Below are 72,089 nucleotides of genomic sequence, written 5' to 3' on the forward strand. Positions count from 1 at the left end.
CTCCTCCGGATCCGGTATCGGGGGTAGTGTCCATCGCCGGCAACTCCTCTTCGGCCACGCTCCAGTCCATGGACTGTGCGGGGGTTTTGCATCGGGAGTGGTTCATGGGCTCCTCCCCACTCACCGACGCGGGCAGACTGTCCGGTCCGCTCCTATCCCCTTTATAAATGGTCAGGAGCGAACTCGCTGACCGGAGACTTTCCCCCTCACTCTCCTCGCCCTGCTCTTCCTCTCCTGACGGGGCTGAGTACCACGACGGAGGGGGACTGGTGACCTCCTTCTCCTCGTCATCGGAGTGCTCAGTGTACTCTGACCACTCCGACGGCGGAGGGCTGGTGTCTTCCTTCTCCTCGCCGTAGTACACGGTCGGCGCGGAGTAGACTGATGGCGTGGGGCTGGTCTCCCTCTCCTCGTCTGACATCGGGGAAGCCTCTGACGTGGGGGAAGGGCAGCTGGTCTCACCGTCACTCTCCTCCTCTCCGGAGTCCTCACTCCCGAACTCATCTTCGGGGGGAGTGAGGGCAAAGGCGCCTACCCCCACCATAAACGGTTCAGTCTCCTCCAGGTCCGCCGGGGGGAAGGTCCCTTCTGCAGGGTATGCCAGGGGCGGAGCTCCGTGCCTCTCGCTCCATACCCTGCTCGCGGCCAGTCGGAAGTACTCCGCCTCGTCCTCGGCCGCCTGAACTTGGCGCAATAGGCACACGCAGACGGGGTCCTTCTGCATCTCCTCCTCCGGGTCTGGTACCTCGTGGCGACGCGCAGGGGAAGAGACGTGACGTCGTTTAGCCTTCTTCTTGCCATTTTAATATAGAATACGTTGATTCAACGTTGATTTGCTATCTGGGAAATTACCGCTACGCTACCAAATGATAGTTATATGAATCACCGCATTAAGACTTCAATAGTAACGTTAACTGATGTTGAAGGTCTCAGCCACAGATAACAACAGCCGACGATAGCGTTCGCTATAAGTAGCTAGCTACATTAGCAAGTTAATGCCAACTATAGCTACCTAGCTAGGTTAGCATTTGTTAGACTTGAGTAGCTGATGTTCTTCAGGCAAAACATTCAAATTACTTCATTTATCAAATGCTTTATTATAACCAGAGGTCACAAAATTAAATGTTAACAAACGTGTATCTTTGTCTATTTTAGGCTTCACCCCAAAAAACGCGTGAAAAGGAGGCTTGAAACGGCGTTCAAAATGTGCACATCAGACACTTTTTTTCGCATTTCAAATTAAAAATAATAACTTGTTTACAGCCTATCACTACTTGTGTGTTCATTTTTATTCCATATACAATACCTCGATTTACTAAATCAATAAAATCAAAGTTGTTTTAGAAGTAACATAAGAAGTAGACCTAAGCAAATTAACACGTAAGAGACGTTTAAAGGACGTTCCTTAAACGTCCGCTCATTGTCCTCTGGATGTTTCCAGGTGGTCCTACAAACGTCTCCTGAACGTCCCCTGTAACATTTTGGCGACCCTACAAAAAAACTTCTAGAGGACGTTCGCTGTGTTGGTTCGCGGGACGTCCTCGGGACGTTTTTTTGTTAGCTGGGTGAGCCTGTGTCTCCCCCTATCAGCACGGTGATGCCTCCCCAAAATGTTGGTGATTGGTGGGCCCGCTGTTCATTTACAGAGGGCCTGGCAGTTACCAATCATATCTTCCCTCTTAAGCCTGCTTTATACCTCCGGACACGGACGAATTTCGTCCGTCCGTACCAAACGTAGCCTCCGTAGGGGGCCACTATACCTCTTTCCGGGTTCCAACGTTGTTATGATTTTTTAAAATACATCCTCTAGAGGGCAGTATAGTCAAATTTCCGGCACCGACGCACCAGCAATCTCCTCCCAGCTGTTTTTGCATCGCTGTTTATCGCGATGACCTGGCACCGTAGCAGAATGTAGCCTCTAACCAACTTGCAAAGTTTCTCTTCTAACTCGAGCGTCATTTTTTAAAGTCCAGTACTCTTCTTCATTGATTTTCCCGAATTGGTGTACGTCCGATGCTTCTGACTCTCTACTGCCCCCTGATTTCCGGTTTATATTGCTCCGTTGCTACGGATTCGTAAGCGCTCTGGCAACGGACCCACTGACGGATGAAACGACCTCCGGAACCGGACGAAAGGGTCCATATCCGTAATTATCGTAGGGTGTGAATGGGCCTTTAGTGGGCGGGCTTAACTGTATGATAATTTCTGCCTGCTGTGGCGACGCTAGCTGTCATTAGCGTACCACCGCTAGCTAGTTTCGACTCAGTCCTTTGATGCCCTCGTGCGCGTTGTTTACATATTCCGAGGAACACAGAGCTGTGAACCTTATTTTGTTGGAAGCTTTACTGTCACTGTACAGCCCTGGACACACTCCTTTCATGTGTTTACATGTAGTTTGTGTCTATGTAGGCCTACTTCCTGTCGGTGTGTGTCACGTCTGGCTCCACTCAATGATCTCCGTCATCCAGTTCCTCATGGCACAATGTGCCATACCGAGTAAATGAACAGGGTAACCTTTTGTGCACTTTTCCATCACTCTCATTCTCTTTGGTAGACACAGTTTGTGCCAAATTATTCCACCCCTAAATTTGTTTTCTTTTTTGCATATGACACTTTTTCCTGGAAGGTTTTCCTGGAGAGGCAGGGAAATATTACTGTTTACAGTGACATTTCAGCAGGTAAATAATAAAAAATTTAAGTGTCCAAGCCTTTTTTTCCAGTTCACATTTGAAAGAAACATATTAATTCACTCCTGAACTGATGTTAGCTTGGAAAAGCAGATCTCTCTCAACCTTTCAACACTGGAGTGTATATAAAACTCTCAACAGCACAATAGTGATTACCATGCTGCTCCAACTCAGTGTTGTTGCTGTGGTGTGAATAACATCAAGAAGATAAGGAAAAGAATAAGGAAAATCTATGCAAATGACTTCCAGTATTAATTTTATACCATTAAAATATACTTTAAAAACCAGTGTAACCTCTAACAATGTTGCTAGTCTGTGTTTACCATGTGCCAAACTTTAAATGATATTTCAGAATATTAAGAGTATATTTCCTCAACAATAAAAACCACATACACACACACACACACACGCACACAGTGTCTCACCATTCCTTTTTTACCTTACATTCAGGCCTTCAAGCATAATTGTACTCTACTGGACTGATTTTGTCATTCCTTGAATCTGCTGGAGTCACACCCCAAGTGCACACCAGGACAACTTTGGTCTTAACCTTTAACTTTCGCTCTATTTCTTTTTTTAGGTCCTGTTTTTTTCCATCTTCATATCAAATTCTTGCCTTTAGCGGATTTACATTACTTGAGACTGCCACACCTATTACCAATGCTGTTTTCTGTATCTTGTCCACTATCAAAATGTTTGGTTGGGTCTGCACTAATTGTTAATTTAGATATGGGTCTGGAGGCATGACAGAATGTTATCTTTGTTGTTCTCTTCCACTATCTGTGGCTCCTCCCATTTGAACTCGAGTGTCCAGCTCACATGCCTTGCATATGTTCCTGTATGTGATTCATGCCACATGGTCATATATTTCAGTATGTTTTTCCCTGCCAGCATCTTGCATTCAGCTACTATGTGCTGGATTGTCTCAGAGGCTTCTTGGCACAGTCAACATGTTCTTTCCTTGGTGGAACGGTCTTATCTTAGCATCCTCTGCTGTCTTTCATGTCCCCCAGATGACTGTTCAAATTATCCTTTGGGAAGCAGCATTCATGTTTCACTCTGCACAGTGGATCTGCGGATGGTGGAGCTTGTGTGCAGTGCACCATGCATTGTGAGGAGTTTCTGGATGTAGCTTGATCAATTGATTAACCACCAATCTAGAAATGAGTCATCTTACTATGAATATGTTAATAAAAATGCTCTTGGGACATTCTAGTGCTCTATGGTATCCTTCGACACATGCTTAAATGTACTGGCCTAATATCAGTTCCATGGAGACTAGAAATTACTTGAGTATGTCACTCTGGACATGATTGTCTGCTGAATGTTCCAATTTTATTTTTATTAAAGTGGCCTAAATCACACCTTTGTTCAAAATCAGATGATATATGTTAGATACCATGACACAACAAGCACAATGTATAAGGGTCAGGCGTAATCTGGAGTTAACAGATTTCTAAAGACAATACTGGTGACTGGAAAATTTAGGTTCCAGTGGGCTATAAGACATCACAGCTGATTAAATGGCGCTCCGAATGTTTGAGCTAAGGTGCCAATAAATTAAAGTTTAAATAGTTTCCTACAGGATTGTATCTGGTCTGGAGGAAGACAGTGGTGGTATTTTATAGCTGCTCTCAGCGTTCACCTAAGGTGAAAGGTTATGTAAAAGGAAGTGGACCGATGCTTCCTGACTCTGGACGTTGTTGTTGTCTTCTATGGTTGTACACATGAAGTCAAAAGGAAATGGACAAATGATGACAGTTATAGGGAAAGTCCCACATTTGGGACAGTAAAATGCAAATTATTGTGTAAAATGCATTGCATTTAAAATCCAAAAGCATCACTTACATGCTGAATCTTGGAAACAATATCTTACTATCTTTCTATTGTTCCACAAAAATGAAGAGAAATATATTACACCTTTTGACATGTGAGTATTTGTTTCATTTGTGATCATAGTGGATCATGGTACATTAGAGTCTGTAAGAATCTGCTTCTGTAAATCGGAATTGTAACAGTTCTTCTTGCTTTAGAAATTAATATTTTATTGTTGTTAGAATTTGAAGTTCTCCAGTAATAAGAGTTAATCTGCACATGCCTTATTCTTAATTCTTCTTGCTGGAATTGGTTTGTTTTAACATTATGTAGTAAAGAGGGTTCATTCTAATGCCTTGTTATTGTCATTACTAATGACCATAAAAGCAACTAACCTGCAGTAGTGCACAAATGACTTTTGGTTGTACTGCTACTTGCTAATTAAAAGTGTGCAATTTCCTTTGGGATCTATATAGTGTTGTCTTATTGGAGAAAGGCAGGTGCTTAATGAGCTTACAGGATGTTTTGATGATGGTTAAGTCACATAACTCACTGTAAATCTGTGAAGGTATAATTTTCAGTACATCAAAACCTACTGATTTTGAATACATCAAAAACTACCTTTTGTTATGTAAATGTTGATTTTGCCATGTATATGAGATGTGAACATTTAACATATATACAAATGCTGTTAGAACATCAGAAATATCAGTCAATCAAGCAGTCAAAATATATTTATATAGCATTTTTTACAACAGTTGTCACAAAGCATCTTTGCAAGTGTGCGAGTCCAAACCCCTTGTGAGCAAGCAAAGGGTGACAGTGGCAAGACAAAACACCCTAAGAGGATGAGGAATAAACCTTGAAAGGAACCAAGACACTTGGGGTGCATCCTCCTCTGGCTGGCACCGATCACCATGACATTAATAATTAGACATATACATAAACGAAGAATTGATGGGAATGATAAGTAATTCTCATCGTTGTATCTGTGTGTGTTTGTGCAGGGCCGGTCCTTCCATTAGGCAATATAGGCAAATGCTAGGGGCGCCATCTGTCCAGGGGGGCGCTCGCATGCATGCATATATATTTTTTTGTTTTGTTTTTTAAAAACAAATTAATAAATGTGAAAATAAGCAAAGTCCAGATAATCATTATTTAATTGTTTAATAATATTAGTCACATTAATGAATATTATAACAACACACGATACCTATCACAATAAACCCCCCTGCCCGTGCACTCAGTGTTGCCAACTTAGCGACTTTGTCGCTATATTTAGCGACTTTTTGTAATATAAAGCAACTAGCGACAAATCTAGCGACATTTTGTGTTGTTATTGGAGACTTTTGGAGACTCTGAACACACACACTCTTCAGTTGCTGTCCTCTGGGGCAGGTGCTCCCGTGCCCCACAACACTCAGTGCAGTCTCACACTCAGAGCAGACCCTCACCAATCCACGTCCACACTGCAAATGAACTGCACATGCCCAAAGCTGCCGCTGACTGACTCTGCCCCGTCTTTACAACTGGATGTAAATATAAATGCGTCTTCATTGTGACATGATAAATCACTGCATTTAACTTACAGTCTGTCACTCACCTCATTCACCACGTAGCCTGTCACTCACCTGGTCCACGGTGTGCGCCTCTTTGTGAAAAGCTAAACATCAAGCCTGGATAAAGGAGTAGGGTTGAACGTAGAATAGCAGTTCCTGCTGCTACTCTTATGCTAACATTTAACAACACAGCAACAAATTGATTTATGTAATTAATTTACGTAAAAATTATTTATATAAAGCATAAAAGTCATGAAGTTATTTTGAGAAGTGACTGCGTATTTCAAAGAGTTCATTTGTAGTTCTAACATATTTATGGTGTTTTTTACTTTTCTCTCCCACGTTATTCTTTCAAAAAACTGTATTATGCAAATTAGGCGATGCTGTAATTTTGCGACGTTTAGGACAGCCAATAGCTACTTTTCTTACTGAGGAGTTGGCAACACTGCGTGCGCTGTGAGCACTTTGTTACTGTTTCTCTGTGGGGAAAAATGACAGTGTCATAGAGTGAGTGAAATCTCCCTGTAAAGATGTTAAAAAAGGCAGAAATCCTCTGGTGCCCAGGGCAGAAAAAGGAGAAAAGAGGAGGAAGAAAGGCGGAAAAAACCAGAAGTAATATATATTATTATATGGTCAATTAACACTATACTGTATGTTGTACAGTAAAAGTCCTCTTCAGAAAGGTAGTTAGTGTAATCGCCTTCTATCGTCTTTTTTGTATTTTTGGTATTTGGCAAAAGCTCCAATTAAAGTGGCAACCGAGTAGGGACTTTTCTAGCTCCTGCTGAATTGTAATTGAAGGGTGCTTCGTTTTAATACGAGAATCCATGTTTGATGTGTTTCCATCTTTGGCTGAGAATTTTTGTAAGCAGATCTTGTACACTGACTTGTATAGGTTTGCAGGCTCTCCTTTTTATTTGAAACAAATCCAAAATGCTGCCAATCTGTAGCAGTGGTGTTTTCTTTGAAACCAGTTCGCTTGACTCACAACTAACACTCATCGCCATTGTGGCTTTCCCCCCCCTCTATATTAGTGAACACCGCCACTCCATAGCCAATCAGTGACCTCCAACTGCATACCCCTTACACAGATATTTTAAATGAATGTGCAAAATGTCTTAAATGCCCCATTTTTCAAAGTGCAGATTTGGCACGTTGCGTAACGTCATGTGGTTAATATACTGCCACAATTTTACAGTAGTCATCATACTGCCCAATCCTAATAGGTGCTATTATTAGCTTAGCTCAATAAGTATATATTAAAACTAGAGATGCATGAGTACCGATACTGGTATCGGGTATTTGCCCGATACCATGTTCATTTACCCGTACTCGTACTCGCAAACGAGGCTCCGATACCAACATCCGATACCTTTTTTCTAGTGGACGTAAACCACGTTATGCTAATGAGCAGACAATTCAACATGTCGGCGATCTGGAAGTACTTCACAATTAGTGATGACAACCCAAGCAAAGCAGACTGCAAACTGTGTTCTATTAAAATATCAAGAGGAGGTACTTCTGCGTCTTCCTACAACACGAGTAACCTGATAAAACATCTTAAAATGAAACACAAAACTCAGCACGACGAGTTCACTGCTATCAAACCACTGCATCAACCAACACTGCAGCAAACGCTAAGTAGACGAGAGAAAATGTCTACACACCACCCTAGATCTGTGAAGATAACAGAAGCTCTTAGCCAGTTTATTGTTCTTGATGATCAACCATTTTCGGTCATTGAGAATCAGGGATTTCGGCACCTTCTTGATGTGTTAGAGCCCAAGTATGAAATTCCCAGCCGTTACCATATAACGGAGACCATTTTACCGAAGATGCACAAAAAGGTGCAAACACATATCAAGAGCTTGTTGCATGATATTACAGCCTTCAGCTTTACTACGGACATTTGGAGCAGCAGCATCTGTCCAATGTCTCTCATTAGCTTAACTGCACAGTGGATAGACGATAGTTTCATTCTTCAGAGAGTTGTACTGCACGCAAAGCAATTCCGTGGGTCACATACGGGCCAGGCAATAGCAAGCACATTTGAGGAAATGCTCAAGACTTGGGCCATTCCTAAAAGTTCTGTCCATGTCGTGGTGCGTGACAATGCCAAAAACATGATAAAGGCAATGGATGATGCTGGACTGCCTAGCCTTTCGTGCATTGCACACACACTCCAGCTGGCGGTAAACGAGGGTCTGCTTGCACAGCGCAGTGTCGCTGATGCGGTGGCAGTCGGGCGCAGAGTTGTTGGGCATTTCAAGCATTCGACTTTGGCGTATTCCCGCTTAGAAGACATTCAGTTGCAGCTCAACCAGCCAATGAAACGTCTCCAACAAGATGTAAAAACACGGTGGAACAGCACATTCTATATGCTACAGTCCCTCATTGAGCAGAAACGGGCTCTCGGAATATTTGCGTCAGAACATGAGCTCCCCGACAGCCTCAGCCTTAATCAGTGGAACCTACTAGAGAAAGCAGTGACAATTTTGGAGCCATTCGAAGAGTTGACTCGACAAGTGAGCTCCTCTGAAGCATTAGCCTCGGACGTGATTCCCGCGATCACCGTACTACAGAGACTGTTGTCCAAAGAGATCGATGAGGAGCAGGGGATCAAAACAATGAAACGCACTTTGCTCACAGCTGTACAGAAGCGATTTGCTGACGTGGAGCAAATCCAACTCTTCTCCACCGCAACACTTCTTGATCCAAGGTAATGTGCGTGCATTTCATGTTGCTAATGTACTGAGGGTGTAATGTGGGGAAAATGCTCAAATAAAAGATGGACACTTCCAGAGATAAATAATAAGATTTTCTATTCTATTCTAAAATGTCAAACAAAATGATTAATTTATACTCTTTTATTGTAGACAATGTTAGTCTATAATTAATTTCCATTTTATTTTCTGGACTACACTTCTTCTACTTCTACCACTACTACTCCTTCTAAGGCAGGGATGCCAAACTTTTCTGGGCCATTTTCAGTGTTTGTGGCGTGGGCCAATGAGTGGTGCCACGCTGCCTTCTCTGCATTGGCCTGCGAGCCTGAGTTCGGGCATCCCTGTTCTAAGGTCTGTGTGCCCATGTCGTTGCTAAACCATTAAACAAACTCTCATAAATACTTCTTTTCAAGTAGTCATCAGAAGCTGACATTTTATTATTCGTTAGATTATTATTTTTAAAATATTTACATTACTGAGATTTTTCACCTTGGTTATCTAGGCTTTATTTTATTTTAGATTTAAAATAAATGCACATGCAATCTAAAAAAAGTTATATAAAATCATACCTCTTGTTATAAATCAAAGATAAAATATCTCTATATGGTTTTTTCTCAAGCTCCAGCACTGCTGAGAATTCCAAGGAGAAAGTGATGCAGGAGCTGCAGAAAATATCTGGAAGAGACATCAGCCAACAGAGGAATGAGGAACCATCTGCCAAAAGACCAAAGAATGACCAGTGCAGCAGTCTGGACAGTGTGTTTGATGAAATTGCTGATGAGCATGCTTCTGTATCCTTGAGCAGTGTCCCACGGGCTGCTGCCATACAGTTGGAGACATACCTTGGAGAGAAGACGATTTCTCGTTCAGAGAAACCGCTCCAGTACTGGACAGTTAACAAAGAGCGATTCCCAATTTTGTCCCAAATGTCGAGAAGATACTTGTCAGCGCCATGCAGTAGTGTGGAAAGTGAGCGATTATTTAGCTCCGTGGCACACATTGTCACTGAAAGCAGAAACAGGCTCACAGCTAAACATGCAGAGATGCTTCTTTTCCTGAAGAAGAACCTGCCACTTACAGTTGTAAAAAAAGATTAGCTTTTAGTAAAATACTGTAAGTAAAAATACTGAAAATGTTGTTTTTTGTTGACATGGTGTTTGTGTAGGTAAAAAATGTTCAAATAAATTATAGGTCATGCACTGTTTTATGTTGGTTTTGTATTGATTTCATTGCACTATTTTACATTAATAACTATTACATAATGCTCCTGACTGCTTAATTCTATGTAAGTATCGGTATCGGCAAGTACAAAAATACACGTACTCGTACTCGTACTCGGTTGGAAAAAAATGGTATTTATGCATCCCTAATTAAAACACATTGTAACGTTTGGGAATAGGAGGCTGGATGCAGATGCGGACTCTGGAAGTCTTTTTATTAAAACAGCAAACACTACTGAATAGGTATTAAGGTAGACCAAACAATACTCAACTAAACAAACAAAAGGCAGATATAAAACAGACTGAACAGAGAACATCAAAGTATCTTACACAAGAAACAAGGAAACATGGGAACATACAATGGAGTTACTAGGATCACACATAAAGAACAACCAACAAGGGAACAGGGCAAACATGTGGCTTTTAAACACTGACTACAGGGGAACCAAACAAGACAAGGCTGGGAACGAATAACGAGAGGGGCGTGACGGAACAACAGAAGACACGGAAAGGACTGACCGAGAAGCGGATCCAGACCAGGGTAAAAAAAAATGGACAGGACTACCACTAGGAATGGATCAATACATTACATTACTCCCCTTCAAAGCGTGCCACACTGGGGCACGCACGGATAACTACAAGGGGGGCAGACCAGGGGCAGACACGGAAGTGGAGCCAGGGGTCGGAGCCGCCAAGGCGACATCCTCGGGTGGCGGAGCCGCCAAGCCGAAGTCCTCGGGAGGAGGAGGGAGGTGTGCTCAGGCCAGGTACTTACCTCATGAAACGCTGTGGCGGTGGGGATCTGCTTCGGGGGTGTGGTCTTTCTTCTTCCCTGTTCTGGTCTGCGCCTGGAAGAACATACAGACACAACCGCTTCTCTGTGGCTTTCATGTGACTCATTTCACTGTGACTTGTCGGAGGCATCGGGAGTTCACAATGGCTTTTGAAAGCCAACTGAGAGCCAAGCCAACACTCGTCTGCATATTCATTCCACCTGCCCGAATCTTGCACTACAGGTCGCTCTTCCCTGTAGTGTTTATCAAGTCGGGCAGACACATCAGGGAGCTCGTCGCTAAAGCTAGAAACCGAAAGTAACTGCGTGTCGGGGCTGGCTCGGATGCCACACCTTCTACCTCCACAAGGGGCACCCGAGTCAGCCCTAGACTGAATCGATGCAATCAGCAATGATCCGTTTTACCTGTTGCCGTGGTTTCTCGCCACCTTCCTCTCTCTCTTGATTCTCTTGATAATCCTGTCACTTATTCGAGTTACTATCTCCTGCGCCGCTACCTGGCCTATCTCAAGTTTTCCTTCTGTTTCTCTTCCTATCTGTTATTCATTTATTTTGGGAAGGTTTTGTTTTGTTGTGGCATTTTTGCCTGTAGCCAGATTCTTCCCCTGGTGTTCTTGCTTTCGTTTTTACTAGGGCTGGGTATTGATTCAAATTCCAAGAATCATTCCGATTCTGAAGATTAAGAATCGATTTATTTCGATTTAATCGATTCGATCCGATTCGATCCAATTCAGGGTTTAGTGTTATTAAAAATGTATTTGAGCTGTTTCCTGACTGTGTACAGAAGCAACATGTTAAAACTAGAATTATATTGATATTAATCAGCAAATAGTTAGTGGTAGTTGGTAGTTACTGATGGCTGGAAGACTGGTGAAAAGGGTAATCATAAATCTACCTTCAAGAAAGGTAATCCAGGACAATAAACAGAGGACATCTTTGAGGTGTCTATATCTGCAACAGTGGACTCCTACTGGGACACTAACCAGTGCATTATTATTATGATTGAAATAATTAAGAATTCACCTAAAAGCTGTAGCTACGAAATACATTTTTATTTAAAAAGTGCTCACACTTAATAAACTGAAAGTATAAAATGTAAACGTGTATTTTTCTTTAAAGTGCGAATATAAGAACAGAACTGTCACGTTATGGTCCCCGACTCCTTCCTTTTGGGTGTGTATTTACGTCGTCTGCGTCTACTTGTCTGTGTATCTCCGTGGGTGCAGGTGCATCTTGTGATAATTCGTCTCACCTGTGGCTCGTCTCGTCATCACTTGAGGTTTATGTGGTTTGTCTACTTAATGTGCGTTTGCGCAGTGTCCTGTGCTCGTCTTGTTTGAGTCCTACATGTTCTATGTAAACGTGTTTTATGTGTGCTGTCTGTGCTTCGGTAAATGTAATAAACATAATGATTTGGAAAGTGCAAAGGATTCTGTCTCATCCGTCGCCTTGCGCCCAACGTTACAAGAACATTTTAAACTTTTTTAAACTGTAAAAACACTGGGTAAACTGTCAGTGACATGGACTAACTGTAAACAGTCACTGACACTGGATAAACTGTCCTTCTGTTTTTAGATTTCCGATTTGACTATCGTCGTTACCGGCACTGTCCGACGCCATGTTGTTTTACAGTTAGTTAGACCAAGCACGCCTGCGTGAATTCAGTGACGAGGCGGGGGTAAAAGTTCACTGGGGGAAATGTAAAAAATTATTTTAATTTTAAAAAATCGATCTTTGGATGTACGAATCGATTATCAGATCGAATCGATTCTGAATCGGAAAATCGATTTTTTCAACACAGGCCTAGTTTTTACGCAACGAGTTTTTTCCGCGTCTTTTAAGTTGCCTTTGTTATTTTTTTCTACCCTCTCGCTACGGGTGAGTTTTGCTTTTCATGCGTTGAGTTTTTTGCATCGGTTTTGTTTTTATTTTCTACCGAGTGTTCACGGTTAGTTTCATTTTGCGCGTTGAGTTTTTCCGTGTCATTTTGTGTTGGTGCATGTGTGTGCTTTACCGTCGCACTAACTACTTATATCACAGCTTATTGTGCCAGACCGAACACCTGTTGTTCCGTGAAATGCATCCCCTTCTCGTGAACGCGCACAGTACGGTCTGCTTTCGAAAACGGATACAATCCGCTTCGATATCGCTAAAAATAGCGAGAGAAAAATATCTTACTTTTCAGTTAACGTTGATGGAAATCGCTGATTTACAGAAAAGAGCTCAATGTCGTTTTATACTATGATTACACGAGAAAATGTTGTTTGTGCATAATGTACAAAATATGTAAAAAACGGTGGTTTCAGCGATGTGATTACCAAAAGGTAGTGACTTGAATGATTTTACAAAATGTTGGCATATTATAGAGTTTACCAAGTAATGTTTTGATTGATTGATAGCATCAACAACATCTGCAATCAGGACATAACTATCCATGCCTTGTGTTCGACAGATACTGTGGTGTATGTGAGTGCTGTGCTTGTTTCAGTCTGTTAGAAAAACCATGTAGGCCTACTGACGAGGCTTGACAGCAGTGCATCCTGTTATATTTAATACTGATATATAATTATAAAATTATTATTCTGTATTTTCTAGCTGACATGCATATACATTTTATATTAAATTTATGGTGTTGCATCTGTAAAGCTGGTTGGTTGTGTCTATATGGCTACAATGATTTTGAGCTAGAATCAACAACATTCAAACAAAAATTGAGAGCTATAAGGGGGTGCTTTTTACGGCAGGCCACCTGCCGAGAAATGCCCCCCCTAAATTTGGCTACACTGGTGTTACACCTGTGATAAAAGGGGGGAAACTGATTAATTCAGTTAACTAATAAATAATGATATATTCACAAAAAACTGCTTTAGATTCACGTTTTGGAGTCAATTCCATCCATTACTATATTTCTTTTGAAATAACAGTTTTTTGTTTTAGTTCCTGGTTTTCTATTCTTTTAACAAAAAACAAAAATAATTGGTAATATTTTTTATTTTACAGTTAAATAAATAACAGCAGAACCTAAGGCAAGAAGTTTGCAAAAGAAAAAAAAAACAGCAACAGTGCAAGGTTAGGCCAAGTATTTACAACAATAATAACAACAGTAATTAAAAAAGCAATCATTTAAAATCACAAACAATAAACATCAGCAATAATAATACATAATAATAACCAGCCACTAATGTATTCTATTTACAAGCTGGACACGTATAATCTTTATCAACTGGAGGCTTCTGGATGCAGTCATAGTGGTAACATCTCTCACAGTTGTCACAGTATATCTGGAACAAAAGAAAAGAAGGTCTAACTGAAAGGTGCCCATCTAGAATGTAGAAATTACTATCATGCTTTACATTTTAGTTCAAAGATTTGATGCAGTGCTCTACTGATAAGTGGAGCTTTTCTAAAGTGCAAAGATGTTACAAAATAAATGATTGAGAATGACATGCAAATGAGTGCAGTAAAGATAGGGTGACCATATTTTTGTTTGGGAAAACCAGGACGGGGGGGGGTGGCGGCGAACGTAAGTTGTTGGTTCTCCGCCAGTTGAGTATGATGAGCCTCAACTGATGAGGCTCAGGGATTCCGTGTCATACAGCGCCGTGCTCAGGGTCCTAGTGCCTGTAGAATTAATGGCCCGATTAACGTAATTTAAAAACCAGGACATTTCCACAGTTTTAAAAAATATCCCGGGACGCCCGGGACAGGATGTGAAATACGGACATGTCCCGGGAAATACGGACGTTTGGTCACCCTAGTAAAGAGTTAAACCTTCCTTACTTGAACAAGAAGCCAGCATGGTGTTTTCAACAAGAATCAGATGTTGACAAACAATATGAGCTGCAGTATTTTGAATGCTTTCTAGAAGCCAGCAAAATGTGAGTTACAGTAGTCAAGTCTGAAGATGACTAGAGCTTACTGATGTTGCTCGTATTGATTTGGCAATTCAAGAGAAAAGATCAAACTCATGAACTCATGCAATGACACTTGAAGGTGAGGTTGTGTGAGGTTGTGGGTGAGCCATTCCAGGCTACATGAGCAGATAAACCCTGAAGGTAGGATGAGAACCAAGCATCACAAGAAAGTGATGAAATTCACATGTAGTAGTTTACAATATCAAAAACAGTAGATCAATCTAGAAGGATGAGAACAGAAGACAACCTCTTCCTGGCTTTGTGGGGAGGTTTTGTTATTGACAAGACAGCAATATCTAGTGAATACCCTGGTCTGTACAACAGGTGATTGACTTAAAGAAATTTGATCATCTCAAGATACAAATAAAACTGAGAAAAGACAGCCTGTTTCAAGGTCTCTGACAGAAATTCGAGCAAATGGGTCTAATTCACAGTATAACTGAGTATAATTATAAATGAGTATAATTTGCAGTTTGTAGGATTTAAAGGATCCCTCAGAAAATGCTATATTATGACATTATGTACGCTTCTTCTTCTTCTTCTTCTTTCGGCATTTCCCGTTTAGGGGTTCAAACTCCTCCATCTGGCCCTGTCCTGAGTGTCCTCCTCTGACACACCAGCCACTCTCATATCCTCTACCACTGCATCCATAAACCTCCTCTTAGATCTACCTCTCCTCCTCTTGCCTGGAAGTTCCATCCTCAAGACCCTCCTACCAATATACCTCTCCTCCCTCCTCTGTACATGTCCAAACCAACTCAGTCTTGCTTCTCTAACTTTTGCCGCATTTCCACACGGGCCTGCTTGGCGCGTACGGTTCGATTCGCGACGGTTTGTGAGTGTTTCCATTAGTACCAGGTACAAGTTTGCCGATACCTTCAGGTACTTTTTTCGTACCTACTCGCTCGAGGTTCTAACCGTTCCAAAGCGGAAAACTTCTGTGACGTGGAAGAACAGCATGACACTGATTGGCCAGGGAGTGTCGTCACAGGTTGCGTCACAGGAGAGCGACTCCTCCGCTATCGCCATCTCGTCCATTATTGTATGGTGTTGTGGTCGCATACAAATGATGTCACGACACTACAACCCGCGCGCCAACAGCGACTCCACCCACATTGTGGTGGTCCACCATTGTAATGGAAACACAACGCGACCGTACCACTCTGTTGCGAATCGATCCGTATCAAACCGTACCGCACCAAGCAGGCCCGTGTGGAAATGCGCCATTTATCTCCAAAACATGCTACATGTGCTGATCCTCTAATAAACTAATTTCTGATCCTATCCTTCCTCGTCACTCCAAATGAGAATCTCAACGTCTTCATCTCAGACACCTCCATCTCCCTCACCTGTCTCTTTGTCAGTCAAATCAAATCAAATCAAAGTTTATTTGTATAGCGCTTTTCACAACACATGTTGTCACAAAGCGCTTTACAGGATTTAAAAGGTTAACAATACTATGGGTCCAGAACCCTAATGAGCAAGCCAAAGGCGACAGTGGCGAGGAAAAACTCCCTATGATGGTGGGGATTAGGAAGAAACCTCAGGAGAACCAAGACTTTGTCAGTGCCACTGTCTCCAGTCCATACAACATAGCAGGTCTCACCACCAGGTCTCACCAGGTCTCTTACCTGGCAGGGGTGAGACCATGATCAGGAAGGTGGTTCGCCCAAGGTGAGGCTCAGCCATTGCACTCAGGCTGTGCTGACCCTTGCGAATTCCCCAAATGCGGGAATCTCGACTGCATAATTTCTGGTAGTGGGGGACTGCGTTCGCGCTCTCCCCTGATTTTGGGCAGTCATGGCCTGGCGGTTAGGGAACTGGACTTGTGACCGGAGGGTCGTGGGTTCGATTCCCAGACAGGCCATGACTGAGGTGCCCTTGAGCAAGGCACCTAACCCCAACTGCTCCCCGGGCGCCGGGCTAGGGCTGCCCACCGCTCTGGGCACGTGTGATCCACAGCCCCTAGTAATCACTAGTGTGTGTGTGTGTGTGTTCTGACTGCACAGATGGGTTAAATGCGGAGGACAAATTTCGATTGCGGTGTAAAAATCACAATTGACAAAATATGGCACATTTCATTTCATTTCACATTTCACATTCATTTCATTTCATTTCATTTCACTGTCCTATAGATCTTTCCTTTCATTCTAGCCGACACCCTTCAATCACAGATCACCCCAGACACTTTATGCCATCCACACCACCCTGCCTGCACTCTCTTCTTTACCTCTTTCACTTCCTCCATTACTCTGTACCCTTGACCCTAAGTAGGTAAACTCGTCAACCTTCACCAAATCAACTCCTTGTAACTGGACCTGTCTACCGTCTGCCCTCTCATTCACACACATGTACTCTGTTTTACTCCTGCTGACTTTCATTCCCCTGCTCTCCAAAGCATATCTCCATCTTTCCAAGCTCACCTCCACCTGCTCCCTACTCTCACTACAGATCACAATGTCATCAGCAAACATCATAGTACAATGGGTCTCCTGCCTAACCTCGTCCGTCAGTCTGTCCATGACAATTGCAAACAGGAAGGGACTCTGGGCTGATCCTTGATGTAGACCTACCCCCCACATTAAACCTGTCTGTCATTCCTACCGCACATCTCACTGCTGTCACACTGTTCACATACATATCCTGCACTACCATCACATACTTTTCTGCTACTCCTGACTTCCTCATACAATACCACAACTCCTGTCTCTGTACTCTGTCATAAGCTTTCTCTAAGTCAACAAACACACAATGTAACTCCTTCTGTCCTTCCCTATACTTCTCAATTAACACTCTCAAAGCAAACATAGCATCTGTGGTGCACTTAGCTGGCATGAAACCATACAGCTGCTCATAGATCTCTACCTCTCCTCTAAGCCTAGCTTCCACTACTCTTTCCCAGATTTTCAGGCTGTCTACTTTATTCCCCTGTAATGATTACAGCCCTTATTCTTGAAATTCGGCACCATTATGCTTCATCTCCACTTTCTTCCGTATCTTCTGACCTTCCAAGATTCTGTTAAATACCCAGTCATGAACTCCACTGCTGTCTCTCCCAAACATTTCCATGCCTCCACTGAAATATCATCCGGTCCAACTGCCTTACCACAATTCATTCTCCGAATTGCAGCCCTTACTTCCTCCTTGCCCACCTGAGGAACTTCCTGATTCACCACCTCTACCTCTTCTAACCTTCTTTCCCTTTCATTCTCTTGATTCAACAGTACCTCAAAATACTCCTTCCACCTTCCCAAGACACTCATCACCAGACAACACATTTCCACCTTTATCCTTTATCATCCTAACCTGCTGCACATCCTGCCCATCACGGTTTCTCTGCCTGACCAATCTGTACAGATCCTTTTCCCCTTCCTTAGTGTCCAACTTCTCATACAGCTTGCTATATGCCTTCTCTTCAGCTTCTGCCACTGTTCTCTCTGCCTTACGACACATCTCCTTGTACTTCTGTCTACTTTCTTCATCTCGCTGAAAATCCCAATTCTTTTTAGCCAAACACTTTCCTCTCAAACTTTCCTGAACTTCCTCATTCCACCACCACAACTCCTTGTCTATCTTCCTCTGTCCTGAGGTCACACCAAGTACCTTCCTAGCCACATCCCTTACTGCATTTGAAGTCTCATCCCAGGTATCCAGAACACAACCACCATTACCCAGTACCTGCCTCACCTCATCCCTGAATTTTACACCACAGTCCTCATCCTTTAACTTCCACCACCTGATCTTAGGTTCCGCTTTCAGAATGATTATAATATTAATATTATTATATTATATTATGATATAAGGTGAATGATTGCTGCTGCCAAATCTTTTTCCTTTTAATTTGACTTGCAGAACATAACTATTATCAGCTTAACTGAAAAGACTTGAGCACTTACATTTGAGTTTAAAATATGGTAACTCTTACCGTCAGCATCCAGTGCTGGTGCTCATTGACAACACCCACAATAATTTTGTAGTCCTTGGGGTCTATCTGTAAATGTGACCAAAGGTAGTGAATGCTGTATTTGGATATAAGAGATACATTACATTTGTTTACCAATGCAGTACACACCTTAATTCTGGAAAATGTCCTCATCCAGACTGCAGTCACTGCATACGTGTCGATCATTGCTGCACGAGTGGTATTGTTGCTGTTATAATTCTTCACAAGCACCGTAAAAAGCACCCCCTTGTAACTCAGTCTGTGTTGATGGTAGGTCAAATTGGGGCTTTTCTCGGCAGGTGGCCTGCCGTAAAAAGCACCCCCTTATAGCTCTCACTTTTTGTTTGAATGTTGTTGATTCTAGCTCAAAATCATTGTAGCCATATAGACACAACCAACCAGCTTTACAGATGCAACACCATAAATTTAATATAAAATGTATATGCATGTCAGTTAGAAAATAATTTTATAATTATATATCAGTATTAAATATAACAGGATGCACTGCTGTCAAGCCTCGTCAGTAGGCCTACATGGTTTTTCTAACAGACTAAAACAAGCACAGCACTCACATACAACACAGTATCTGTCGAACACAGGACATAACTATCCATGCCTTGATTGCAGCTGTTGTTAATGCTATCAATCAATCAAAACATTACTTGGTAAACTCTATAATATGCCAACGTTTTGTAAAATAATTTTAAAGTCACTACCTTTTGGTAATCACATCGCTGAAACCATCGTTTTTGTACATATTTTGTACATGCACAAACTACATATTCTCGTGTAATCATAGTATAAAACTACATTGAGCTCTTTTCTGTAAATCAGCGATTTCCATCAATGTTAACTGAAAAATAAGATATTTTTTTCTCTCTATTTTTAGCAATATCCGGTATCCGTTTTCGAAAGCAGACTGTACTGTGCGCGTTCACGAGAAGGGGATGCATTTCACAGCGGGGGTGCTGAATTCGGCACAACACCTGTTCTTGGGTCCGCCTCTCAGTTTATTCATGCGGTGGTTACGTCATCATACCCACTGCGCTTTGTTTTTACAGTGATGAGACTCCCTTGTACCCACAGCGCAAGGGGAATTCCTGTCTCTGGTTCGTTCGCACTGTAATATCGGAGAGTTAAACTGAATTGAACCAGCCAACAACTCATTACAGCGATTAAACTTACCAGAGTCTCGCTCCCTCACTGTGTCCTTGTATGGTCGGTGATTTTGTAACGCAGCGTGCGCTGTGGAGCGAGGAGGCGGACACAAACGCTGAGAGGAGCAAGATTTAATAAGGGGAATTCCATAATCGAAGTCAACAGGGCAGGCAGGAGTCGTAACCGGAGAGCCATTCAGACATGACAAATACAGGGGCATGATAACACAAAATAAAACGAACAAGACAGGGAAACAAGAACTGAGGGAAAACGGAGACGGGAAATACGAGAACAGCAATAACATAGAATAATCACAATGCCAAACAAACCGAATAGAACACCAAACTACAATCACCGACCACGGGCTAGGGAAACACAGGGATATAAGTACACAGGACTAAACTAGACACAGCTGAACACAATGTTGACCTGGGCGTGGCAGACAGAGGAAACCATAGAAACAGACAAGCAAGGTGGGATAAATGGGCAAGGTAACACAGACACGAGGAAAAGGGCAAATGGAGTGACAGCTAAGAGAGAGGGGCATAGCTCTACATGACACACATGCTCCTCTGTTCATTTCAGATGCACTTTTGAAATAATAATAATGTTGCAGTAGGCAAATTGCCCTGATTTGCACTGGTGGTAGTTGTTGTTCTTTATTTTTTTATTTATTATTTAAAATATTTAAAAGTTGTTCTCTGCACTTTATGTAAAATACTTAAAAAAAATGTTGTGCAACACCTTTATATTTATTTTTTGTTATATGGTAATATTTATAATTCATTTGCTTTTTATTTATTTCTTTAATACTGATACAATCAACCCGATGATTGATTATGCAGGGGGCACCAACCAAAATCTTGCCTAGGGCACCACATTGGTCAGGGCCGGCTCTGTGTGTGAGTGTGTGTGTATATATATACACACACACACACACACAACATTTACTCTCTGTGTAATTCTTTTTCTTAAGAGTCTTAGACTTCTTGATGGTCAGTAATAGTAGTCCAGGGCTGGGGAGATGCAGCCATAGCAGGGGAGAATTTGGAGTGGTGAGAGGGGCCAGGGCAGTGGGCTGATGCTTCATCCATAGTTGGTTAGGCAGGAGGTAGCTGGCCCAGGGTGGAAAGGCTCATCTCTCCTCGTCTTAGTATTTCTCAGGTAGGAGGGGAGTCAATTGGAAAGAGAAAAGAGGGACAATTAGTTCTGTATGGGATCATATGTGGGACAGAGGAAATGTAAACATTTCTGAAGTGTGGCAGCAACTCCGGCATTAAATTATTACAGCCTAACTAAAAGGGTAAAACAAGAAGGTAACACAGACTTGGGAGCATCCTGAGACATTGGCATCCATCCACTACACTGTCAACAAACTTGAGAGATCACGTGCAGTGACAGGACGACAGCACCAGTGCCCCATTTGACCATAAACTCATAGCCCATGAATCCCTGGATCTGTAACTCTTATCTAATGGGGCACATTAATTACCAAATGCTAAACTACATAGGTAAGTTTCCAAACTAGATTTAAAAAAGGAGACTGTGTGAAAGTCCCAGACACATTCTGGAAGATTATTCCATAGTTGGGGCGCCTTATAAGAAAAGGCTCTTCCCCCTGCTGTTACCTTATTATTTTACACCTTATGTTACCTTATTAATTGTTGGAACTAACAATGTTACCTTATTAATTGTTGGAACTACAAAAAGAGACCAGCACCTGTGATCTTAGTAGACGTGGGGCTTCATAATTGGAGATAAGTTCCTTGAGGTAATCGGCAATGGAGCATGTCCGTGTAATGCTTTACAGAGCAATAGAAACCTTTCTTAAATCAATATGGAATTTAACTGGGAGCCAGTGCAGGGCTGATGACACCGGACTAATATAATCAAATTTTCTAGTTCTAGTTAGAACTCTGACTGCAGCATTTTGAACTACTTGAAGGTTCTTATTTGAGCATCCTCAAATAACAGTAATGAATGTTGGTAGGGTAAAATGATGATGAGAGCTCTATCATCGACATCAACCAAAGGGAGGCATGACTTGGAGAATGAGTGCATGGGATATGCAGTGTCATGAAGTTTTATAATGTATAAGATGTTTTTATAATGTATGCATTTAAAATATAAATTTCAGAGTTTGATATCCTTAGGTACAAAAATGTTTTGCAAGCGTGTAGCATCCTCAGAAAGGAGCAGAAAATTAATTTGCTTCAATTTTTTTTTTACATGAAATGTGCCATATTTGTCAACTGTGATTTTTCACCGCGATCAAAATTTGTCCTCCACATTTAACCATCTGTGCAATTAGAACACAAACACATACACTAGTGATTACTAGGGGGCTGTGGATCACACGTGCCCAGAGCAGTGGGCAGCCCTAGCCCAGCGTCTGGGGAGCAGTTGGGGTTAGGTGCCTTGCTCAAGGGCACCTCAGGCCTGGCAATCGAACCCACAACCCTCTGGTCAAAAGACCAGTTCCCAACCACAAACTGAATCATGATTCCATGCCAAATCAAATAAAGTGAGAATACAATTTTTGCTGTTTAACTTTATTCTGATTGCTTCCTGACAATGTTAAGGTCAATACATATTGACATTTATTGGAAACAGTCAACTGTTTCTTATGTACACCTATAGCCAACAGAAGATGTGCCTAAAACACACTGAAAATGCACTTAAAAGACAGTGCTCTTAGTACAGTGGCAGTGGCTCATATGCTAATACCTCGTGCTTTACTTTATATGTAAAATCCTCACTTATTCATAACCTCAAGGAAACACATTTCTGATTGTTCTATTGTCAGTAATTTTGTAATTCTCTTTAGAGGACATGCACTGGAACCTAGTGTTTAAGCACTCTTTTTTTTCCAGGGTTCACTGGGATCCATTTAACTACAGCTGCAGATTCTAGTAAGTAAATCCTAAATCAATACATAGATACAGTTGTGATCAAATTTATTCAACCCCCAATGCTGCGAAGGGTTTTATGGAATTCAGTGCACATTTGTAATTGTGTTCATAATGAAATCTTACAAGGATTTGTTAAAGAACTAAATGCAACTAAGATAGCATCAATTTTTTTTGTCATAAAGTATTAAATGGCCTTTTTGTGATTTCTTCATTGACACAATTATTCAACCCCTTTACGACTACCACTCCTAAGAACAGAGGTTCATTCCAGTGTTTTCCATCAGGTATTGAAAACATCTGTGGATGTCAACGAGCAGCAATCAAGCATGATAAGCACCAATTAGGCAGATTTAAAAGGACTGTGATACTCAGCTCCTTCTAGACATCTACTGGCAGAGCCGGAGTGGCTAATCGGGAGATTCGGGAGGATTCCCGATGGGCCGGCTCATGTCAGTCTCTAGTTTGGGCCGATTGGGAGGGAAAAATAATTTTGGGCCGGATTTGGGCATGAAACTCCCGGGCTGAAAAAGTGTCCCACTCCGGCCCTGTCTACTGGTGTGTTTCCAAGCATGGTGAAGGCAAGAGAATGGTCCCAGAAGACAAGAGAAGAGGTTATTGCTCTTCACAAGAATGGCAATGGATATAAAAAGATTGCGAAGTTGTTAAATATTCCAAGAGACACTATCGGAAGTATCATTCGCAAGTTCAAGTTAAAGGGCACAGTGGAAACGTTACCTGGTCGTGGCAGAAAGAAGATCCTGACCACGACTGCTGTGCGCTACCTGAAGCGTAATGTGGAGAAAAATCCCCGCATGACTGCTAAGGAACTGAAAAAAGACCTGTCAGATGTGGGCACTGAAGTTTCAGCTCAGACAATAAGGCGTGCACTGCATAACGAAGACCTCCATGCCAGAACGCCCAGACGCACCCCCTTGCTGACTCCAAAGAACAAGAAAAGTCGACTGCAGTATGCCAAAAGTCATGTGGACAAGCCACAAAGGTTTTGGGACAGTGTACTGTGGTCAGATGAAACTAAATTAGAACTGTTTGGGACAATGGACCAGCGCTATGTTTGGAGAAGGAAGAACCAGGCTTATGAACAAAAGAACACCTTGCCTACTGTGAAGCATGGCGGGGGGTCAATTATGCTTTGGGGCTGTTTTGCTTCTAATGGTACAGGAAAGCTTCAACGTGTGCAGGGTACCATGAATTCCCTTCAGTACCAGGAGATCTTGGAGGAAAATGTGATGGAGTCAGTCAAAAACCTGCGGCTTGGGAGACGTTGGACCTTCCAACAGGACAATGATCCGAAGCACACATCCAAGTCCACTAGAGCATGGTTGAACATGAAAGGCTGGAACATCGCAATCACCAGACTTAAATCCAATTGAGAACCTCTGGTGGGACCTAAAGAAGGCAGTTGCAGTGCGCAAGCCTAAGAATGTGACTGAACTGGAGGCTTTTGCCCATGAAGAATGGGCTAAGATACCCATAGGTCGCTGCAAGACACTTGTGTCAAGCTATGCTTCACGCTTGAAAGCTGTCATAACTGGAAAAGGATGTTGTACTAAGTACTAAAAAATAATGTCACTAGGGGGTTGAATAAAACTGATAATGATGTGAGCACAGTAAAGACATTTGTGGTTATTCCATCATAAATATTATGTTATGTTTGTCTAATTTATAAGTGCCTCTTTGATATAATTGTAAATAAGATGACTGAAATGATCAAAATCAATGTCAAACTGGCCAAAACACTTTATTTCAGTGGGGGTTGAATAAATTTGATCACAACTGTAGATGTGTTATGGCCTGGTGTTCTCAGCAACACCAGTCAATCTTGCCCCCCTACTATGGTTCATTAATTACCTCCATTGTGCCTTTGGTTTTCACTTCCATGTTCTCATGTCTCCGTGTGCTTCTATGATTAGATTTCTGTTATCACACCCCTTATTAAATTCTCCATTCTTATCGTTTTAACCTATGTCTAGTTTGTTTCCGTATGTTACGTCCACCTTCCCATAGATGTTCTAGTGAAGGGGGTGTAACTTGTGGTACGTGTTTGCGGATGGAAGGATGGACACAATGCGAGTAAACTATGATCCTCTGTGATTTTACAACCTGATCATGAGGAGTCTGTTTGTCTCCTTGACACAAACTAATATTAACTGCGCTACACAAGACCTCAGACCTATTGTCAAACCAGCACAGCTACTTTGTGGGTACCAGATCACAAGCTAGTACACAGCTGAATGAAATGTAACGGCTCCTTAATATAGCCCATATCAACCCCTTGACTTACAGTAAACGAGCCACAGAAAGACAAGTCAGTTACTGGCAGCACGTCAGCCAATATAAAGGATTGAGTAGCCCCAGTGTCCCTTGAGATTTCTATAGCTTCAAGTTTAGTGTCATCCTCCAAACCCACATTGCCTTTGAATAAGAAAGGTCATAACATGGATCTATACCCAGTGCTTCAGATGAACAAACGCCAAATGCACTAGAACATAAAGAGCAGGACCAACATTTTGCTTACAGCTCTCTCATTTCTTCTTCACTATAAAGCAGTTAACAGCTATGTGTCCAGGTCGGTGACAGTAACAGCAGTCCATAGTGTCATACAATCGCAGAAGTGATCTACTATCAGTAGTTTGTTTTAATTTATTTTCAGACAATTGTTCAGCCTTAATGGATATAAACCCTGCCTATGAGTGATAATGCTACAACTGTAGCTTGAGACACAGTTAAAACTGCATGTCCATTCAGGTACATCACACCCCGTTCAGGAAGACCCTAACCCTCTAGAAAAAAATGACCTCTCTCAGGGAGTCAAAATCAGTAACTATACTGGCGCTACACCACTCTAATCATAGTGTAGCAGAGTAGCTCTTCATTCAACTACCACTATCAAGCAAAACCTCCCTTTCAGAAGAAAGTGTTAGCCCAGGCAAAGAATGTCCAGAGGTTGTACCTACCTCAGGACTTACAGTCAGTATACCCACTTCCACTAACCACTGGACCACAAGAATGTGGATCTCTGTAAATCTAAGACAGACACAGCCATCTAGTCCAATAACCACAGACAAAGCTACATTGCTAAACACAGCTACGACAAACCCTCAACCCTATAGTATGGTGCACTGCAAAGCAACTATCCAAACAACACCAATCATCGAACCCAGGAAAACCCAGGAAAATATCCCAGACAAGCCCCCACCTGTTACATCTGCCTTCCCAGATATTCCCTGCAGGTGTAAGGTGCTATGCTCGCACCTTAGGCCTGGTTATTTAAACCAAGGGTTCATTCCTTCTACTCTTTGGCATTTGTTATTGTCCTGGTTCTCTCACTCTAGTTTTCCTCTGTCTGTATGTATATTTCCTGCAGTCCTTGTTATCTCTCTATTTGTTTATTATTGCATTTGTAATACACTGTATTTGACAGCGTGTTTGCATCAAACCCCATCCAACCCAGCAATACACTACCAGTAAAGCAATCATGGAGCAGAACAAAAAATACTGGTCTTGTTCATATTGATAATGCGGATAAAATAATGTAATTATTGAGCCACAGTCTCTTCCATGTTCCAAGTGAAATATTTTGAAATTAAATAGTTCATTATATCTTGGTTATTTCTGAATCTAAAAAAAGAAAGAAATGTAAGTGAAAAAGAAATAAAACTTTACTCAGTCAATGCTTTTGGCTGCTTGGTCAATGAGGATACTAGAATTATTCAACATGATCCATGATGTATTTCTTTATTGTCTTTATTGCCAGCTGATTTAAATGACCCCTGCAATAGTTATACTGCTCTGGACCAACCCTGGAGAGCTACTAATTCAACTCAGTTGAACATCTGTGACCATTACTTCAACTGGAACGGCTGGTACCGACTGCTCTATTATGGGATGAGCATTCATATGCCAGAGAGCTGTGTTTTATCTAACTGTGGAACTCAAATCCCTCTGTGGCTCAATGGCCCTCACCCACAGATAATGGATGGAGTGATCACCCGCCAGGTCTGTGGAACAGACTATTATTATAATTATAATTATAATTATTATTATTCTACATTTAGCTGCTGCTGGTGGTCTACCTCAATTCAAGTCAAAGCTTGTCCAGGAAGCTACTACGTATACAAGTTTGTCAGTCCAAACTTCCACAGTGCCGCCTATTGTGCAGGTACTTTGTTTAATGTTTTTGTATTGATGATGTATATTGTTTTGCTAATTGGTATTAAGCTGATTATGGTTACACTGTTTAACATGTTCTCTCCTTAGATGTGAACACCATAACCCCAGTCACTCCTACAACAACTGCATCTACTGAGGAAGAATTTGCTATATATATGTGTAAGATATCCTAGTTTAAATATTTTCCTCATACCAAAAACCTTGAATGCTATATACAGTAAAGTAACATAATACAGGAAGATGATAAAATCCTGCACCTAACATCCGGAGTCATGCAACAGGCTTGGCTAGCATGTATTAACCAACCAACGACTATGATCTAATAATACCTACTACTATGCCCATGACCCATCGTCTCAACTACCAACACTACTAAGAAGACAAGATAGATTTCACACACCCTATGCACACACTAGTTGCTTGAACAGAACACAGCAGCAGCTACAATCTGATACTGGCTCGACAAGGATCCAGAAGCAAAGCGCACTCTGTTCATGGTCCATTGCCTCAACTGCCAAGTACTCAGACCACCAAACAAACCTGGATTGACCTTCAAAACAAAGTGACATGGACACACACAATACCTTGCAAGCTTTTCCTTGGGGTCATCAGGAAGGCACCTCCCTTCGTTGGTGTTTTGATGAATTGAGCCCCCAACACCTCCAGAAGGCTCATCAGTAGAGTCTGGCGTCCCAGACCCACCCCCCTCCAAGCTCACAATGTAGCCCATCACAAGATTTACCAACAACCCTGCTACCAGACGGCTATCGGAAAAGCCAAGTGACAATCCTACCCATATCCCAACATCACACACACCAAACAATTTATCTCTTCAAGTACTATCCTTACCCCACCTAACCTCAGCCCTTCTTAGCCACACCCACTGACTAGATCTCTCAGCTACCGCTGACAACTCCTTTACCACTGCTCTCATCACACAGCCTCTAAATCCAAACTCAGCCAGTAGTCTTGTAAAACATATCACATGACATTGTAACTCGTAATTTAAAAGAAAGATTTACAATGCAAAATAACTTCGTCTTTGTCACCGAACATTCACTTGCTGTCAAGACATCAGCAACACACTTTCAACCAGCATATGGAATGTTAGTAAAATGTTAGCAAATACTTTTATTTACTTGCTTTCTTTATCTTATAAAACACAATTTAATTTCCAACAATTCCCAAGCTATCAGTGACTACGCAATGTAATCTGTTTCTGAAACTTGAATTCGCTTGGTGGATTAAACTTCGCCATGATGTAAATTTCCTTTAGACATGAGTAACTTCTACTTCTGACACCATGTACTGTCCGTACTTATTTTATATGACATAAGGAGATGACATCCCATGTTAGCTTAACATTGCAAGTTTCTTTATTCATCAGCATTTCACATAATTCTTCAAGTACCAACCCCCAGTCCTGCCTCTCAGTGGGCAGAGCCGGTGCCCCATATATATATGGGGCATATATATGGCAAATATCAAATTTGGAATTCTAAATGTAACTTATCTGAAACTGATCTGTTTGCCCTGTAGCCAACTCCACGTTTGACCCCTGCTATAACTACAGTGTTCTTGGTGACATCTGGAGAAGCACCAGCAGTTCCTACAGTGGTCATGACGACACCCTTGTTGAATGGAGTGGCTGGTATCGTCTGTATCTTCAGGGAAGCAGTGCCCAGATTCCTGAGTGGTGTGTGCGCTCCAGTTCATGTGGTGGTTACACTCCACTTATGCTGGGTGGCTCTCACCCACTACGGCAGGATGGCATTGTCACCCGAGATGTGTATGGATCTAATGATGGCCAGTGTAATTACTACAGGTCAAACCCAGTACAAGTTAAAGCATGCCCAGGATATTACTATGTTTACAGACTGGTCAAACCAAAAAATTCAATTCCGATGCCAACATACTGTACAGGTAATGTCTGCTTATTTCTGTTCTCTGCTTTAATAGTTACTTGTTTAGTTCAGTCTCTTTAAACTTACTCTACTTGCATAAAATTAAATAAGTAAAACTGAGCAAAGAATATGGCTTATTTGGATGGTATTATACGTGTTATTTGCAAAGATGCAAACAAGTCTGGTCTGATGTTTCCTAAGATGTCTTTATCAATTAATGATGAAGGATAGTGGTTCCCACAAATGTCTGTAATTTTAAGGGTAGGTTTATTTTAACAGTGAGAGACAGAATATGTAAAAGAAAATCCAGATAGTTGCATTGTATAAAAAATACACATTTATTTGCATTTTGCAGAGAGAAATAAGTATTTATTTATTTCTAGCAAACAAGACTTAATACTTGGTGGCAAAACCCTTGTTGGTAAACATCAGTTTTTTGTAGTTGATTATGAGGTTTGCACACATGTCAGGAGGAATTTTGGTCCACTCTTCTTTGCAGATCATCCCTTAATCATTAAGATTTTGAAACTCTGAGCTTCAGCTCCCTCCATATATTTTCTATGGGATTACGGTCTGTAGACTGGCTAGAGCACTTCATGATCATAATGTGCTTCTTTTTGAGCTACTCATTTGGTGCCTTTGCTGTATGTTTTGTGTCACGCTATAGCCCCGGACCCCTCCCTTTGGGGCATGTATCTACGTCAGGCGTACTCAACTAAATTGGTCCGCGGTCCAATTTTGGCAGATACCTGTGACCTGAGGTCCGGTGCGGCGGGGGTGGCGAACGTAAGTTGTTGAGAGGGGTGGCGAACGTAACACTCGTGACGGAGTGTTTTTTCAATAGCCCTGAAATAAATGCTACGGTTTTTTTGGGTCCGTATCCAGTTAATCAGGAATGAGATTGGGTCCGGACAGGACTGCGTTCGGGTCCGGATCCGGACCGCGGTCCGCCAGTTGAGTACCCCTGGTCTACGTAGTCAGTATGTGTACCTTGGGGGGTGTGGCTGGGTGTGTGTGTGTGTGTGTGTGTGTTCACTCGTGTCGTTAGTCTAATGAGTTTCACGTGGTGCTTGTTAGACTGTGTGTATAAAGCGTGTGTGTGTGTAACATCCTGTTGCTCGTCTTTGTTAGAGTCTCACAGTACGTTGTTGTGTTAAATGTGCGCTATCCGTACAGCTCACCTAAATAAATACGAACATCAGTGTTGCTCCCTGAATAAATTTTGGGCCATTGACATGATTGAAGACCCAGCCAAGACCCATTTTGGGCCATTGACATGACTGAAGACCCAGCCAAAACCCATTTTGGGCCATTGACATGACTGAAGACCCAGCCAAAACCCATTTTTAATGTCCTGGCAGAGGGAAGGAGGTTGTCATTCAGGATGTTATGGTACATGGCTCCATCCATTCTCCCATAATGTTTCCACCTCCATGCTTGATAGTGGGGACAGTGTTCTTTGGGTTATAGTCAACATTTCTCTTCCTCCAAACACAGCAAGTTGGTTTAATACCAAAGAGCTCAATTTTTGTCTCACCTGACCACAGAACCTTCTCCCAATCGCTCTCAGAATCATCCAGGTGTTCATTGGTAAACTTCAGACATGCGTACATGCAGAGTTGTATAGTAATGAAGTAGAACTACTTCACCACTGTACTTAAGTACTAAAATGCTGTATCTGTACTTTACTGGAGTATTATTTTTTTCTCCTACTTCCACTTTTACTTCACTACATATTTTCCATTAGTTTAATACTTTTACTCCGATACATTTTTTACGTGCTGTATAGTTACTCGTTACGTTAACTCTGCTGCTGCCTTCACTGAACACTTGAGCTTCGTAATCTAGGTTCACTTCACACGTCATGACTGCCGCAAGGGTCTGCGTGGCAAAAATGACGCAATCGCGGTGGCTCCGCCCATGCGCGTTGGCCCCGCGCGCTGTCGAGTCGCGAGGTCGTGCACCTCTCGATTTTTGTGTGTGCGAAGTTACAAGGTGGAATTCATGCACTTGTACGGCACTTTGAAGGTCCATTTTCAGTATTTTCCAGCACCTTCAGCTTAATTTACATATTTATACAAATACACATATACTCGAAATTATTCCAAATAATTCGCTTTTTATCTCATTAAAAGAGATGGTACCGTGTTTGGTAACAGCAGAAAAGTGCAGTAAGCGCTGGTTAGGTTAGATATCTTAGCTAACTAAACTAATTATGTTCATGGCGTGCTGCAGTTTTCACTTAACATTAACTGGCAATCATAAAGGCGATGTCACGCTGAGTTGTGTTTTTAGCAACAGTAAGCCGTGTCTCTTTTCATGCTGACTAATTTTTATAGTGTAGTGTTTTTATAGGGGAAGGGCATTTATTGAGGGTAAACGCAGGGCAGTAGGCTCACCCTTAGAATCCGACGGACGATTTTTAGGTCCAAAATACACCTCATTTTCTCAGCTAAATTAAGGTGAACTTGTACTTCTGCGCCAAACCTACGACATAGCGGGACATAGGTTATCTGTTTTTTGTGTACGAAGTGTTAAGCCCAGTTTTTTTAGTACATAGGCCTACAGAACGCTTGTATTTGTGGTCTTTGACATATTTGATTTGTAAGTGATATATAAAACACATAATAATCAAACTTTGATGGCTTTCTTTAATTAATTCAAAACACAATACTTGTACTTTTTACTTTCAGTACTTGAGTAATACATTTTTGAATAAACTTGCAATACTTAAGTACAAAAAATGCTGAATACTTCTGTACTTCTATTTAAGTAAATTTTTTAAAGAACACTTCAACTTCTACTCAAGTCAATTTTTTGATAGAGTACTTGTACGTTTACTCAAGTATGGCCCTCTAATAGTTTATACAACACTGCGTACATGTGCCTTCTTGATCAAGGGGACCTTGCAGGCACTGCAGGATCTTAATCCATTACAGCAGGGGTCGGCAACCTTTGAGACATGGAGTGCCAACTTCAACATTACTAAACAATGAATGTGCCACTATCAACAAATAAAGCGGGGGGGGGGGGGGGGGGGGTGTATTGCATGTTGCGTACTGACAGTCACGCTGTCTGCATTCACGCTGCCCTCACTTTAGCATATATTCCAGCACTTTTCAAGCCTGGAACACAATGCAAAATTAACATTTCGTCAGGTGAATGTTCCTTCCCCAGTTTTTGAGGGGTGTTTCTTTATTCTACCACATATCATTTCGGACAACACTGCAAAGAATGTGATGCGTCAAGTATAAACGCCTCCGCCGTTCACGCGAGGTGTGCGGAGTCGCGCGCTACGGTCACTCGCGAAAGTATAATCCATAATAAATAATTCAGCCTTGACGCGGTTCAGAGATTACGTCACACGCAGCTCCGTGCGGCCTTAGTGCCTGTAAATTTTAATTTTAATAGTCCAATGAAGGTAATTTAAAAACCAGGACATTTCCTCACTTAAAAAAAACCCGGGATGCCCGGGACAGGACGTGAAATACGGATGTGTCCCGGGAAAATTAGTCACCCTATTTTAGGATAGCTGGACTGTTTGCCATACCTAGCCATGGCACGTTTAACGGCTTCGGCTCTTCAGGATCTTTATATGTCTTGTCGTGTCTTTCGTTTGTCTCGAAATGCTTCTTAACTCTTTGATGCACAACATATGCATACCCCCTCTAATGCACAACATGGGTCAAAAATGACCCGCATTCATATCCAGTGTCATATAATGCTGGTAGGGATTTTCTGTGTTCCTGTCTTTTGAATCTATTCCTTTTATGATTGAATATTTCAAGTATTCATTAAATATCTTGTTTTTGATCACTGCTGATCATTATTTTCATTTGTACTTTAATACTTATTGAACAAAAATAGTTTCTATAATAGTACATTGAATTTACACACATGGGTCAAAATGACCCCTTCATCCAAATGTGATATAAAATAAAGTAACATAATCCAATAATAACTAGTTTTAAGTTGTTACTTTAGTAGTGAGTGGGGTCAAACATTTATTTGGTTTTTGCCACATATTTTTCATTTTATCACACACACATAATGTCAGGTTTTCAAAGTGACCACCCAAATGCAGACATCAAAGGAAGAGGAAATTTAAACGAAGCATCTTCAAAATAACCAATAAAGGGTATAGGCAAGATCCAAAAACAGATAATGGAAGAACAAGACAAATAGGGAAAGCAGGACAGGACAACAAGACCTTAAGATTATGACTCTGACTATGATGACTATAAGATAAATACCGCAACACTTAGTGTGGAAGACTAATGATGCAACAAAGGCTGAACAGAAAACTGGACTTGAATACAAACACAGACAAGGGGACGAGGGACAGGTGAAAAGACGCTCGGGTGAGGACAGTGAGCAGAAAACAGGTGGGTGACAGGCAGATCGGTGCAGCCTCTGCAGTGTCGTGAACGCTGTAACGGACCGTTGTAGTGAAGGGTTTTTACTGGTCTACATTCCAAGTCTCACCTATGGTCATACTGTAAGCTTTGGCTAGTATGAGATCATGAATACAATGAGACAAAGAATGAGACTGCAAATACTAGCAGCTGAAATTAGTTTCCTCTGCTGGGTGTTCGGGTCTCCCTTAGAGATAAGGTGAGGAGTACGGTCATCCGGGAGAGACTCAGAGTAGTCTCGCTGCTCCATCTTGTAGAGAGGAGTCAGTTGAGGTGGTTCAGGCATTTGGTTCACCTGCCCCCTGGGCTGGCTGGCCTTTCTGTCTTTGGACCTTTTCCTCTTTCTGTCTTTGGGAAGAGGGCAGCGAGCGCACCTCTTCCTCTTTCGTTGGCCCTCCTTGGGGATGTCTTTTTGAGGGTGGGTGGTGGCTGTGGTTTGTTTTTGTAACCCACATCTTCCCATTGCCTCAAGCACATGCTTTTGGAGTTTGGGTGAGCCCTCCATGTACCTCTTCATATGTGGCATGACAAGATTTTTGCTCAGTTCCTTGATGAATAGCAGCCATGCAGCATTCACACCACCCACATCACCAGGGTGTTGTGCAGGTGAATTCACACCACCCATATCACCAGGGTGTTGTGCAGGTGAATTCACACCACCCATATCACCAGGGTGTTGTGCAGGTGAAGTTGGTGTAGACATTGAGGATGGAAACACCCACCATGTTGTACTAGAGAACCACAGGCCTCTTCGAGGTTCAACAGTTAGCTAGCATATAATAATTACTTGTGACCTTCTTACAAGTAATGTACTCACCCTCAAGGTAACCTAAACCACTTGATCCCTTGTTATCCCTTGTTATTACAGTATGTACAATTGTCTTTCCCAAAGATCATCAAAATATTTTCTAAAGTAATGTTAGAACAATTGAAAAAACAATACTTGTGTGATGGGAGCTGTGGTGAGTTATGAAATGGTAAATGCATGTGGGTCTTTTGTGACCCATGTGTGTAAACTTGATGTATAAATACAAAAGATGTGTTTTTTCTGAAAGTAAAAAAGGAAAATAAGAATCAAGATTTGTATTAAACAAAAACAAGATATTTACTGCAAAATTGGGATAGAAAATGATTAATGATTTATTAATTTAAAACATATACCATAGAAACACTCAGCCAAACATGAAGTACAGTCCCCCCAGGATTTCGCGGGCCTTTTTTGTGATTGTTGCGGGCTAAAATGTTTGATGTTGCGGGTGTTTTTCAAAAAAATTGCGATGGAAGTTGCGGTGTGTTTTTGCTTTTTTGTGAGTACATTACAATAGGGAGTAAATGTTGTATGGTTTCCTCTATTTAGTAGTCCATTTTAATTATCTATTTACCTATTTATTCAGGGTTGCCAACTTTTCAAGATCGCTTGAAGTGAGATTTGAACCTTTTGGGGGGGGGCGAACATTAATTGTTGACGGGGAGGGGGGGCGGGGTTAGCGAACGTAAGTTGTTACCGGGCGGCCTGTAAAATGGACACAAATTAAGTATTATATCGACATCGATCGCCAGTGGTTGGCGCCAGAGCGAACTAATAACTCATAGATATGGATCAGAGATAAATAAATTTTATCTCTGACTTTAAACTTTATCTCAGTTCAAAGTTTAAACTTATAAACTTTATCTCAGACCCTCGCCGCTTGCGTGCGCTGCAGTGACTTCGCGGGCTACCGTTGCATTGTGGTGAATGTAGTGTTTGTGGGTGCAAAACACCATCGGGCGGCTGTGGCCTGCGGGCCGGTTCTAATAGTAATTAAATATCATCCAGGGGGCCATAGATAATCAATTCGCGGGTCGGATCTAGACAGTTTATCCCCGTTTTCATGTAGTGTACCGGGATACTGCTTTTCCCGATCTTTTTGCCGTTATTTTCGTCGCTCATGCTGCTTTCAGTCTGCTCCTCTTGAACGTATATACGGAGGTAAGGCGGGAGTTTGTCGACGTCACATCAAGACGACATCAGTGATTGGTCAAATTTGCGGGAAAGTTGCGGTGATTGGCTGAAGTTGCAACACCGCCCTGAATTCGTGGGGTTTGCTTGAAGTTGCGTTGAAGTTGCAAATCGCAACATCGCAACTTTCTGGAGGGTCTGGAAGTAACATAGAAAATGAATGCGGGTCATTTTAGACCCATGTTGTGCATTAGAGGGGTAGTGATACAAAAAGGGTTTTTATTCAAAAAGTAAGAAATGAAAAAATAAATTAAGGATATATGATGATCAAAAACAAGTTAATTGAGGAATACCTTGAAGGCTGAATGATTAAATTGATTTATTGCAAAGATATAGAAAATAAAAACTCAGCCGGGTCACTTTTGACCCATGTTGCGCATCAAAGTTAAACATGGGTCTGTGGCGGGTGTTGAGTGCAGAGCGTTGAGAAGCGATTTCGATTGGAGGATCGTGCTCTCTGTCTGAGATTTTTCATTATTAATTTTTTTTTGCTGATGCTGGTCCAGCGTGTCACGTGCCAGTGATTATGCCTCGACGTGCCAACGGTGGCACGCGTGCCATAGTTTGCCGACCCCTGCATTACAGCATAATGTATTATCAATGGTTTTCTTGGTGACTATTATCATAGCTGCCTTAAGATGATTAACAAGGTCCCCCATGTAGTTTTAGTCTTCCTCATGATCAAGGATACCCCATGAGGTGACATTTTGCATGGAGCCTCTGATCAAGGTCGATTGACCGTCATTTTGTATTTCTTCCATTTTCTTATAATGGCACCAACAGTTGTCTCCTTGTCACCCAGCATCTTACTTATGGTTTTGTAGCACATACCAGCCTTGTGCAGGTTTATAATATTGACCCTGTCCTTTGAAAGCCCTTTGGTCTTGCCCATGTTGGAGAGGTTAGAGTCTGACTGATTAATTGAATCCCAGGCCTGAGGCCATGACTGAGGTGCCCTTGAACAAGGCACCTAATCCCAACTGCTTCATAGACGCCAGGCTAGGGCTGCCCACCGCTCTGGGCATGTGTGTACCACAGCCCCCTAGATAATCACTAGTGTATGTGTGTGTGTGTGTGTATCCTAACTGCACAGATGGGTAAAAAGTGGAGGACAAATTTCAATTGCGGTGAAAAATCACAATTGACAAATATGGCACATTTCTATGGACAGGTGTCTTTTATACAGATGACGATTTAAGACAGTTGCAGGTAATGAGCTGATTAGAACTCTTATGTTTGGTAGGGGATAACATACGTATTTCTCTTTGCAAAATGCAAATAAATGTATATATTTATATATGTATTTTTCTGGATGTAATTTTCTGGATTTTCTTTTAAATATTCTATCTCTCACTGTTAAAATACCTACCCTTAGAATTATAGACTGTTCATATCTTTGTTAGTAGGTAAACTTACAAAATCAGCAAGGGATCAAATAACTTTTTTCCTCCACTGTATACCCAGGTGTACTGGATTACTGACCATCAGATCTGTCTGTAACTTGTAACCAAGGATAATAACATAAAGCTTGCTAATCATGGGGATTACAAGGGATTGCATTCAAAATTCATCACATTTCTTCATTACTTCTCCTTGATAAATTTTAGTTTAGCTATGCTTAAAATTGTAAAGAACTGTAATGCCAGGGATAATCTTCAGCAAATGAGTCAATGTCAAGCAATACCTAAAAATCTGCAATAATTTGCCTTCAACCTTTTTGTTTTTTTAAGCCTATGAATTCAAGTGACTCCTGTGACTTTCCTACAAAACTAAATGTGTACATTTTTTATAAGAGAGCAATTGTTCTCTTATTGAGGTTTCCAAAAAATGTCTCCCATGACAGTTGCCTTCAGCCAGCCCAGTTATGACCCCTGCAGTAACTACACCTCTCTGGACCAACCCTGGAGAGCTACTAATGCAATAGGAATGAACTTTTGTGACAATAACTTCAACGGGAACAGCTGGTACCGGCTGTTCTATTATGGGATGAACATCCATATGCCAGAGAGCTGTGTGAACATATTCAGCTGTGGAACTCAGATCCCTCTGTGGCTCAATGGTCCTCACCCTCAATTAGGGGATGGAGTCGTCACTCGCCTGGTCTGTGGGAAGTCAGGTGGTGACTGCTGTTACCACAATTCCACCTCAATACAAGTAAAAGCATGCCCAGGCAACTATTACATCTACAAGTTCCTCACACCTAATGTTTGCAATGCCGCTTACTGTGCAGGTATCCACTTTGATTTATAACATTTCTGATATGTTCCATCACTCTTAATACTTTTATATTTTAATCCTGATTTGTTTTATTTTTCAGATGTGAACACCATCACTCAGATCAACAGCACAATGACTGTTAGCGCTCAGTTCAATTTAGACATAAGTATGTTAAATGTTACTATGAAAACATATATGGTTTAATATTAAATGATCATAAACACTTTGGTAAAGAGTATAACTTTTCAAAGTAATTATATACTATACTAGTAATTATGTACTACAGAATTCCCGATTTGGGGTCTTTGACAAAAAGACTTTCAATAGCAGGGATTTGTAGGTAAATTTATTTCCTCTTGTGTAAGCAAATAATTGATGAGCTACTTAGCTTATGTGCATGGAAATCAAAACCTCAGCACACTCCTGATATACTTTTACCTATTACAACTAGTATCATTCTCCATATCTTTCTAGACAGAGATTCTTTTAGAGCATTCTGTTTACACAAGTCATTCAAAACAGTCATTTAAGCATATATGGTTCTCAGTGAAGAAAAGAGATTTTTGGTCATAGACTGCTCGTCCAGAGTGTTTGATAGAAAAGAGAGAAGTGATACTGATCTGTAGTTTCTGATGTCTGAGCTGTGGAGTGTTGCTTTCTTCAACACTGGTACCATCCTTGCTGTATTGAACACAAGTGGGTACATATACCGAAACTAAGGAGTTATTGATGATAGCAAAGATAAATGGAAGGAGACTTCTTGAAATTGTCTGGAACAGAGTGGAAGGAATTGGATCCAGTGGGCATGTAGTTGGGTTGGTGGAAGTCAGGAGTCAGCTAGCGGCGGTAGGCTAACGACAGCTAGCATCGCCACAGCGGGCGGAAATTATCATACAGTTAAGCCCGCGCACTAAGAGGGAATATATGATTGGTCAATTTTACTGTCATTTGAAACTGGTATTGCGCTGAATTATAACTGCCAGGCCCTCTGTAAACGAACAGCGGGCATCACAGTCCTGATAGGGGGAGACACAGGCTCACAGGCTTCCACTTAACCCCTCACCTTCCAACACAGATTGAATAGACACGGTTGAATATTTTATTTGCTTATATTTTTGTAATTGTTTAGATGTCGATTGTAAAACTGTAAGTAGATAAAATAAAATTTGATAATATTATATATATATATATATATATATATATATATATATATATATATATATATATATATATATATATATATATATACAGGGGGGACAACCGGGTCCAGGGGGGCCCATCAAAGAGCCCAGCAATTTATTTTTTATTTAAAGTCTATAATTTTTAAATAATCTTGAAATCTTTCATTAATATAAAATTATGTACTCATAATAAGCTCAATGGCTCAAATATATATGTTTTTTACCTATCTGCATATTTTCCATTAAGTGCATACACCCCCGCCTCCCACTGGAAAATGGTTTGATCTAGCACCGACTGTAGCCGGCCGGTATCCGCCCAACAGCGAGAAATACAGTGGTGGATAGTTAAAGTAAATACAGAAATCTGGAGCGCAGAAAAGAAAGGAAAAACATTTACCTGACGAATTTTAAAGTTGCATTGTGTTCCATGTTTGAAAAGTGCTGGAATTTAGGGTAAAGTACTTGAAAATGCTTGAAATTGTAACTACTTCGTTTCACAACAAATATCTGTCTGACTGAACAGTTCTCGTGAAGACGTTAAGATTGGGCGTTTTGAAAATAAACAACCATTAAATAATGTGATAAAAAGCGAATTATTTTGAATCATTTCGAGTATATGTATAAATATTTAACTTAATTAAGTTTAACGTGCTGGAAAATATTGAAATGGACCTTGAAAGTGATGTACAAATGCTTTAATTCCACCTTGTTAAGGTGTATGAACCCTGCAAACATGACTTTGTCCATCGCGCTGAAGCGCGGCGCGCGCGAAGTTACAAAATTCGAGAGGTGCACGACCTCGCGAACCGACAGCGCGCGAGGCCCTCTTAAAACATTATATATATATATATATATATATATATATATATATATATATATATATATATATATATATATATATATATAAATGTTTTAAGAATATTTTAGGCCCTCTGAGAGAGCATAGAGGGCCCTGACGGTTCCCCACTGATTATAGGGAGGTTATCTAAATCTGTTCCCCATTCAGCACTTTGGCTGGCACTCGTTGTCTTTAAATGTGCTATACAAATAAACTGACTTGACTTGACATGCTGTTTTTACAGTAATCACATCAAGCAATTCCACGTTTGACCCCTGCTATAACTACAGTGTTCTTGGTGACATCTGGAGAAGCACCAGCAGTTCCTACAGTGGTCATGACGACACCCTTGTTGAATGGAGTGGCTGGTATCGTCTGTATCTTCAGGGAAGCAGTGCCCAGATTCCTGAGTGGTGTGTGAGCTCCAGTTCATGTGGTGGTTACACTCCACTTATGCTGGGTGGCTCTCACCCACTACGGCAGGATGGCATTGTCCCCCGAGATGTGTATGGATCATATCGTGGCAGATGTCATTTCTTCAGGTCATACCCAGTACAAGTCAAAGCCTGCCCAGGACATTATTATGTCTACAAACTTGTCAGGCCAGATTTGTCCATTCTGATGCCTTCATACTGTACAGGTAATGTATGCTGTTCCCTAAGGTATCCATGTACAGTAAAAGTTATTGGTAGATGGATTAATTACAAGAGCTTCTTTATTGATTAATTGATTGCAGCAAAATGTTTAGCTTGACTCCTGGCCATGGGTGGACATGTCATCATCAGGACTCAAAATATCAAACCCACAATAACAGGGCGAGCACATACCCAGCTTGGTTAATATTACCACGCCAGATCCTACAAACATGCCATATAAATTCCACACATTCTATAATGCAGATATAATCATTTTTTAAAATCCCAGTCCCTATATTATTTTAATTGCAATTAAAGCGTTACTGTACTATTTGGTATATAGCACACTATATTGTAATATACTATAGTAGATTCTTACAGTCACCGCAGTGGCTACAGCTGAAACATGTGAGGACCTCATGAAGGTTTTCATGGGTACCAGTCAGCTGAACTTTTCCTGCCTGTGGCTGAATCAAATGTAGTTGCAAGAATATGTGATAGGTGCCAGGAAAAGGCAAACCATTACCCCTGTAAGTGCCTCTCTGCACTGGTAACCAGGCATTATTGAGTTGAATTGAAGGTTTCGTCATTTGTTTTTGTGGCTCTATATGGCGTAACTACTTCTCTGATCTCGTATGGTTTAATTCCACCTCTTGAACACTATGGTTTTCCATCCAGTTGCTTTTAGGCATTTTTTGTTATCTGTTACATGATTAGTGAAATTTATTTTGTAGTTATTGGTGGGACTTGTTTTTAATATTAGTTTTTTTGTTTACTTTTTGTTCAAGTTAGTGTTTATAATGAGTTGATTTTATAATGCAGTCCTTTCCTGACATGTATTGTGTTCCTTAATGTGTTATTGTCACAGTACGGAGGGCCCCCTGCCGGTCGCCCCCGTCCTGTCCTGTTTTTGTTGCATTGTGTTCGTCTCTCAGTTGGGCGGGGCTTATGATCTGCCTCACCTGATGGTCATTTGTCTGTCTATATATGTCTTGTCTTTGTACTAGTTGACTGCTGGTTATTATATCCTTAATTCGGATCGAGTCACGGGTTTTTGGTTTGCACACTTTATTCATTAAACCCTCCTTTTTCCCTGAGACTTGGCATGACCGCTTCCATTTTATTTCACACTCCCTGCCCGTCACAGTTATATAAACTAAATTATCATTTCATATCAGGCATGAGGTACAAAGATAACATGGAGCAGATCATACAGGTTTAGCAGAGGAGGGTAGAGTATTACTGAACTAGAGTAACACTGGATGGATAGATACAAAAAAAAGACTGTGTTGCAATAAGATATCAACACATTTTATTAAAAAAACATTTATGAGAAGGCATTAAGAAACACTGTTTTACCCTTACAGTGGTGTACAGCCAGCCCAGTTATGATCCTTGCAGTAACTACAGTTCTTTGGACCAACCCTGGAGAGCCACTAATTCAACTCAGTTGAACATCTGTGACAATTACTTCAACTGGAATGGCTGGTACCGACTGCTCTATTACGGGAAGAGCATTCATATGCCAGAGAGCTGCACTCATCCATTTAGCTGTGGGACGGAGGTCACGCTGTGGATCAATGGTTCTCATCCCCAGATTGATGATGGACAGGTCACCCGACAGGTCTGTGGGAGTGATCAGATTGGGTGTTGTTCTTCGATCAGCTCAATACAAGTCAAAGCCTGTCCAGACAACTATTACGTCTATGAATTTATCAAACCATCTTTTTGCAATGCAGCCTATTGTGCAGGTAGTGCTGTTGTCTATTGTGTTATTTAAGCTTTATATATGTTTTACATATATTGTCAAAATATTCATTTATTCATGCTAATTTTAATGTCATCTTCAGATGTGAATAGCATTACTCCCATTGCCACAGTGACTGTGCCAACTGAACTCAGCGGAAACTCAGAAATGTGTAGGTTGAAAGTGTTTCTCAGTGTTACATTCTGTATAACATGTTTAATTATTCTAGATTTGGGGTCTGACACAGAGTTTCAACAGCAGGGATTTGTCTTATGTCTTGTTATTTAGGCAAACAATAAATGAGCTACTTGGATTACATGCATGGAAGTGAAAACCTCAGCTAACTCCTGATATAATTTTACATATTACAACTGTATTATCATTCTCCATGTCCTTTTTGTATGGAGTTTCCTTTAATTAATCATTCTGTTCACAAAAGTAATTCAAAACAGCATTGCAAGCAGGGCTGGTGCCAGAACATATACAGTGGGGGGGCGTCAGAACATTTCGGGGTGGCGAACGTAAGTGGTTTAGCGGGGGTGGGTGGTGAACGTAAGTGGTTTAGCGGGGGTGGGGGTGGTGGTGAACGTAAGTTCTTGTAAAATAAATGGGTCTTATTATTTACATTGAGGGGGTGGGACACCTCGCCTGAGGGGGCGATGACACCTCGCCTGAGGGGGCGATGCCCCCCCCCCCCCCCCCCAAGTTAAAAACTTTGGTAGATACAGTTTGGTTCCATGATGCATGATATAAATTATCTGCTATGAATGGGGCTTGGATGTAATCTGGTGTCAGCTGTACAGAAAATAACTGAATTATTTTTCTTTCACTGTACTCCAGTGGCTTTTGCCATATTTTTCTATACTCTTTTCTGAAAAACGTTACATCTACACCGGTGATTCTAATGTAGATTATAGGGAGGTTATCTAAATCTGCTCCCCGTGCTGTTTTTACAGTAATCACATCAAGCAATTCCACGTTTGACCCCTGCTATAACTACAGTGTTCTTGGTGACATCTGGAGAAGCACCAGCAGTTCCTACAGTGGTCATGACGACACCCTTGTTGAATGGAGTGGCTGGTATCGTCTGTATCTTCAGGGAAGCAGTGCCCAGATTCCTGAGTGGTGTGTGCGCTCCAGTTCATGTGGTGGTTACACTCCACTTATGCTGGGTGGCTCTCACCCACTACGGCAGGATGGCATTGTCACCCGAGATGTGTATGGATCTAATGATGGCCAGTGTAATTACTACAGGTCAAACCCAGTACAAGTTAAAGCCTGCCCAGGATATTACTATGTTTACAGACTTGTCAAACCAAAAAATTCTATTCCAATGCCAACATACTGTACAGGTAAGGTCTGCTTATTTCTGTTCTCTGTTTTAAAAGTTTTAGGTTTAGTTCAGTCTCTTTAAACTTATTCTACTTGCATAAAATTAAATAAATAAAACTGAGCAAAGAATATGGCTTATTTGGATGGGATTATACGTGTTATTTGCAAAGATGCAAACAAGTTTTAAAAATTGAATTAAATAAGTTTTTAATTAAATTAATAATTTATAATTAATAAATAATTAATCAATTTTGTCACGTTACAGACCCTTGCCCCTCCCTTTGGGCATGTACACCTTTTGTGTAGGTGTAGTTTACATCTGGTTATGTTCATATGTGTATTGACCTTGGGTGTGGTTCAACATGCATGTGTAGGTGTAGTTTACATCTGGTTATGTTCATATGTGTATTGACCTTGGGTGTGGTTCAACATGCATGTGTAGGTGTTGTTTACATCTGGTTATGTTCATATGTGTATTGACCTTGGGTGTGGTTCAACATGCATGTGTAGGTGTAGTTTACATCTGGTTATGTTCATATGTGTATTGACCTTATGTGGTTCAACATGCATGTGTTCATCCGTTTCCCCTGGCTCGTCTCGTCATCACGCATGTCTCGTTTAGTGTGTTCACACAATGTCCTGTGCTCAACTTTATCCGAGTCCACACATTTATGTGTCAGCTGTTCATTGAGTGCTATCCACGCAACCTGCAGCCAAAAAAACGTCTGTTTATCCAAATCGCACTCGCCTCATCGTGCTGCCACCTCGCTGTTACAGCTTTCAGTCATCAGAGATTTTTAGAAGGCTAAAATTTTTGCTTCATCCCAGCTCAACATTGACAAGGACTGTCTCAAAATAGGAATCATCTAGGTGCATGCAGGACATTTAGAGACACCATCAGGGATTCTGAGCCCCATTAAAGTTATCACCTAATAATGCAGTAAGGCAAGTTTATATGGTCTCTGTCAGTCACTGGTCCTTAATGTTAGGTACAAGGACAAGTCCAGTTGACTAGTTGCTTATTTATTAAGCCCCATTAAACATTATGACATTATAACAACTTGTTACCATCATCAAACAAAATAATATAAGTAATGATTAGTGGTGGGACTTTAATGCATTAATTTCGATTAATTAATTACAGGGAAATTAACAAACAAAAAAAAATTACGCATTTTAACGCATTTAACGCATGAGACACTTTCGCATCGCGGAATGTTTCTCAGTGCACGAGTTCCAGACATACAGATTATATGGACGCACAATAAGATGAGCATGATGGAGATGACTGAAGAGGCTACGCTGGAGGATGGGAAATTTAAATATAAGAAACTTCCAGATGGAAGTACAAACACAAAAAGTGCACTTTATGCAGGAAGGAGTTCGCTTATCACAGGAGCACTTCCACCCTTTGTTACCACCTCAACGCAAAACATGTTGGGGCTAACGCGCAGGTCAGTAATGATAACTTAGCAGTGGACTTCTGTTAGCAACAAGAATTATCTTGGTGTGACAGCTCATATTATAGATGATGAATGGAAGATCCAGTCATTGGCTTTGATCATGCAGAAGACCACTTCTAGGCACTATGGAGATGCCTGTAGCAGAGGCCTGGGAAATAAAAGAAAACGTCCACCATCTAAAATGGTATTAAAAAACATCTTCTGATTTACTTCAGTTCTTCTTATTCTTCCAATATCCTGAGCAAAACTCCCAAAATTAAACAAAATTTTTGGTCAGAATTTCCAGTGTTCTGAAAACTGTTTGCACTGTTTTCTGCACTCATCTATTGGTCTGTGTAGTAGACTGGTGGAAAAATAAACAAGATGTTGAAATTTATGATTATGTTCATTGATTCATTCATCATTCAAACTTAAATTAATATTTCTCATGTTAAATACTGAAATGCGATTAAAATGTGATTAATTTTGATTAATTAATTACAAAGCTTCTGATTAATTAGATTAATGTTTTTATCGCGTCCCACCCCTAGTAATGATATATACAAATTTAGTTACAGAAATATCAAATCATGAAACTCGCATCTGTTAGTGTTATAGTGCTCTTATATGGTTCACCTACACCTTCACCTATACCTGTATAAAGCAGGCTGTGTTTGTTAAATTGAAAATGTCTCAGTACACTAGCCAAAATGCACCAAGATGTAGCAGGGCTCTAGACTAACTTTTTGCACTGGTTGCACTGGTGCGCCTAACTTTTTTTCTTAGGTGCACCAGCACAAAAGTTAGGTGCACCCAAATTTTCGACTGAATCACATTTAACACTGCAGTTTTACCAGTTTCACTTTTTTTATTGCTGTCCATATAGACAATATTGACTTGTAAATAATTAACTAACAATTTGTCGCACGCGACATCATTGCAGTACGTCGGGTTTACGTTCAAGCCATTTTCTTCTGAAGAATTTCTTCTTTTGCAATATTGTAGGCAACGTTAAACTTGATTATCATCTCTGTCTCATCTGATGATCTGTGTGCTGCTGCCTGCCGGTAAAAGGCAGAGGGGAGCAGTGTTAATTTTGACAGCAATTTTTGATTTAGTTTTAGTCTTTTGACTAAAATGTAATTTAGTTTTGGTCATATGTTTGGTCATAAGTCATTGGAGTTGTTTTTAGTTTTAGTCGACTAATTATCATTAGAATTTAGTTGCCTAAAATATAAATGGTCATTATATACACTTGCACAAAATGAAATTTATTAACCAGTTACAGAATATTATCGTTTGTATGTGCAATATATACAAAAACAGATTTCCAAACAACTTTATTGACCTGGGGTGGGTTTCCCGATAACGAACGATCTTAGAAAGTTACGAACAACTTTAAGAACGACGTAACTTTAAGAACGCTGTAACGAGGCTTGCGCCACGGAGCGAGGAGGCGGACACAATCGCTGAGAAGAGCGAGATTTATTGAAGGGAATACCGTACTCGTCGTCACTTAGCCAGTCCGGGTCGATAACGGGAGGGCAGTCCGAATAACAGGCGAACACGGGCATGACAATGACAGGGGAACACGAGAACAGACAATGAATCAAAAAACAAGAACACACTAAGGCCAGGTATAACGATCAAACAGTCAAACATCCAAATCAATCAAAATACCAGACAAAGGACAAGGGAGTTGTTCTTAGTTGACCCCGCCTCTGCAGCTGCACTGGAAAATCTCCGCTAGTCGAAAACCGAACCACCGATTTACATAAATTTTTTCATAATTACGCCGCAAAAGCATCATTGGCAAAATGACAATCATAAAAACAACTAATAAGTGTTGACATTTCAAGTATAAGGAAAAAATGAGTAGAACATATTATTACCTTTGCAATTCTGAGCGATTGTAGGCTTTTATCAAGGCTATAAATAGGGCACACAATTAACCTTTCACACGTTATTAAAAACCATGGCAAACAAGCAGAGAAAATGAAACTTTCTGTCGAGTGAACTGAGCCAAAAACAAACGTATAGCCTACTGTTTTCAATAGCTCGAGGAAGTTCATCAAATTCAGAAAAAAACAAAAAAAACTGTAGTCAAGTCACAAATAAGGGGGCAGGACTCAGGGGGCTGCATGGCGAAGCAATGCTTTAGTAACAGCATGCACACATTTAGATGTCAGCTTTGCTTAGTCCGTGGGCATCACCAACAGTCTCCAGAACAGTCTGTGGCATAAAATCAGAGGGCGGTCAGTAACTGCGTCGTGGAACTAAGGGCAAAATTCTGTATTCAGGCGAACTACATGGCTTTGTGGATTACGTCGTCTTCTTAAATTATGTCCAGTACTCTGAAGAGCTGCTATGTTCATCACACGAGCACAATTGCTAGCCTTAATCCAAGTTACTTATATGTGCTACCGATTAATCAATCAATTTTATTGGTTAAGTTAAAACAAGCTTAATAGGCCAACTTGTATCCATTTCTTTGCAAAGAATACATTAATTTTGAGTCTGAAACGCTGTTGACTGCACGATGACGAACGGAGAGATTTAATTAAATATTGGGAAGATATAAAATAATGCTAAATAATTCAAAGTAGTACATTTGATTTCTGTTGACACATTGTGGTATATGCGATGTAAATACTTCAAAAGAAAATAGGCTACTAGGCTAATTATACACATAAACGCAAATGTAATAATGCCGTGATTAAAACCCGCGCGAGTGAAATTAGCGCCTCTATTATTTTTGAAGTAGAACACTCGTAAATTTAAGAATATTCGTAAGTACGAGGTTACGAAGTACTTAGAGTTACAAACGTTTCGGGAAACCCACCCCTGAACCTGAGCATAACAATAACAAAACATTAAAGACCATTAGGCCCGCTCTACCTGAAAAAACATGGAGTTTGTTATGAACAATACATATTACATTTTATATAAAACAGTGTGCCATAAAAACAGCAATGCCATAGCCCGCAGATGTCGTTTCATTTATCGTATTTTTCCCGGGGTCGTCGTCGTCCCACATGGTTTACACACTGAATTGTTTTTCTCAAAGTCAAAGGAGAAATGTGTCCATATATCGCCACTCATCTTTATCCCTGCTGACATTGTCGAGTTAACTTCGAGTTGAATTTCATGAGTGACCACAGTTCACAGGCTGGTATGGTCTTCCAGGGTTCTGAGCGATGTGAAGACGTTAGTTCTGATTGGACGGTTACCCGCTTTGTCCCGCCTCTCCGTGTACGCTAAATTAGTTACGGTTGGATCTCTTCTTAACTTATCCCTACCTTTCACTAAACTAAATCAGGTGTGATTGGATGTCGTCGCTGGCCAATATTTTTGTCTCGTTTTTATTTGTTGACGAAAATGTCCATTAATTTAGTCATCGTTTTTATCCCTTCGTATAGTTTTTATTTAGTTTTTGTTATGAAAAAAACTATGACAAAATTTATTCGTCAACGAAATTAACACTGGTCTGTTGTTGAACCACAGGGACCACAGAGACTTTTCCCCATCAAACAGCTAGTCGCACTGGTGCGACCTCAGATTTTTTTTGTCGCACCATTGAGAAATTAGGTCGCACTCTGGACCCCTGTGTAGTGTTCTGTTAATAACTGGATTATTCACTAGAAACAACTATGAAAATGTTCAGTATCTTATTTGAAACAAATATTCAACAATATATGCTGGAGATTATTAGGATCAGTTGGATAAGGAATAGAGGCTGCCTTACCACATTTCAGCTAAATCAGTAATCAATATAACACTAAATCCTTATGAAGACACTCAGTCCTCTTCTTTCTCCTTAGTGGAAGATGGAAGACAACTGTTTCTGTATGTAACTACAATGAAGCAATAATACACGAGAGGGAGTGCTATAACGTGTAATATTGGCACTGCTGTGCTGCGGTCGTAGGCACGAGGCCGCAGGCCTGCTTTCAACGCCAATAGATTTAACAAACTCCCTGTAATTCATTTTGATAATGTTGCTGCTTGTTTGTAGTTGCGCTGTTTGGCTTGTAAACGCTGCTTCGTTGCTAGGTTACCTGTATGTGGTGGAGTAATACATGGAGAGCTTCGGTTACAGTGCTATAACGTAATATTGGCACTTCTAGATCGCCTCTCAGCCAATCACATTGTAGGGTCGGAACTAACTGTGGTATAATAAGGCATCAACCAGGCACCAGTAAGGGCATGACTGAGGCCCCATCCACATGATGCGGGAGATTTTTAAAAACAGAGGTTTTTGTCTCCGTTTCAGCCTCCCGTCCACACGAAAATGGCGTTTTCGGTCACCGAAAATGGAGGTTTTTGAAAACGCCTTCCAAGGTGGAGACTTTTGAAAACTCCGGTCTCGGCGTATTCGTGTGGACGGGGAAAACGCATGTTTAGGAAAACGCTGAGACAAAAACCTCCGTTTTTAAAAATCTCCGGCGTCGTGTGGACGTAGATATTTTTGAAAACGGAGACAAAAACCTCAGTTTTTAAAAATCTCCAGCGTCGTGTGGACGGGGCCTGAGGGAGCACATGTATCTAGGTGTTTGTGACATCACACTCGCGTATAGGCTCCACCCGTATAGCCTCCACCCATGTTCACTAGCACAGTGCAAAATACGTACGTATAGATACGTTCAGGCAAATATGAGACACAGACAAGATGACTGATAGCATATTATTGTGAAACACATAGCTCACTACACTCTTTTCATGTCAGTTGTTCTCAGCCAACCCAGTTATGATCCCTGCATTTCTTACACTTCTCTGGACGAGCCCTGGAGAGCCACCAACGCAACAGGAAAGAACTTTTGTGACAACAACTTCAATGGGAACATCTGGTACCGCCTCCTCTATTACAGGATGAACATCCGTATGGCAGAGAACTGTGTGAATGTATTCAGCTGTGGTACTTATTACACACTGTGGCTCAATGGCGCTCACCCTCAGATAGACGATGGAGTTGTCACTCGCCAGGTCTGTGCAAATGCAGGGACCCACTGCTGTATCTTCAGCTCCACCTTCATCCAAGTCAAAGCATGTCCGAGCAACTATTATGTATACCAGTTTGTCAATCCAGGCGTGTGTTATGCAGCTTACTGCGCAGGTACTGTTGCTTGTTTTGTAATCCCTGTACTATAATTTTTAAGCATGTTCCAAGTGTTTGATCACATTTGTTTTAATGTGTCCCTTCTTCAGATGTGAGAACCATTACTCCAAGGTCTGACCCAGGTAATGCTTTTCACCACCAGAAGGTTGCACTAGTTTTAGAACAAACTGATATCTTGAAAGTTAACATGGTATGCATCTTACATTTTGTAGTACCAGCATGAGACCATTTTGAAGCTTTAAGACACTAGGTGTGTTCTATAAATGTCATTGTCTAGAATTGAATCATTATACCTTGTTTAGAAAATCTTGATAAGAACATATAATCATCCAACTGATATTAGGCGTTCTGGCTGTACATAGGGTATACCAGTATTCAAATACATAACAATCAGCAAACACGTCTGACTTTTTAAGCAACATTGGGTGTAGTTCAAGGACTGTCCTGTAGATTTCCCTCTAGCCCACCATTCCTCTTTGCTTTTTCCAAATTGTCTTCAATCTTGCGGTTTTCTGTTACACATGAACCTGAAATTTGTGAGAATCTGAAATCTGGCTTCTAGTGCATTGGGAGCACTGGGAGTTGCTGCTTGGAAAATATGATCACCAGGATTTAGTATTTAATTTTTTTTGCCAATCCCCCTGTAGAAAATTTTGATTAATCATCTGTCATTCAGTAATTCCAGGCATAAACATATTTCATCATTTATAATTTGATTGTGTTACTGTGTTTCCTTGTAGAATTATCAACAACTACGTTGTTTTCTGCAAATTCAACAGGTATACCTACAATTGCAGTTTCAGAGTAATGTACAATACATGTTTTTCATTCCAACATTTTCTGCTGCTGATATAAAAATTGCCAACTCTTGTTTATGTTACGTAAAATTTTATTTGGTTTCTTGTTTATTATTTATTTTATTGAAAATAGAAATACAAATTGCACAGGCCTACCGTAATGCACATTTGCTTCTGAGTGGGTTTGAAACTCAGGTTTGAATCCCTATCTAGGTGGAATTTCTCCCCATGCCTGTGTGAGTTTCTTCCACCCACAGTGCAAGAACATGACGTTAAGTCAAACTGGCTATCCTAATGGAATTGCCTTGGTAGGGCTGTGAATTACTGCATTGTGGATCACGAGGGTCTGTGTTAATCACCTATATAATGTGCGTTCGCACAGTGTATGTTCACCATAAACTTCATTGTGCCTGCCTCCTCCACCACGCGTTACAATACATAATTACTTAATATGTTCATAAAAGCTTTAAAATGTAAAACTTCTACTAAACTTCTAAAAACTACACTAACTTGTAATTTTTGGAATAATTAGTAGTACAACTTTTCCTGCATGGACAAAAATATTTAGTTTGCTGTGGTTGATGCATTGATTTGCATGTCTGTTTACATTGTTCATTTAGAGATTAATGGATCTTCATTTGCAACTGAGACAACAAACAATACAACACTAAGTGCTACAGGTTAGGTCTATTACTATTTTTGTAATATAGTAATCTTTTTTATCCTAAACTTTAATACTTGACACTGAAATGTATGTTTCTGGTTTATTTAGGAATCCCTACTTCATTTGTGACTATGGAGACGACAGGTACAATAACTTTGTCCACTGATTTTAAAAGTTGATACATTTGGGTATTTCTTGCTTTTTTACATACTTGTCTTGTTGATCATTTTGTTATATTGTCTATTTGGTCTATTTTGATCATTTAAGAAGAATTCAGTACATACAGTAATGTAACTTTCTATTGCTTTCTCTGAGTATTTATGCAATACATGCCAGATAACACAGCAGGATTTAAAACACAGGGAGGGAAGCAGAACAAGCAAAAAAATGAAGCAGCAGTGTAAATATTCATATAAACATCACCAAAATGAAGAATAACAACAACAAAGTTCAGAACTTAAGGCATAAGACTTAGCAACCACACACCAAAATACAAGGAGTCTTTTTAAACAATCTAAAGAGGAGATACAAGACAGATGGAGGAAACTACAGGCAGGGTGTCACAGCAGCTCAGCAAGGTGCAACCTGCTTTGTCTATTTCTCACAAGTTTGCTTTGTCCCTCTTATCTTGTTGTCTTACCGCCTCGAGTTCTGCTCCTAGGAATATTGACATTGGATTTTTTTTTTCTCACTTTGTCTGCTTTCCATTAAATACTCCACACCTTGTTCTACATGACTGGATGTGGTCTCATAAGTGGAATACATGGAAAACACTCACAAAATTAAAAGCAGACTCTGACTGCTGACATTACAAAATTGCATTTGAAATTGGACAGTTTCCCAAATCATCCAAATCATCTACTGGAATGACTTCTTGTGACTTAATGTTGACTATAGGATTAATGCGGAGACAACATGTATGGTGATGAAACCATACAAAAAATGGAGGCAAAAATGGAAATGCAATCCACAAAATGCATTGCTTTTCCATACAAACATGCAGAATACGTGCCACCTGTGCGCTTTACTCAATATGCTGTGTTTGCAGTTAGATTTGAGGCATAAAATGATGCTGGGCCAGGCCAAAGTCAGGCTCCTCATACATATAGGAACTAGTTATGTATGATACAATTGAGTTTTGCCTGGCCCAAGACCTTACAGGCATACAGCAGGCCTCTGAACTTGCCCCTCTGAACTATTTTGCCTATGCACTTTACTCAATATGCCATGTTTCCTGATAGATTTGAGACATAAAATGATGCTGGGCCAGGCCAAAATGAGGTTTCTCTTACAGATAGTAACAATAGTTTACGTATGATGCATGTGTTGCTTGTCTGGCCTGACGCCTTATAGGCATACAGCAGGCCTCTGAACGTGCCCCTCTGAATCATTTCAGTGCACTTTCTGTGCACTTAACTATTCAATATGCCGTGTTTCCAGATAGATTTGAGGTATTAAATGAGGTAAATCAGGTTCCTCTCTAAAGCCTGGTTTATACTTTCTCGAGTGACCGTAGCACGTGACTCCGCCCACCTCGCGCGAACGGTGTAGGCGTTTATACTTTTGCGAGTTTCACTGCAGTGTTCTCTGAAACGATAGGTGGCAGTGGAGAATAAAAAACCCCTGCAAAACTGGTGAAAGAACATTTTTACTTGACGCTACACCAGGCATCAAACGTAAATATGGCTTTGCGGTGTTGTCCGTAACGATATGTGGTAGTATAAAGAAACACCCCTCAAAAACAGGGGAATGAACATTTACCTGACAAATTTTAATGTTGCTTTGTGTTTCAGGTTTGAAAAGTGCTGGAATTTAGACTAAATAATAATAAATAAAGACTACTTCGTTTCACAACAAATATCTGTCTGACTGAACAGTTCTCTTATATTACGTTAACAAATACGAGCCTCTTGTAACTCCAGGACGAAACATGAGAGAACGTGAAGATGTTAAGATTGGGCGTTTTGAAAATAAACAACCATTAAATAATGTGATAAAAAGCGAATCATTTCGAGTATATGTATAAATATTTAACTTAATTAAGTTTAACATGCTGGGAAATATTGAAATGGACCTTGAAAGTGACGTACAAGTGCTTTAATTCCACCTTGTAAAGGTGTATGAACCCTGCAAACATGACTTTGTTCATCGCGCTGAAGCTACAAAATACGAGAGGTGCACGACCTCGCAAATCGACAGCGCGTGAGGCCCTCGTGCATGGGCGGAGCCACAGCGATTACGTCATTTTCGCCGTGCGGACCCTCGTGCCGCTCGCGACACGTCAAGTATAAACCAGGCTTTAGAGAGTGACCTGTTCTTAATGATGCATTTGTTATTTCTCTGGCCCACCATTAATAAGTCCTTCAATAAGCCTCTGAAACTGCCCCTTTAAACGCGTTCACCTATATGCCCACTGCTCAATATGCCATGTTGTGTGCTGGTATTTCTTCTTTCGATTAATTTGTGTTCTAGAACAGCATTTCATTGTTTTTAGTTTTTAAATCTAAGAATATGTTTCCTTACGTTAGACATGCTGACGAATTCAATCATCATGTACAAATCCCGTACAATTGGAACGACTTGAAATAGAAACCATTTACAAAAGGAATGCTTTCAATTAAATTTTAATTTTTTTTCTACATTCACAAAATCAGTATGGGAAACAATAACCTCTTAAATGTTTGCTCCTACTCTCGTTTGTTTAATCTATCGCTTTAAAAAAAGTGCGCAGCAAACATGCATCGTGAACACACCCTTTTTGAATAAGGAACCAACTTCAGCCGCCGAATAAGTAACCAAACGAATCTCAAACTGCGAATAAGTAACCAACTTCAGCGTCGTGAAAAACGCCACAATCTTGAGAGCTCAACAGTATGGATTATGCGGCACTAAAAATCGTGTTAAAAACACGAGAATGCGAGTTCGACTGTCCTGACATCGTATGCAGACCACTGATTAGCAAATACAAAGAGTGCCAAGCTTGGCGCCAAAATGCTACGTAAATCTGGGACGTATTGACTAGACAGAATGATTATTGAAGATATCTACAAACACATTCCGACTAGTCAGAATAATTATTCAAGATAACAGGAATTTTAAAAAATGTCTAGATCAAAATGTTCAAGATATCTGTAATTTATTTGTAGATATCTTTAAATGACTTTTGACTAGTCAGAAATGCAGTTCTGGATATCCCTAACTTTGTTTTGCCTAGTCATTACTTACTTTCAAGATATCTGATATTTAATTTACACTAGTCAAATCTTAGTTTCAGATATCTAAAAATATGTTTGTTATCTTAAATAATGAGCATGTTTAAGATATCTTTAATTAGAATAATGACTAGTCAGAGCAAAAAACGAGATATCTGTAATGGACTTTTTGACTAGTAATAATTTAATTGTAGATATCTGAAATGTACGTTTCAGATAGTCAGTAATTAATTGCAGATATCTTGAACTTGAGCCTCCATACAAATCAATGGTGAATATTACGTAATGTATACTAGTCAGAATGTAATAGGAGATATCTCATATTGACATTTTGCCTAGTTAAAATATAATTAGAGATATCTTAAATATATAGATATCTGTAATGTAGTTACAGATATCTGTAATGTAAGTGGGACGAAGCCCATTATATGTTAACCATTATGCAATTTCATTATGTTGTTTTAGTCATGATAACATCATCATCTGCTCAGACAACAACTACCCCAGCTACTACTACTACAGGTTACTCTTGGTTGTTTATTACTAATATTGTCACGTTGAGGACCCCGGCCCCTCCCTTTTGGGCGTGTGTAAACGTTGTCCACGTGCTTTGTCTGCGTCCGTGTATATACGTGGTTAGGGTTTTGTTGTGTGATTAATAAGTCTCACCTGTGAATCGTCTCGTGATCACGTGGGGCTAATGTGGTTTGTCTATTTAATGTGCGCTCGCGCAGTGTCCTGTGCTCGTCGTTGTCTATGTCTGCACGTTGTGCTGATTGTGTGAGTGTTTATCGTGCGCTATTGCGCAATATCTGTTTAAAATAAAAGTGACGTCTGTCGCCACAAGAGGGATTCGTGTCTCATCCTTCACCACGACCCCATCGTCACAAATATACTATATCCACTAAACATATTAAACCCATAAGCCTACCTTTTACATGACACTGACTTGACTTCTGTTGCTGGTGTCACGTAGGGCAACGCCCCCTCTCGTAGCTGTCACTCTGGGTTCCCTCATGTCCGTGTTCCCTGCCTGTTTGTCCCGCCCTGCTCGTTTGTCGCGTTTATTCCTTGTTTGTTGCCACGCCCCAGTGTCATTGCCATCACCTGTCCCTAGTTTGGTTCTATGTATATACAGTTGTGATCAAATTTATTCAACCCCCAATGCTGCGAAGGGTTTTATGGAATTCAGTGCACATTTGTAATTGTGTTCATAATGAAATCTTACAAGGACTTGTTAAAGAACTAAATGCAACTAAGATAGCATCAATTTTTTTTGTCATAAAGTATTAAATGGCCTTTTTGTGATTTCTTCATTGACACAATTATTCAACCCCTTTACGACTACCACTCCTAAGAACAGAGGTTCATTCCAGTGTTTTCCATCAGGTATTGAAAACATCTGTGGATGTCAACGAGCAGCAATCAAGCATGATAAGCACCAATTAGGCAGATTTAAAAGGACTGTGATACTCAGCTCCTTCTAGACATCTACTGGTGTGTTTCCAAGCATGGTGAAGGCAAGAGAATGGTCCCAGAAGACAAGAGAAGAGGTTATTGCTCTTCACAAGAATGGCAATGGATATAAAAAGATTGCGAAGTTGTTAAATATTCCAAGAGACACTATCGGAAGTATCATTCGCAAGTTCAAGTTAAAGGGCACAGTGGAAACGTTACCTAGTCGTGGCAGAAAGAAGATCCTGACCGCGACTGCTGTGCGCTACCTGAAGCGTAATGTGGAGAAAAATCCCCGCGTGACTGCTAAGGAACTGAAAAAAGACCTGTCAGATGTGGGCACTGAAGTTTCAGCTCAGACAATAAGGCGCGCACTGCATAACGAAGACCTCCATGCCAGAACGCCCAGACGCACCCCCTTGCTGACTCCAAAGAACAAGAAAAGTCGACTGCAGTATGCCAAAAGTCATGTGGACAAGCCACAAAGGTTTTGGGACAGTGTACTGTGGTCAGATGAAACTAAATTAGAACTGTTTGGGACAATGGACCAGCGCTATGTTTGGAGAAGGAAGAACCAGGCTTATGAACAAAAGAACACCTTGCCTACTGTGAAGCATGGCGGGGGGTCAATTATGCTTTGGGGCTGTTTTGCTTCTAATGGTACAGGAAAGCTTCAATGTGTGCAGGGTACCATGAATTCCCTTCAGTACCAGGAGATCTTGGAGGAAAATGTGATGAAGTCAGTCACAAACCTGCGGCTTGGGAGACGTTGGACCTTCCAACAGGACAATGATCCGAAGCACACATCCAAGTCCACTAGAGCATGGTTGAACATGAAAGGCTGGAACATTCTAGAGTGGCCATCGCAATCACCAGACTTAAATCCAATTGAGAACCTCTGGTGGGACCTAAAGAAGGCAGTTGCAGTGTGCAAGCCTAAGAATGTGACTGAACTGGAGGCTTTTGCCCATGAAGAATGGGCTAAGATACCCATAGGTCGCTGCAAGACACTTGTGTCAAGCTATGCTTCACGCTTGAAAGCTGTCATAACTGGAAAAGGATGTTGTACTAAGTACTAAAAAATAATGTCACTAGGGGGTTGAATAAAACTGATAATGATGTGAGCACAGTAAAGACATTTGTGGTTATTCCATCATAAATATTATGTTATGTTTGTCTAATTTATCCACGATTTTCCTGAACTTTAACCTTTCCCATGATTCGTAGCTGAAACCGGTTGTTGGTTTCCGGTTGTAGTGTTTACGTTAAGAGTGAATCAGAAAGTGGACGTTCGTTGCGGATTTATTAATAAAACATGGCCCAGAATACTAGGTGGCTGCACAGTACGAGCGATTTAAAAAGTTGTGGTGACTGTGTTTTAACAGTGCCCCACCCCTCCGCGCTCTCAGAGTGGGTTGATAACATGAAGCTGTGGCCTGAAGTTAGCGATATTGATAGTCAATTACTTCGTCTTTCCCGAAGGCGTAGATGGCGAAGAGCTACGGAATTATAAAAGAACAGAGGCATACAACTACCTTTATAGCAACAAAATAGGAAATGTATTGTATAAAAAACATGGTGATTTCATTTTTTTAAAGCTGAGGTAGAGCCAAGTGAGACCGTGAGCCGAGGTAAACATCAGGCGTGGGTAATGCTGAGGGAGAGTGGAGTAGTGGAGACAGTGGGTTACTCGTGCATTGCAGAACGTATGTTGTGAAACATTGAAAAACAATAAATTATATGTATAATATCTCGTTTGTTTGTAGTTTTACTTTTACTATAACTGTTTGTAGATCCGTTTGGCTCATGCGAACTATTCGTCTCTTCTTTTGGGGTGGTCTATCGTAACCCAAATACAGCTCCGGGTCAGGATGCAGCTCTGTATACAGCTCTGTATACAGCCTATAGGCTTCTTTTCAACAAAGTGAAACGAGCAAACATATATCCTCTTCGGATGGTATTTCAGTTTTAAAACTGCAAGCCACGCTAGGCTCCTTCCCTTCGGTATGGAATGCAAAGCAAAACGTAGTTACTTGGATATCCCCGCATGATCATGATTGAGCCGCAAACATTTTTCTCCGGTCGCGCTGTCTAATGCCAGGTTCACACTACACGACTTTTCAGTCGTCAGGTTTTTGTGCCGTTCGCACTACATGACTGGTTGTGCTGTAATCGCGAGTCTTTCAGTTGTTGTGGCTTTCACACTACATGACTGATCGGCGACGCGGGCTCACAAAGACTCTCAGTCGCCGACCGGGCTAGATATTAAACATGCTAGATATCTGCCGGTCGTCGGCGATGGCTCGGCGAGCGTCTTTCAGCAGTTCACACTACAGAACTGAGCGAGCGACGAGTGATCGCCGATTTGCCTCCGACCACAGTTTCTGTCGGCGATCTACAAAAAACAGTCGGCGACTGAAAAACCAGCCTAAGATCGTGTAGTGTGAACCGGGCATAAGCGAGGTCAGTGATCGCAAGCGCGCTGTAAATAAATCGCTGTTTTAATCGGTTTGTAGGAGGTTCTTCCCAGAGTTTTGGTAATATGACATAATTGAATGTCCACTTTCTCTCATCCCGTTAGAAGAACTCGCATTTCGTGCTCCTGTTTCTTTTTGAGCCTGCTTGAATTTTAACTTCGCATTTGGACCATTCAAAAACATTGTGGGACTGTTCAAAAGATATTAATAGATACGTGGACCGTTACATTATATTCTTGTTTATTGTTTCCTGACGTTTCATCCCAGTCTGTACAGTTTAAGGTAGTTTTTAAGGGTCCCAAGACAACGTGTTGGTCCGATGAACCATGATCACGGCGGGCACTAGCCACATGGTAAAACTAGCGCACATTTCTTGATCACAAGATGTAGGTTAATTGCATTAAAAACTACAGACGATTTAAATTTGAATATTTTTGGACTGGCTTGATCAAATTTGACAATTAAGGCATCTTTTTTGTTATATTGTACTGCATCTAATAAAATTATTTTAAATGTGATTAAGTAATGTTGAAAAAAATATCCAAGTTACTACAAAAGGAGCCGGACGCGGACAGTGTTTACGAAGCTGCTGGTGTTCAAAGCATATACTTTCCAACAACAACTTCAATTTTTTGAGTTGTTATGGCACCCGACAAGGGAACATGTCGAGCCTGAGCTCATACTTGAAGCACGTAATCGGTATCAAAGCCAGTTTTATTCGTCTCACTAGCAATGTTTTGGTTAGCGATGCTGAAACGCTAGCGAGACCGGAACTAATAAACCGGGGAACGGAAATAGTGAGACGTCATGGCAACCCCCATTGGGATTCCAGGAAAAAGGTGGATAAGTGCCTCTTTGATATAATTGTAAATAAGATGACTGAAATGATCAAAATCAATGTCAAACTGGCCAAAACACTTTATTTCAGTGGGGGTTGAATAAATTTGATCACAACTGTAAGTCCCGTCATTCCCCAGTCGTGTCATCCGTGATTTTGTCTATCCAGTTGTTCATGCTGTTGGTTGTGCTTCCCTGTTCGCTGTTTGGTCCCGCTTGTGAGTTCGCTTAGTGTTTACCGTCATCCGTGTTCGTCTGCCTGTTCTGTGTTTCCCCGTCGGTTTAGTTCCCTGCCTGATTATGCCCGTTATCCTTTCTTGTTCTGGCTGCCCTCACGGTTTGACCCATGCCTGTCCGTTTAACTCTGCTTTTGGTATTCCCCGTATTAAATCTCGCTCATCTCAGCGATTGTGTCCGTCTCCTCGCTCCGTTGCGCATGCAACGTTACATAATCACGGATCAAACGAGGACACAGCGAGAGAGCGAGACTCCGGTGACTTTGGTCGCTGTAACGAGTTGTTGGCTGCTTCCGTGCAGTTTAACTCTCATGTGTTACAGCGCGAACGAGCCGGAGACAGGAATACCCCTGGCGCTGTGGGAACAAGGAAGTCTCGTCGCAGACCAAAAAAAGCGCAGTCTCTCACTACTGGCTTTCGCGGCGAGACTCCTATTGAGCGCTGGGAGTCTGCCCTGCTTGGCGAACACCACAGGGGTGAGCAACCTGTGGTACAAGCAACGGGCAGACGGAACGAGCGCACAGACGAGCCGTGGCTTAACCCTCGGTTGGCTCTCAATGGCGGCTGCGAGCTCCCGACACCTCAGAGGAGGCGGAGCCATCGCAGAGAGAGCCACCGAGGGGCGTGTGTGTCTGTGTGTTCTTCCAGGCTCAACCCAGACCCTGAGGAAGAGGACCTACCGCCGCTGATCCTGCCAGCTACACATCACGACACCCCCAAGTATTTTTTGGGGAGGAGTACAAGCCACGTCGGCTTGGCAGACACGCCCCCCGATGACGTCAGTATGGTGGCTCCGCCCCCCGAGGACGTCGGCTTGGCGGACACGCCCCCCGATGACGTCAGTATGGCGGTTCCGCCCCCCGAGGACGTCGGCTTGGTGGCTCCGCCCCCCAAGGACGTCGGCTTGGTGGCTCCGCCCCCCGAGGACGTCGGCTTGGTGGCTCCGCCCCCCGAGTGCATCTCCTCACCTCAGGTTCCTGTCCCCGCTGCCCGTAGGCAGTCCGTGCCTGTTCCTGTCCCCACTGCCCGTAGGCAGTCCGTGCCGGTTCCTGTCCCCACTGCCCGTAGGCAGTCCATGCCGGTTCCTGTCCCCGCGACCCAGGAGAGGTCGTCCACGCCGGTTCCTGTCCCCGCGACCCAGGAGAGGTCGTCCACGCCGGTTCCTGTCCCCGCGACCCAGGAGAGGTCGTCCACGCCGGTTCCTGTCCCCGCGACCCAGGAGAGGTCGTCCATGCCGGCTCCTGTTCCCGCTGCCCGCCAGCGGACCCTGCCTGTTCCCGCTGCCCGCCAGCGGACCCTGCCTGTTCCCGCTGCCCGCCAGCGGACCCTGCCTGTTCCCGCTGCCCGTCGCCCGGCCGCGCCTGTGCCCGCTGCCCGTCGCCCGGCCGCGCCTGTGCCCGCTGCCCGTCGCCCGGCCGCGCCTGTGCCCGCTGCCCGTCGCCCGGCCGCGCCTGTTCCCGCTGCCCGTCGCCCGGCCGCGCCTGTGCCCGCTGCCCGCCGCCCGGCCGCGCCTGTGCCCCAAGAGACTGTGCTGCCCCCTGTTGGGCATGGACTCTGTGTACTGTCTGCTCCGCCCTGTGTTCCTGCTCCTGTGCCCGGGTTCCCCATGTTCCCCAGTCCTGTCCCTGGTTTTGTTTTGGTTCCTGTCCCTGTGGTTGTGTCTGTCAAGGTCTGTGTTCCTGTTCCCGTGTCTGTTTCTGGTGGTGTCGTCTCTGTCCCGGTCCCCGTGTCTGTTCCCCAAGTTGTTACCCACCTTGTTCCTGTCCCTGTCGCCGTCGTCCAAGCCGTGTTTGCCTCAGTGTTTACCTCTGCCCTGTCCCCTGGCCCCGCTCCAGTGTCTGTCCCCGGTCCTGTCCTGTCCAGCCCTGCTCCTGTGCCTCGCCCTGGCCCTATCCGGTCTCCCTGTGTCCCGTGTCATGCCGTGTCCCGGCCCAGCTCTTGGCCTGTCTCCCTGTCTCCAGTCCCTGCCGTGTCCCGGGTCCCTCGTCCTATTTTGTCTGGTCCTGTCCCTCCGGTCTGTCCCCTGTCCGCTGTCCCTGTCCTGTCTGCCCTTGCGTGCCCCGGAGTGGCACGCTTTGAGGGGGGGGTTCTGTCACGTAGGGCAACGCCCCCTCTCGTAGCTGTCACTCTGGGTTCCCTCATGTCCGTGTTCCCTGCCTGTTTGTCCCGCCCTGCTCGTTTGTCGCGTTTATTCCTTGTTTGTTGCCACGCCCCAGTGTCATTGCCATCACCTGTCCCTAGTTTGGTTCTATGTATATAAGTCCCGTCATTCCCCAGTCGTGTCATCCGTGATTTTGTCTATCCAGTTGTTCATGCTGTTGGTTGTGCTTCCCTGTTCGCTGTTTGGTCCCGCTTGTGAGTTCGCTTAGTGTTTACCGTCATCCGTGTTCGTCTGCCTGTTCTGTGTTTCCCCGTCGGTTTAGTTCCCTGTCTGATTATGCCCGTTATCCTTTCTTGTTCTGGCTGCCCTCCCGGTTTGACCCATGCCTGTCCGTTTAACTCTGCTTTTGGTATTCCCCGTATTAAATCTCGCTCATCTCAGCGATTGTGTCCGTCTCCTCGCTCCGTTGCGCATGCAACGTTACAGCTGGTTTGTTTAGGAATCACATCTACCACTACAGGTATATGAAGCATATAATAAGCAAAATAATAAGTAGCAATTATTAGTAGCAAAATCATTTCAAAGGGCCTAAGATTGTACGTCTTCCTTTCTTGGTAGTTTCTGTCTTGCTACATCATTTTTATGAATATAACATACTAAGACATACAATAATAAGACATACAGTATGTAAGTAGTCATTTTGTTGTCCTCAGACGGTCTGTTTCTCTTTGTTAGTTTCTGTCTTGTTACATCATTTTTTCGTAAATATAACAAAGCTGGCAGTCTGAAGGTATTTGTATAGTTTAATTTATGTGCTGTCAATCAGAAATATTTCTTTCTACATATACCACAAGTCCTACACATTTCCTTGTTTCTCTAGGTGGTTTATCATCGACCAGTACAGCAGGTACATTCATGAATTGTTATCAAATGTGCAGTGGGTAGTTTTGAACTTTTTTTGCTGGTGATTTAACACTGAACGATGCACTAGCACACCATTTTATGATGTTTTAGTCATGAAAATGTCTTCTGCTGAGACAACAATTACCCCAACATCGACTACAGGTTACTGTACTTGTTTGTCATTACTGATAAACCGTGAGCTAACCCATAAGCCCGCCTTTCCTTGACACTGACGTTTCTCTGTTGATGGCTTGTTTAGGAATCACAAGTACAACTACTCCTACAAAGAACACAGGTATAGTAATTGTACATTTTTGATGTCCAAGGTTTTTTCTAATAAGAAAACTCGTAATCTGAATTTCAATCAATCAATCAAAATGTATTTATATAGTGCTTTTTACAACAGTTGTTGTCACAAAGCAACTTTACAAGTGTCCAAATTTATATTTCTATATTAATGTTGTAAATCTGGAAAATGAATGCATATAAAATCTAAGTTTTGTGCAAGTCCTGCATATTTACTTGTTTCTCTGGGTGGTTTGTCATCAACCCGTACAGCAGGTACATTCATAAGTTGCTGTTGTGAGAGCTGTAGTTGGGAGGTGGGGGGTGGGGTTGAATATTTTCTACTGGTGATGGAGCACTGAATAATATTAACCATTATGCAATTTCATTATGTTGTTTTAGTCATGATAACATCATCATCTGCTGAGACAACAACTACCCCAGCTACTACTACTACAGGTTACTCTTGGTTGTTTAATACTAATATACTATATCCACTAAACACATTAAACCCATAAGCCTACCTTTTACATGACACTGACTTGACTTCTGTTGTTGGTTTGTTTAGGAATCACATCTACCACTACAAGTATATGAAGCATATATTAAGCAAAATAATAAGTAGCAATTATTAGTAGCAAAATCATTTCAAGGGGCCTCAGATTGCATGTCTTCCTTTCTTGGTAGTTTCTATCTTGCTACATCATTTTTATAAATATAACATACTAAGACATACAATAATAAGACATACAGTATGTATGTAGTCATTTTGTTTTAAACAGTCCTCAGATGGTCTGTTTCTCTTTGTTAGTTTCTGTCTTGTTACATCATTTTTTCGTAAATATAACAAAGCTGGCAGTCTGAAGGTATTTGTATAGTTTAATTTATGTGCTGTCAATCAGAAATATTTCTTTCTACATATACCACAAGTCAGACACATTTTCTTGTTTCTCTAGGTGGTTTATCATCGACCAGTACAGCAGGTACATTCATGAATTGTTATCAAATGTGCAGTGGGTAGTTTTGAACATTTTTTGCTGGTGATTTAACACTGAACAATGCACTAGCACACCATTTTATGATGTTTTAGTCATGAAAATGTCTTCTGCTGAGACAACAATTACCCCAACATCGACTACAGGTTACTGTACTTGTTTGTCATTACTGATAAACCGTGAACTAACCCATAAGCCCGCCTTTCCTTGACACTGACGTTTCTCTGTTGATGGCTTGTTTAGGAATCACAAGTACAACTACTCCTACAAAGAACACAGGTATAGTAATTGTACATTTTTGATGTCCAAGGTTTTTTCTAATAAGAAAACTCGTAATCTGAATTTCAATCAATCAATCAAAATGTATTTATATAGTGCTTTTTACAACAGTTGTTGTCACAAAGCAACTTTACTAGTGTCCAAATTTATATTTCTATATTAATGTTGTAAATCTGGAAAATGAATGCATATAAAATCTAAGTTTTGTGCAAGTCCTGCATATTTACTTGTTTCTCTGGGTGGTTTGTCATCAACCCGTACAGCAGGTACATTCATAAGTTGCTGTTGTGAGAGCTGTAGTTGGGAGGTGGGGGGTGGGGTTGAATATTTTCTACTGGTGATGGAGCACTGAATATTATTAACCATTATGCAATTTCATTATGTTGTTTTAGTCATGATAACATCATCATCTGCTCAGACAACAACTACCCCAGCTACTACTACTACAGGTTACTCTTGGTTGTTTATTACTAATATACTATATCCACTAAACACATTAAATCCATAAGCCTACCTTTTACATGACACTGACTTGACTTCTGTTGCTGGTTTGTTCAGGAATCACATCTACCACTACAGGTATATGAAGCATATAATAAGCAAAATAATAAGTAGCAATTATTAGTAGCAAAATCATTTCAAGGGGCCTCAGATTGTATGTCTTCCTTTCTTGGTAGTTTCTGTCTACAATAATAAGACATACAGTATGTATGTAGTCATTTTGTTTTAAACAGTCCTCAGACGGTCTGTTTCTCTTTGTTAGTTTCTGTCTTGTTACATCATTTTTTCGTAAATATAACAAAGCTGGCAGTCTGAAGGTATTTGTATAGTTTAATTTATGTGCTGTCAATCAGAAATATTTCTTTCTACATATACAAGTCCTACACATTTCCTTGTTTCTCTAGGTGGTTTATCATCGACCAGTACAGCAGGTACATTCATGAATTGTTATCAAATGTGCAGTGGGTAGTTTTGAACTTTTTTTGCTGGTGATTTAACACTGAACGATGCACTAGCACACCATTTTATGATGTTTTAGTCATGAAAATGTCTTCTGCTGAGACAACAATTACCCCAACATCGACTACAGGTTACTGTACTTGTTTGTCATTACTGATAAACCGTGAGCTAACCCATAAGCCCGCCTTTCCTTGACACTGACGTTTCTCTGTTGATGGCTTGTTTAGGAATCACAAGTACAACTACTCCTACAAAGAACACAGGTATAGTAATTGTACATTTTTGATGTCCAAGGTTTTTTCTAATAAGAAAACTCGTAATCTGAATTTCAATCAATCAATCAAAATGTATTTATATAGTGCTTTTTACAACAGTTGTTGTCACAAAGCAACTTTACAAGTGTCCAAATTTATATTTCTATATTAATGTTGTAAATCTGGAAAATGAATGCATATAAAATCTAAGTTTTGTGCAAGTCCTGCATATTTACTTGTTTCTCTGGGTGGTTTGTCATCAACCCGTACAGCAGGTACATTCATAAGTTGCTGTTGTGAGAGCTGTAGTTGGGAGGTGGGGGGTGGGGTTGAATATTTTCTACTGGTGATGGAGCACTGAATATTATTAACCATTATGCAATTTCATTATGTTGTTTTAGTCATGATAACATCATCATCTGCTCAGACAACAACTACCCCAGCTACTACTACTACAGGTTACTCTTGGTTGTTTATTACTAATATACTATATCCACTAAACACATTAAATCCATAAGCCTACCTTTTACATGACACTGACTTGACTTCTGTTGCTGGTTTGTTCAGGAATCACATCTACCACTACAGGTATATGAAGCATATAATAAGCAAAATAATAAGTAGCAATTATTAGTAGCAAAATCATTTCAAGGGGCCTCAGATTGTATGTCTTCCTTTCTTGGTAGTTTCTGTCTACAATAATAAGACATACAGTATGTATGTAGTCATTTTGTTTTAAACAGTCCTCAGACGGTCTGTTTCTCTTTGTTAGTTTCTGTCTTGTTACATCATTTTTTCGTAAATATAACAAAGCTGGCAGTCTGAAGGTATTTGTATAGTTTAATTTATGTGCTGTCAATCAGAAATATTTCTTTCTACATATACAAGTCCTACACATTTCCTTGTTTCTCTAGGTGGTTTATCATCGACCAGTACAGCAGGTACATTCATGAATTGTTATCAAATGTGCAGTGGGTAGTTTTGAACTTTTTTTGCTGGTGATTTAACACTGAACGATGCACTAGCACACCATTTTATGATGTTTTAGTCATGAAAATGTCTTCTGCTGAGACAACAATTACCCCAACATCGACTACAGGTTACTGTACTTGTTTGTCATTACTGATAAACCGTGAGCTAACCCATAAGCCCGCCTTTCCTTGACACTGACGTTTCTCTGTTGATGGCTTGTTTAGGAATCACAAGTACAACTACTCCTACAAAGAACACAGGTATAGTAATTGTACATTTTTGATGTCCAAGGTTTTTTCTAATAAGAAAACTCGTAATCTGAATTTCAATCAATCAATCAAAATGTATTTATATAGTGCTTTTTACAACAGTTGTTGTCACAAAGCAACTTTACAAGTGTCCAAATTTATATTTCTATATTAATGTTGTAAATCTGGAAAATGAATGCATATAAAATCTAAGTTTTGTGCAAGTCCTGCATATTTACTTGTTTCTCTGGGTGGTTTGTCATCAACCCATACAGCAGGTACATTCATAAGTTGCTGTTGTGAGAGCTGTAGTTGGGAGGTGGGGGGTGGGGTTGAATATTTTCTACTGGTGATGGAGCACTGAATATTATTAACCATTATGCAATTTCATTATGTTGTTTTAGTCATGATAACATCATCATCTGCTGAGACAACAACTACCCCAGCTACTACTACTACAGGTTACTCTTGGTTGTTTATTACTAATATACTATATCCAATAAACACATTAAACCCATAAGCCTACCTTTTACATGACACTGACTTGACTTCTGTTGTTGGTTTGTTTAGGAATCACATCTACCACTACAAGTATATGAAGCATATATTAAGCAAAATAATAAGTAGCAATTATTAGTAGCAAAATCATTTCAAGGGGCCTCAGATTGTATGTCTTCCTTTCTTGGTAGTTTCTATCTTGCTACATCATTTTTATAAATATAACATACTAAGACATACAATAATAAGACATACAGTATGTATGTAGTCATTTTGTTTTAAACAGTCCTCAGATGGTCTGTTTCTCTTTGTTAGTTTCTGTCTTGTTACATCATTTTTTCGTAAATATAACAAAGCTGGCAGTCTGAAGGTATTTGTATAGTTTAATTTATGTGCTGTCAATCAGAAATATTTCTTTCTACATATACCACAAGTCAGACACATTTCCTTGTTTCTCTAGGTGGTTTATCATCGACCAGTACAGCAGGTACATTCATGAATTGTTATCAAATGTGCAGTGGGTAGTTTTGAACATTTTTTGCTGGTGATTTAACACTGAACAATGCACTAGCACACCATTTTATGATGTTTTAGTCATGAAAATGTCTTCTGCTGAGACAACAATTACCCCAACATCGACTACAGGTTACTGTACTTGTTTGTCATTACTGATAAACCGTGAACTAACCCATAAGCCCGCCTTTCCTTGACACTGACGTTTCTCTGTTGATGGCTTGTTTAGGAATCACAAGTACAACTACTCCTACAAAGAACACAGGTATAGTAATTGTACATTTTTGATGTCCAAGGTTTTTTCTAATAAGAAAACTCGTAATCTGAATTTCAATCAATCAATCAAAATGTATTTATATAGTGCTTTTTACAACAGTTGTTGTCACAAAGCAACTTTACTAGTGTCCAAATTTATATTTCTATATTAATGTTGTAAATCTGGAAAATGAATGCATATAAAATCTAAGTTTTGTGCAAGTCCTGCATATTTACTTGTTTCTCTGGGTGGTTTGTCATCAACCCGTACAGCAGGTACATTCATAAGTTGCTGTTGTGAGAGCTGTAGTTGGGAGGTGGGGGGTGGGGTTGAATATTTTCTACTGGTGATGGAGCACTGAATATTATTAACCATTATGCAATTTCATTATGTTGTTTTAGTCATGATAACATCATCATCTGCTCAGACAACAACTACCCCAGCTACTACTACTACAGGTTACTCTTTGTTGTTTATTACTAATATACTATATCCACTAAACACATTAAATCCATAAGCCTACCTTTTACATGACACTGACTTGACTTCTGTTGCTGGTTTGTTCAGGAATCACATCTACCACTACAGGTATATGAAGCATATAATAAGCAAAATAATAAGTAGCAATTATTAGTAGCAAAATCATTTCAAGGGGCCTCAGATTGTATGTCTTCCTTTCTTGGTAGTTTCTGTCTACAATAATAAGACATACAGTATGTATGTAATCATTTTGTTTTAAACAGTCCTCAGACGGTCTGTTTCTCTTTGTTAGTTTCTGTCTTGTTACATCATTTTTTCGTAAATATAACAAAGCTGGCAGTCTGAAGGTATTTGTATAGTTTAATTTATGTGCTGTCAATCAGAAATATTTCTTTCTACATATACAAGTCCTACACATTTCCTTGTTTCTCTAGGTGGTTTATCATCGACCAGTACAGCAGGTACATTCATGAATTGTTATCAAATGTGCAGTGGGTAGTTTTGAACTTTTTTTGCTGGTGATTTAACACTGAACGATGCACTAGCACACCATTTTATGATGTTTTAGTCATGAAAATGTCTTCTGCTGAGACAACAATTACCCCAACATCGACTACAGGTTACTGTACTTGTTTGTCATTACTGATAAACCGTGAGCTAACCCATAAGCCCGCCTTTCCTTGACACTGACGTTTCTCTGTTGATGGCTTGTTTAGGAATCACAAGTACAACTACTCCTACAAAGAACACAGGTATAGTAATTGTACATTTTTGATGTCCAAGGTTTTTTCTAATAAGAAAACTCGTAATCTGAATTTCAATCAATCAATCAAAATGTATTTATATAGTGCTTTTTACAACAGTTGTTGTCACAAAGCAACTTTACAAGTGTCCAAATTTATATTTCTATATTAATGTTGTAAATCTGGAAAATGAATGCATATAAAATCTAAGTTTTGTGCAAGTCCTGCATATTTACTTGTTTCTCTGGGTGGTTTGTCATCAACCCGTACAGCAGGTACATTCATAAGTTGCTGTTGTGAGAGCTGTAGTTGGGAGGTGGGGGGTGGGGTTGAATATTTTCTACTGGTGATGGAGCACTGAATATTATTAACCATTATGCAATTTCATTATGTTGTTTTAGTCATGATAACATCATCATCTGCTCAGACAACAACTACCCCAGCTACTACTACTACAGGTTACTCTTGGTTGTTTATTACTAATATACTATATCCACTAAACACATTAAATCCATAAGCCTACCTTTTACATGACACTGACTTGACTTCTGTTGCTGGTTTGTTCAGGAATCACATCTACCACTACAGGTATATGAAGCATATAATAAGCAAAATAATAAGTAGCAATTATTAGTAGCAAAATCATTTCAAGGGGCCTCAGATTGTATGTCTTCCTTTCTTGGTAGTTTCTGTCTACAATAATAAGACATACAGTATGTATGTAGTCATTTTGTTTTAAACAGTCCTCAGATGGTCTGTTTCTCTTTGTTAGTTTCTGTCTTGTTACATCATTTTTTCGTAAATATAACAAAGCTGGCAGTCTGAAGGTATTTGTATAGTTTAATTTATGTGCTGTCAATCAGAAATATTTCTTTCTACATATACAAGTCCTACACATTTCCTTGTTTCTCTAGGTGGTTTATCATCGACCAGTACAGCAGGTACATTCATGAATTGTTATCAAATGTGCAGTGGGTAGTTTTGAACTTTTTTTGCTGGTGATTTAACACTGAACGATGCACTAGCACACCATTTTATGATGTTTTAGTCATGAAAATGTCTTCTGCTGAGACAACAATTACCCCAACATCGACTACAGGTTACTGTACTTGTTTGTCATTACTGATAAACCGTGAACTAACCCATAAGCCCGCCTTTCCTTGACACTGACGTTTCTCTGTTGATGGCTTGTTTAGGAATCACAAGTACAACTACTCCTACAAAGAACACAGGTATAGTAATTGTACATTTTTGATGTCCAAGGTTTTTTCTAATAAGAAAACTCGTAATCTGAATTTCAATCAATCAATCAAAATGTATTTATATAGTGCTTTTTACAACAGTTGTTGTCACAAAGCAACTTTACTAGTGTCCAAATTTATATTTCTATATTAATGTTGTAAATCTGGAAAATGAATGCATATAAAATCTAAGTTTTGTGCAAGTCCTGCATATTTACTTGTTTCTCTGGGTGGTTTGTCATCAACCCGTACAGCAGGTACATTCATAAGTTGCTGTTGTGAGAGCTGTAGTTGGGAGGTGGGGGGTGGGGTTGAATATTTTCTACTGGTGATGGAGCACTGAATATTATTAACCATTATGCAATTTCATTATGTTGTTTTAGTCATGATAACATCATCATCTGCTGAGACAACAACTACCCCAGCTACTACTACTACAGGTTACTCTTGGTTGTTTATTACTAATATACTATATCCACTAAACACATTAAATCCATAAGCCTACCTTTTACATGACACTGACTTGACTTCTGTTGCTGGTTTGTTTAGGAATCACATCTACCACTACAGGTATATGAAGCATATAATAAGCAAAATAATAAGTAGCAATTATTAGTAGCAAAATCATTTCAAGGGGCCTCAGATTGTATGTCTTCCTTTCTTGGTAGTTTCTATCTTGCTACATCATTTTTATAAATATAACATACTAAGACATACAATAATAAGACATACAGTATGTATGTAGTCATTTTGTTTTAAACAGTCCTCAGATGGTCTGTTTCTCTTTGTTAGTTTCTGTCTTGTTACATCATTTTTTCGTAAATATAACAAAGCTGGCAGTCTGAAGGTATTTGTATAGTTTAATTTATGTGCTGTCAATCAGAAATATTTCTTTCTACATATACCACAAGTCAGACACATTTCCTTGTTTCTCTAGGTGGTTTATCATCGACCAGTACAGCAGGTACATTCATGAATTGTTATCAAATGTGCAGTGGGTAGTTTTGAACATTTTTTGCTGGTGATTTAACACTGAACAATGCACTAGCACACCATTTTATGATGTTTTAGTCATGAAAATGTCTTCTGCTGAGACAACAATTACCCCAACATCGACTACAGGTTACTGTACTTGTTTGTCATTACTGATAAACCGTGAACTAACCCATAAGCCCGCCTTTCCTTGACACTGACGTTTCTCTGTTGATGGCTTGTTTAGGAATCACAAGTACAACTACTCCTACAAAGAACACAGGTATAGTAATTGTACATTTTTGATGTCCAAGGTTTTTTCTAATAAGAAAACTCGTAATCTGAATTTCAATCAATCAATCAAAATGTATTTATATAGTGCTTTTTACAACAGTTGTTGTCACAAAGCAACTTTACTAGTGTCCAAATTTATATTTCTATATTAATGTTGTAAATCTGGAAAATGAATGCATATAAAATCTAAGTTTTGTGCAAGTCCTGCATATTTACTTGTTTCTCTGGGTGGTTTGTCATCAACCCGTACAGCAGGTACATTCATAAGTTGCTGTTGTGAGAGCTGTAGTTGGGAGGTGGGGGGTGGGGTTGAATATTTTCTACTGGTGATGGAGCACTGAATATTATTAACCATTATGCAATTTCATTATGTTGTTTTAGTCATGATAACATCATCATCTGCTCAGACAACAACTACCCCAGCTACTACTACTACAGGTTACTCTTTGTTGTTTATTACTAATATACTATATCCACTAAACACATTAAATCCATAAGCCTACCTTTTACATGACACTGACTTGACTTCTGTTGCTGGTTTGTTCAGGAATCACATCTACCACTACAGGTATATGAAGCATATAATAAGCAAAATAATAAGTAGCAATTATTAGTAGCAAAATCATTTCAAGGGGCCTCAGATTGTATGTCTTCCTTTCTTGGTAGTTTCTGT

General features: G+C 40.8%; 1 protein-coding gene, 1 long non-coding RNA gene and 1 other non-coding gene across 3 annotated transcripts; all 3 read left to right on the forward strand.

Annotated features, from left to right (window-relative positions):
• The first annotated feature begins 4,524 nt into the window (after window positions 1-4,524).
• Window positions 4,525-26,622, forward strand: LOC143486102 (uncharacterized). Its single transcript, XR_013123131.1, has 3 exons — window positions 4,525-4,617; window positions 22,689-22,727; window positions 26,503-26,622. It is a non-coding gene; the product is annotated as an uncharacterized LOC143486102 (long non-coding RNA).
• Window positions 16,338-16,501, forward strand: LOC143486488 (U1 spliceosomal RNA). Its single transcript, XR_013123474.1, has one exon. It is a non-coding gene; the product is annotated as a U1 spliceosomal RNA (small nuclear RNA).
• Window positions 26,623-26,720: 98 nt separating the features above from the next.
• On the forward strand, window positions 26,721-50,552 carry LOC143486074 (uncharacterized). Its single transcript, XM_076985867.1, has 12 exons — window positions 26,721-26,907; window positions 27,006-27,077; window positions 28,458-28,841; window positions 37,080-37,466; window positions 37,554-37,619; window positions 39,717-40,112; window positions 41,475-41,858; window positions 41,958-42,026; window positions 42,811-43,206; window positions 49,355-49,741; window positions 49,834-49,866; window positions 50,485-50,552. Exons 1-12 carry the CDS (start codon window positions 26,721-26,723, stop codon window positions 50,550-50,552), a joined length of 2,829 nt encoding a protein of 942 aa, XP_076841982.1.
• Window positions 50,553-72,089: the final 21,537 nt, after the last annotated feature.

The sequence above is a fragment of the Brachyhypopomus gauderio genome, unplaced genomic scaffold (assembly GCF_052324685.1).
Source record: "Brachyhypopomus gauderio isolate BG-103 unplaced genomic scaffold, BGAUD_0.2 sc44, whole genome shotgun sequence".
Taxonomy (NCBI): Eukaryota; Metazoa; Chordata; class Actinopteri; order Gymnotiformes; family Hypopomidae; genus Brachyhypopomus; species Brachyhypopomus gauderio.

What these genes read in the sequence shown, in the direction of transcription:
- LOC143486074 (XM_076985867.1), top strand. Translation starts at nt 26,721, where the DNA reads ATGGATGGAGTGATCACCCGCCAGGTCTGTGGAACAGACTATTATTAT. An exon ending in TCAGTTCAATTTAGACATAA is followed by an intron (nt 37,620 to 39,716) that starts GTATGTTAAATG and finishes CTGTTTTTACAG; the next exon opens with TAATCACATCAAGCAATTCC. An exon ending in TTATGCAGCTTACTGCGCAG is followed by an intron (nt 49,742 to 49,833) that starts GTACTGTTGCTT and finishes TCCCTTCTTCAG; the next exon opens with ATGTGAGAACCATTACTCCA.